We start from the raw sequence: 72,089 nt of genomic DNA, 5'->3' as shown, positions 1-72,089 counted from the left end.
CTGGTCCACAAGGATGGCACCAAGTTCAAAATGGATGTGTATGGTAGGATGTATTATCTTAGCACAGTAGAAGATGAACATGTCGATGAAGTGTATGGTTGTCACGATATCCAAACATGGCATAAAATATTAGGTCATTGCAATTTTGATGATGTTGCAAAATTAGAAAAAGTGGTTGAAGTGATGTCAATAAGAGGTAAACATGACAAGCCCAATCAGAACTGTGAAATATGCACACAGGGCAAGTTTACACAGAGGAGAAACAGACAAGCAGATGCTAAAGCTACAACTGTACTAGAGTTAGTCCACACAGACCTATGCGGCCCTATAGAGCCAACAGATAAAGATGGATACAAGTATGCAATAGCATTTACAGATGATTACAGTGGGATGATTTTTCCATACTTTATCAAAGCAAAAAGTGACTCAACAAAAGCTACAGAAAAATTTATAGCAGATGTAGCCCCATACGGAAAGATAAAATGCATAAGGAGTGATAACGGCACAGAGTTTACCGGGCAGGAGTTTCAGTCCTTGCTTAGGAGTAATGGGATAAGGCACGAGACAAGTGCACCCTACTCACCCCATCAAAATGGGACTGCCGAAAGGGGTTGGAGAACCTTATTTGAAATGTCACGATGCATGCTATTGGAGAGTAACCTCCCAAAGCAATTATGGACATACGCTGTACAGACAGCAGCTCAAACTCGCAACAGGTGTTACAGTAAGCGACTAGAGCAGACACCTTACCGTGTTTTCACAGGAAAAACACCTAACCTATCTAACATGAGGATATTTGGCTCTGAATGCTACATATATAAGCAGGAAGAAGAAGTTGGACTCCAGATGTGAAAAGGGAATCTTTGTAGGCTATGATAAATATAGTCCAGCATATAACGTGTATTATCCTTAGACAGAAAAAGTCCTGAAACATAGGCTGGTGAAGTTCTTAACCAAAGGTAGCACAGATAGCCAGACTCAGACAGTTTGTGACATAGGGGACGACATTGAGAGTTACAGAGATGCACCACAGGAAATAATCAACCAGGGTCAGGGACAGCCTAAAGAGAGTGAAGAGTCCAGTGTTGAAGAAACTGCTGAGGCAGGTCCGACCCAGACAGATAGTATTCTGAGAGAACAGGAAGAAAGATATCCTACAAGACAAAGAAAGGCTCCAGATTACTTAAGAGAGTACCAGTGTAAAGCTGAGTGTAATGATGACAAAAGTGAAAATATTGATTATTTCTACAGAGTGACTTATGGTGTACCTAAAACATTTAAAGAGGCAATGGACTCTAAAAAGTCAAAAATGTGGACTGAGGCAATGAAAGAGGAGATGAACTCTTTGACAGAGAATGACACTTTCACTTTGACCCCACTACCAAGAGGCAAACAAGCAGTGGGAGGTCGCTGGGTTTACACAGTGAAAGAGAGCCCAGATGGATCTGAGACTTGTAAAGCCAGATATGTTGCGAAAGGATATGGTCAAGTGGAAGGAATTGACTATAAAGAGACTTTTTCACCAACAGCCAACATGACCTCTGTCCGAACATTACAAGAGGATCTTACCCTACACCAAATGGACGTAAAGACTGCTTACCTCCATGCTCCGATGGACTGTGAGGTATATATGGAGCAACCTGAAGGTTTTGAGATCAAGTCAAAAACAGGAGAACACTTAGTGTGTAAACTCAACAAATCACTGTACGGTTTAAAACAGTCCGGGCGTAACTGGAACATGTTACTGCATGAGCACCTTACAGAAAATGGTTTTGTACAAAATGATGCTGATCATTGTGTCTACAGCAAGAAATCTGAAAATGAGAAAGTCATTCTGTTAGTGTGGGTAGACGACTTAATCATAGCAGCGAGTAACAACACCCTACTCAGTGATGTAAAAGAAATGTTGAAAAGAAGGTTTAAGATGAAAGATATGGGTCCACTTAAACACTTCCTTGGTATCAACTTTGAACAGAGTGAGGGAGAGATCAAGATGACTCAAAAGAGACACATAGAGAAAATGTTAGCAAAGTTTGGAATGTCTGAATGCAAACCAAGATTCACTCCGTGTGAACAAAAGTTAAACTTTGACAATGAGGGTGAAATTATTGACTCAACAGGATACAGAGAGATAGTAGGTAGTTTGATATACATTATGACATGTACTAGACCTGACCTGAGCTGGGTTGTCAGTAAACTATCACAACACCTAGCAGAACCCAGACAACAGCATTGGACTGCAGCAAAACACCTACTGAGGTACTTAAAGGGTAGTATAGATCAAGAACTACACTACCAAAAATGTGAGGAAAACCTACAGCTTGAGGGATACAGCGATGCTGATTGGGCAGCTGATAAAAATGATAGGAGAAGCACGACTGGATATTGTTTCAGCTTAACTAAGAATGGTCCAGTTATATCTTGGAAGAGTAGGAAACAGCCAACTGTGGCACTATCTACCTGCGAAGCTGAGTATATGGCACTAGCAGCCACTACTCAAGAAAGTATGTACCTTGTACAACTACTTAAAGGGATAGATAGTAGTAACCAGCATATACCAGTCAAGATATATGAGGATAATCAGGGAGCGATAGCTTTATCTAAGAACCCAGTATGCAGGCAGAGAAGCAAACACGTAGATATAAAGTATCACTTTGTACGGTCTGCACACATGGAAGGGAAAATATCAATAGAGTATTGCCCTACTACAGACATGGTAGCTAGTGTATTTACAAAGCCAGTGACAAAAGCAAAACTTGAGAGGTTCAAGGAGTATTTGTTTGGAGAGTAATGTGAACTGGAAAATGTGAATGTTTTTGAAGTTTTCAGAACACTGCCAGTATGCAAAATGTTTTATGTTGGGGTTATATATACTTTATGTATATATATATATATTTGTTTATTTGCATTTGTTTATTGCTAGAGAGTTATAAACATGTCTTTGAGTGGGAGTGTTAAGCATATTTAATAATATGAGTGGCAAAGCCATGTTAAATAAGTCACGCAGTGACGTCATACGAGAACAAGTGTACCTGCGAGATTACGATTAGGGATGGGTATTGATAAGAATTTAGCGATTCCGATTCCATTATCGATATTGCTTATCGATTCAATTCCTTATTGATTCTCTTATCGATTCTCATTGGGTGAGGGAATAAAAGAGAAATGGGTTTGTTTGCATTAATGCAGTGGTTCCCAACCAGACATTTAAGGAGATCCCATTTGAATTCCAGGCGACCCCACATGGGGTCCCAACCCCAAGGTTGAAAACACTGCATTAATGACTCTAACATTAAAAAAGTAGATAGGACCGACCTGCCTGGACAGGTTAACACTATAGACCACTGTGGCTGTGGGGCAGCTGTGCTCACAGGAGGAATGTAACTGTCTTAACTTATCTGTTTCCATTTGATGGTTTTCACGCAGCTGTATTCTTCTCACTAATTATTGTTTTCATAACGTTTGTTTTTATGCGAAGTGAGCGAGTGAGCGAGCGAAAGAGAGAGAGCGCGCAAGAGAAAAGACACAGGGCGCACCATTTCACGTGGCTACGAGCAAAACCTGAAACGAGGTGGTTGGAAATGAAGAGAGAAAAACAGAAAGAATAGACATGTAGCCTGTTCAGGAGACGTTGTCCTGTCCTCTCGACGTGAGGGAGGAAGGACCGGATGGAGGCTCACAGGTTAGTGATGAGGAAACGTCACTGTCAGCTGCATCTGTCAGCAGCTCCGCTCCACAGACATGCCACTAACTTTATTTTGTGAGAACAGTGACATCTGGATATAAACACTAAGCACCCTCATTTATAATGAAGATTTTAACGTAACGTAACGTCATTAATCTCTCGTTCAGTCCGGTAGAATAACGGCTCTTTGTGGGCGCTGTGTAACCTAGCAATCGGCTCTAGAACAGCTGTAAAACACCTGGAGCTGATCAACTAAAGCCAGGAACACACTGTCCCGACGCCGGCGTCAGGTCGCGCGGGGGGGAGAGGCTCGCAAAAATAACAATCCAGTAAACAGCGACATCAACTCTTGACGTGAGAGCAGCCCACGTGTCCACTACACAGTGTCGGCCGGGTTACACACACACAGGTGCACAGGCGATGCTGTCACACCACTCAACCCCCAGACTGAGGCTTCTGCCTCCACACCGTGTTTTCTTTGTTCTGACTCGAACACAGCGTGTGTTGTTTGTTTGTTTTTCTTAGCAAATGCGCGAGTTTCTGAACCAAACGGAATCGATAAGGGAATCGTTAAAGCAGACACGCACACGATTCCAGGAATTGATCCAAGTTGGAACCGGTTCCGAAGAGGAACCGGTTTTCGATTCCCATCCCTAATTACGATGTTGTTGTGAGCATGCGCAATAAACGGTCAGTGAGTGAGTTCTTCCAGACCAGAAAGAAGCATGGTTGTCTGTCCATTTCTCCCGTGAATAATAACTACTTTGGTGACTGTCTTACGATAGACTGCTGCAGAGATGTCTAGTAGTGCTACACATATGCTCGCATTTCATCTTCCAAAAGACCCAAACTTGGACCTTTTCCAGTCGCATGCAAGCAAGGTGTTGGCATCTGTCTACCAGTAACCAACTCATGAGGAGTCATATGCAAATCACGCAATTCACTGGAGCGGCATACCATTAATGCTAATGGAAGTGCTGCTATCCAATTTAGACCCGTGTGTTGACAGATTTTGACAATACGATTTTTCAAGATACCATTCATTTTTTCACAAATTCCTTGACTTTGTGGGTGGTAAACTGCTCCGAGGCGCTGTTTAATTCCTAACTTTTGCAAAATTAGCTTTACAGTTTTATCCTCCTTACCATTATCTGAAGATATTCGATCAGGAAGTCCCCACCTACTTATGACCTCTCTGCACAGAAACTTGGCAACTGACTGAGCATCCTTTCGCTTGGTTGGACATCTGGAAAATCTGTCCACAACTACCAGCATATACCTTTTACCTCCAACTGGTTTTATCATATCAACAAAATCCATTACCAGCTCTCGCATCGGACCCCTTGGCGTTGGAATGTAACCTGGTGGAACTGTAACACCTCTTGGAACATTGTGTTTCAGACAAATAGTGCATCTGCCTATAACATGATCAATTTGTTCTAATAGATATGGTGCCCAAAATCCATACTCTTTAATGATCTTTCTCCTAACCTCCCCCCTTGCAACATGGGCCAACCCATGTGCCTCTTGGATCATCAATCCCAACAGGTCAGGAGGTGCTATTATCAGTCCTTCATGATTTCTCCAAAGACCAATAGAATCCTGAGTGGCACCACGGTCTATCCATAACTGTTTATCTAATGCAGAAACTGCTTCCTGCATCAAGATCACATTAAGTGTAATTTTGTCTTCTAAATCTACTTCATGTGTGACCAAAAGAACTTTGCCCAATTTGTCTCCTCCTGTTACTGCTTTGGCAGCTTCATCAGCAGCTTTATTACCTTGAGTGACTCTTGACATGTCCTGTTTGTGTGCTGCACATTTTGCTATTGCTATTTCTTTTGGTTTCATCATAGCATACAAAAGTTTCATAATCTGAGGGTGATGTTGGATTGGGGAACCATCAGTTTTCTTAAAACCTCGATTTTTCTACACTGATCCAAACAAGTGACACACATTATGAGCATAGGCAGAATCCGTGTAAATTGTCACACGCTTACCTTCTGCCAACAAACATGCTTCAGTTAATCCTACAAGTTCAGCAAGCTGTGCTGATGCAGGTTGTGGTGCCACTTCAGCTTTCTCAATCACAAACCCTGTTCCCTGGGCTCTTACCACTGCATAACCAGCACTCAATTTATCTCCCACACGGTAACAAGATCCATCAGTCCAATATTCTAAGTCTGCCTCACGCAGTGGGAGGGCTTGCAAGTCTGACCTCAGCCTTGAGGGTTAGGGTTATCTTTCTGCTTCCTGAACACAATCGTGCGGTTCACCATCTTCTGCAGTTGGCAAATTTTCAGATGGATTCACTGTGACACATCTTACTAATGTAACATCTTCCTGCTCTAAAAGCCTATGATAATCTCTAAGACTAGGCATTGTCAATGTGTATTTACCATAGTTCAAAAGATTTCTCAAACTATGATGAGTGAGAATCGTCACTGGATATCCCATTGTTACAGAGGATGCTTTATCATACATCAAAGAAACTCCTACCATTGCTCTGTAACATAATGGCAATCCCAACTCTACTTCTGAGTAGGCAGTGGAATAATAGGAAATGGGTTGAGGATTATTCCCTGTTCCTGTTGGTTGACAAAGAACTGCACATGCATATTTACCCCCAGCTGAGGTAGACACATACAACAGAAAATTCTTGGAATAATCTGGAAGTGCCAGCGCTGGAGCTTCCTGTAACCTCTGTTTGACTGTTTCAAAAGCCAAAATACCATCCTGTGTCCAGGAAAGATTACAATGTAATTGAGCACTTCCAGTATCTTTAATCATAGCCCTCAAAGGCCCTGTTAAACTGGCATAATCTTCTATCCATGCAGAAGAATATCCAGCAATACCCAGAAATGTCATCATTTCTCTTACTGTTCTGGGTTTAGGAGCCTTTCGAATGGCTTCCAAATGACTGTCAGAAATGCTTCTGTGTCCCTGTGTTATTGTTTGACCTAAATAAACCACCTTCTCCTGACAATACTGCAGTTTTTTCTGAGACACCTTATGGCCATTTTCTGCCAAAATCTATAGTAGTTTAATTGAATCCTCATGGCATGTTTCTTTATCAGGTGAACAAATGATAATATCGTCCACATATTGTACCACTGTACTTTTCAATTTTTGATCTAGTCCCACAAGATCATCTTTCAATACTTTATTGAAAATGTGAGGACTATGTTTAAATCCTTGTGGTAATCTTTTATACTCATAGGACTGTCCCTTGTATGTAAACCCAAATAAGCCTTGGCTTTCTATGGCAAGTGGAACACTGAAAAATGCACCACATAAATCCAACACTGTAAAATGTGTAGCAGTTGAAGGAATTTGAGCTAACAAAGTGTGCGGATCCGGCACTTCTGCTGGAAAATCAGCTACCACTTCATTTACAAATCTCAAATCATGTACCATGCGATAAGAATTATCTGGCTTTTTCACAGGTAGCAATGGTGTATTACTTTGAGGATTTTGTGTTATCTTCAAAACATCTGCTTTCAAAAGTCCCTCAATTTGCGGTTCAATTCCTTCAACTGCTTCTTCTTTTAGAGGATACTGATTCTTCCAGGGAGGTCTAGTCCCCGGTCTAAGTTCCACTTTAACAGGTTGCGCTGACTTCACAAGGCCAATTGATAGCTTTCAGTCACGTGACTTCCCAGGGACCTGGCGGTCAAAAGCAACATTCCAAAATGGCCCCGCAACGGACTTTCTATGGACAAACAACCGAGTAATGACTTAAATGATCTGTCAGCAGCCGAGAAAGAAAGATATAAAAAACAACTTTGAAGTTTTAGGCACTTGTGACCCATATTCAACACCAGCTGCTGTATAGGAGCTGTTTAAGATGACCCGTTCCCTGCCGAAGCTCGAGTTGGGCGATGTTTACATTTACCTGGTGGAGAATCCATCATCCTCCACCGCTTGTAACCAATATTTCCGGTGTTATGGCTCAACTGGTTTCTGATTAAAAGCCCCATTTTGTAGTTTTTTGATCTTAAAATAATGTTTCTGAACTCATTGAAGTGGTAGAAATGTACCTGTAACTTTCCTGTGTGGGAACACCGTCCTGGTACCGCAGCTCCGCTGAGCTCCACAGTCTGAGCTCCAGCCCACTGAGCCCAGGCTCCCTGCTCCTCTCACCCACAAACCAGAGCCCTTAGCTGGGCTGCACGGTGACCAGCTGCCCCCCTCCTTCCCCCCGGAGCTTTGCTACGCACCGCTACCGACGGCAACGATGACGGCGGTCCGATAGCAGCGGGACCGGCGGCGGCGATGGTAACCCGGCGGGACCGCCCGCCACCGGACACCGGCAACAGCACCGACCGCGGCGGCAGCGACACGGTAACGGGGGTCGGGACCGACCGCGGTGCGGCGAGGATGATGTTGTTTAGCGTATTTTCAGAGTGTTTTCCATTAGTTCGTAACTTTAACATGACAGGCTTTGTCATAGTGTGTAGTATTGTGCAGAGTCAGAGTAGTGTGGCGCTGATGTCTGTAGATTGGAGGAATAAGCCAGGTTCACTCACAGAAGCATATTGGCTGCAGTAACATGTGAACTGCGGCTTGATTTGTGAATTTGTGACAAATCTGCGGACGGAAGTGCAGCACAGCTGTTGTTCGGTAAGGTAACCAGTTAAATCAGACACCAGTTGGGCCATAACACCGGTATTTTTGAAGCAGCAGGGAGCAGTGTGTGTTTTTCTGCCTTGTCCTAAGCCGTGGACAGCGGGGAAGTGGATTGTTTTGACCGCCAGGGGGGCGTTCCATACGGACCGTGACGTCACATGAAAGCTATCAATATCAGTGCTATGTTGAGACCACAAACATTCAGGTACTTGCTGTAACATTTCCTCTTTCATAACATCTGTGTCCACTTTAACACTGCAAATTGCTTCATGTGTCATTTGAACCCCAGTTCCTTTAAACCCACTAAGACCAATTCTTAACTTATATTATTACCCATTACTTAATCCCCTATTTACCCCTTTTCTTTACCCACATACCCATTTTCTTTACCTACCCATTTTACCCCAATGTCCTATTTTACTTTTACCCCAAATTCCCTATTTCACTTTTACCCCAAATTCCCTATTTCCCCCTTTTTGCGTTGCTTGTAACGCAAACAAAAACCAAAGAACCCCCCAAATTTAGATAAATTTAGAACGATAACCTTCTTCTAATCATCAGAACAACAATCACCCACACAAAAGTTCTTTAACGGTGTGACCCATCAGCAAACAGACAGCAGCTCCCTCGAGCAAACCAGCGCACACTTTTGTGAAAAACTCACCCTTTGTAGAAGCCGGCTGTTGCAGGAGTTGGCCCAGTGGAGCTGCCAGCCAACGCTGAGAGGCCACAAACACGTCCAAGTTCGTGACGCCAAAATTGTGGTATATTGATGTGTTGATGAAAAGAAGGGATCACCGCCGACACGTCTTCACTTGTGTTCAAAAAGAAGTTTATTAACAAGAAGAAGAACAGTGTACAAAAATGCCGAATCCTGAAGCATCTCTGGTGCCAAAGTGAGATCTCCTTTCTATGGCTCAAAACCATGATCATATATACTTTCTAACTCCAAAACTCCACCTTCTCCCAACATAAGGATATTGCTTACCATTATAGGCATTAAGTGTTCAACATTACATAACATGAACAATCCCTGTAAGTGTTTAACATACGCAGTTCATGTTCTCCGTCTATGGACATGAGACAGGATCTAGCCTATAGAGTTTTATGACCTTGCATTCATACTCCGGACGAGGCTAACATAAACTTAAGCAAGGCTCTCACAGGAAAAATGTGAACAACAGGAAAGACATTCTCCTAGGGTACATTTCACAAGAGCCACTTATGATCTAATCTGTTACTAAACACCTAATGCAACATCTTTATATATCTATAAATGTATGTGCGTCTTTCTCTCTTATAACATCTACCTTCGATTCGTTTACTTCTAAGCAAAACATGTCCGTGAAGTAAAGCACCAATTCACACTTTCCTTCAATTCCGAAAAAGGGCACACATAAAAAGAAGAACATAATACATGGTGATGATACAAGATATTAAAGCAAAAAGGTTAAAGTGTATAATATACTACATACTTAATGTGAATGTATTGTTGAAAACATGTGTTTGCACATCTCCTGGCCTTCATTCACACTATACATGGAAGCTGCCAGGGACTTTGCAGATGTGGACTATTAAATTCAGTTGAGCAGCTCGGGCCCAGGGCTTTATTAGAGTAGATTCTTGTGATAGAGTTTTTTGTTTTTTGTTTGTTTGTTTTTTTGTCTTTTATTCTTTCTGGTAGGTTTCATCCACAAATGTCCAAAACTCTGACTGACTCTGATCTTGTGTTATCACACTGCTGTCTTCTTCCATCCCGCCCTGTCCTCATCACCAGTTCCTTTTCACAGTTTGCTGCAGCCACGGGGTATCTCACTGCAAGCCAGGAGCAATTTTTCAGTTTCAACAGTCACTTATTTGAAGCTTTGGACATGATGTAACTATGTAACTGACAACGCTGATGCTAACAAAAGTTCAGTGCTGTAACTCTCCATTAGTGACTGAGAGCAGCAGTGTTTCAGATGACAGATGTTAGCTTGTTTGTCACTGCAAGATTATTCCATCCTCGGTGTGCACTTGCAAACACCCCGCGCCTAACAATCGAAGCTTGTTTTTCTCGATTTGCATTGCAGCAAATAATGTGAAATCCTTGACATGCGGCAGTTTTTTTTTTGGTGGAGATCAATGAAGTGAATGGCTGCGGATGACGCAGGATAAACTGAATCAGATGTATGTGGTTTTGATCAGGAAGCTGAAGGAGAACGACATCGAATACTTCCTCACTCCATTGTAATACATGGATCTCGCCTTTCATGATACATTATGCCCAGACACAATGGAAAAACAGCCAATATAATAGATTCTTTGATAGCATTATTAGGAAAAAAAATGGCATTGTTGTTTCAGTGCTGCAACACATCTGTCTCCTTCTCCGCCAGATGTTTCTTGTTTTAGGGCTTCATGGAGTTCCTACATCAGTCAACATTTTTGACCATAAAAATGACTTTTTGATCTTGAGTCTTTGGTCTGACATCATTCAGTTCCTGACAATGAGTTTCACATTACTTCATACCAATTGTCCTGACCGAGGCTTGTAAATATCTTTCACTGGAATAAGAATCCTAATTTGTCGTTCGGCAGCAGTGTTAATTTTGACATCCGTATTTGGAGTTTGTCTCCACCTTTTTTCTTTTTTTGCTGTGGTCTGGTCCGGTTGGGTTTAGTATTTCAGTCCACACACATTTAATTTCTATATCGATGTTAAAGACGAAACACTCTTCCAGTTCTTCTTTTTAAACATTGCATTACAGTACATTAAGTGCCGGATTTACTAAAGGTTCGCGTGTATTAAAACGTGTGCAAACGTGATTGCACGCGCAAACACATGTGGAACCTGATCTACTAACCAGACGCACCGAGGATTGCATCCCTCACATGGGCAGAATAGCACGTGCGATCCATTTAGCGTGTTTGCCTTGATGCATATGTAAATATGGGCGTTTCAGCCAGAACGTGCAGAATACTGGGAGGAGTAGATGCAAATAGATTTATTTAGCGCGTGCAATGTGATTTACCAAACCAGGAAGAGATTGCGGTGGCTGTTTTTGCGTCTTTATTCACCACGTCTGAAAACCATGTACTAACTGATACAACTTTGCCAAAACGTATGCGTTTATTGATTTGATACCTGTCAGAGCCCCGTGATCTTACATCTCTGCGTTTCCTCAAGTCTGGGTAATTCTGTAACAGTTTTTCAGCCGTGTTAAAAGTCATTTACGCGCCATTACGCACGGGGCACGTCTGTCCTGCAGTGCGCTCCTCTCCTCTCCTCTCACCTGGCTGCTCAGCTCCCGGACTGAGAGACGTCACCGTTGCCTTCACCCGTCTTTGATCCCTCTGGTCAGTGGTCAGAGCGTTTAGATCTGTGTGTCCCACCTGAGCTCTCTATTAATCCACTGGATCATGGGCGGCACACACACACACACATATTACAGGTGTGTGATTGTCGCTGCAGCTGCTGCCTGTTCGTCACTATATGACGAGTTGGGCCCTGTAGCGATTTGTGTTTATTTATCTAAACAGAGCGCGAGAGAGATGAACACACATGCTGTCTTTGTCTGCATCGGATCAAATGTCATTCTGTCCCTTCGTCCGTCCAGCTCTCTGTCCACTCTCTCCATGGCTGAAACTCTTACCACGCGCAAAACCCTCATTTACATATTGCGGTTTGCACGTGTTTTCATTTAGCGGGTTACTCTTAGTAGATCACCTGTTTTGCGTGCACTAACCAAACTCGCAATATTATAGCGGGCGCAAACAATATAGTGCCCGCTATCTGGGATTTTAGTAAATCCGGCCCTAAGTTAGGCAATATAAAGTGAGCCAGTGAGTTTGGGCTACGTCTGTTGGTAGTGCATGGATATTGTTGCATTTATTTTATGATGAGAAAACAAAAAGAAAAGGATTATTTCCCAGTGAGTAACAAGGTAAGACTGAGGCTCAGTTGTACAGTTGAATGCAGCAATCAAGGTCAAAGACAACTCTTATATCCAAAGTATTTTTCATATGTACAGAAGTTGCAGGGAAAATTGTGGAAAATGTGATTTAATCAATGGAAGTATTTGTCAGTTTGCTTCATTGCAGTCAGCCTTTACAGAAAATATTTTTAAATTAATGTGTTTAATGTTTTAATCACACTTATTCATTGACAAAAAGTTTTGAGAAAATCAAATATCTGAATATCTTAATCATCATTACTATATCTTCTATCAACTAATTTACATCTTCCATCCACTTGAAAGAGTCTCTACAACTTTCCACGCTGAGGTTTATCTGCTCTCAGGAGGGTAACATCAAGTTGGTAAAAGAAGTTCAGCGGGGGAATGTGTCCTTGGCCAGGTTGTGGGTTTCTCCATCCTCACCAACCTGTCTGGAGTGGACACTTCTCCCCCCCACCGCTTCACAGAGCCCCAGGGCTCCCAACAACACATAGGATTAATCCATATAATAAAGCGGGTGGCTGAATGGGTTTTGTAGGGAGCAGAAAGGAGGTAATGCTCTGTGTTTTCTAAATGGGGGAGCAGAGGGCCTTTCAGAGGGAAAACATGCTGATTACTGTATTGTAAAATGGCTTTTGATTCCCCCTGCCTGCTTTAATCCCCGGGACACAACAGTGCCCCTGTCTCCCACCAATGGCAATTGAGCCTCTAAGGAGACTTGTATTACCAGTGAGCGGGGTTTAATTGTGAACTCGATCAGTTATTAAAGAAGCCAGGGCCCACTGAATTGGAGACTGGTGGGCCAGTCCTCCACTGCTTTTGACCGTTCTGCCTCTTTCTTCCGAGACTGTGGTTCGCAGTTTGTTGTTTGCAATGCAAGGCCTGGGATGAATACAGGCTCCCCACTATAGAGTTCTTTCTTTTCCCTCCTCCCTCGACGTTTTTCCTCCTCTTCTCCTACTGGCTTCCAGGGAACGCAATTAAAGTGGGGAATTTTATGGGAGGCTGGAGCAGTGGAGGGGAGTGGAGTGAAGGGGGAGCAGGCCAGCGAGGCTATTATCCATCCCATAGGTTTGAATGGTCGCCCCCCCTCAGCAAACACAAAAGGAGTGGTCAGAGCTGAACTGGAGAGCGGCCCCATCTGAAGAATGGTGGCCATCAGCAGTGGCTGGTCCTTGCTGGCTTTGTGTCTTGGGATGTTCACCTTGCAAAAACTTTTGCACTTAATTACATATTTCTTAATCCTCAAAAACGTAATCAACTGAACTTTAAACTTTAATATGTCCTTGTAACTTTTTGTGATTGGGTTCAACAGACTTGGTCACTGTTCTGGAAGATGCAGTTAATTAATCTCTCAGGTCAGTTATCAAACTTCTTATCTGTGTTAAATGATTGTAACATTTGGACAGTATTGGACAATACATTGTCAATGTACATTTTCCCAATTTTCTTACTCTTAATCTGTAGGTTTGCCCCCACCCCCCAAGGTGAAGCCAAAGGATAAAAAATAATAATACATGTGATAGGAAAGAATCAAAAACATATCTCTTCCTAACTTTGTGCAAATTCTGCTCTTGTTTTTAAGAGCATTTCCATTTTCACTGCCTTAAAAATCCTTCACACCACATAATATATGAGGAAAAAGGCAATAATTTGTGAAAAGGGGCCATTGGCTTATGTAATATTGTTTTATGTTGAAGCCATAATAGTTAATTGAAAGTGGAAAATTTGTTGCAGCCCAAGCAGAATTCTACATTATGCTGAGCAAGACAATCAAGAAGTTGTGTTCAAAATACACTGTAAAACAAAACCAAAGAAAAAACTACAAACTAAACGACTGCATACCTAAAATGAACTGTACTAGTACCTGCTGTGACTGTGTCCATTGTTAAAGATACTGTATAAAAGCACCAGGTGGTCAGGGGAAATAGTTGGGCCCATGACTTTGACTCGGGAGACTTTCTGTCTGCGTCAGTTTCTAACCAAAGCCACTGTAGTCCCCTGAACATAATCAAAGCGCTTTAATGCCCTGAAACCAGCCAAACATTCTGGAACTCACAGGCACGTCAAGACATTCTGACAGACTGGAAAGCAAACACTAATGATTTACTCTCATTAATTTGGCCAATTGAAAATAGCACGAGGAGAACATTAGAAAATTAACATTAGAAAATTAATTTTGCTCACTCCACCTAAAAAATGCAGCCATTGAAAAAATTAAACCTCCTCCACTGTCAGTTTAAAATTAACCCTAGATCACAGTTTAAACTGGAGTTTAAAGTTCTGGTGCAACAGGATTAAAATTAAACTTAATTTAGAGTAAAAATTTAACAGGTTTAAAGGGAGGTTTAAATCTAATCTGTCTTAATTTTGAACTAGGTTTAAAGTTTAGTGCAACAGAATTTAAACTTAAACCATGATTTAATCTGGTTTTAAAGTTAAACCTTGTTGGTGCAATCCAGCCTAATGATTTACTCTCATTAATTTGGCCAATTGAAAATAGCACGAGGAGAACATTAGAAAACATGCTCAGCTATAGAGCTTCATGTGAGTGGGTGCAATATAAGTCATGAATATCCTGAATCTTCTTTCTTAGCTCCTGTTATTATTCTCATATTAGTGGGTAAACAAGCCAGTTATTGAATTCCTCCAAACAATGATAGGAAATGCCAACATTCAAAAAAGTAATGTTCCAACTCTTGACCACCACCATTTGGTTATGCCTGTGGTTACTTTTCTGAAATTCCTTGTTTATAACCCAAAAAGTCAGAGGGGTAAACTTAACAAAACCTTAAGACATCTTACAAAACATCAGCATTCAGACCAGATATGACAACCAGGCAGTAACAGTGACGCCAACCTAAGCTCATTATCCCATAGGTCTCTTTGAGGATGATCAAGGCAACCTTTGGCCCAGTTTGATGTTTTGTGCACCTTCTGCAACATTTCAGACAGACCGAAAAGAGAACACCCATCCAGCACTCATTTTTACCTCAGCATTCCTTGCCATCCATCCGCCTAGTTCTCCATCAGCAGACAGGCTGGATTGCACCAACAAGGTTTAATTTAATCTAAGATTAGCTCTAATCAGAGATTAGTAAAACTCAGTTTAAAATGAGTTAATCCATGTTTAAAATTAAGCAGAGCTCTGTTGCACCACTTAAAATTAATCTCAGTTCAGTAAAACTCAGTTTAAATATTTAAACTGAATTCAAACTGATTTAAATCAGTAGGGACAAGTGTGTATAAAGGAAACTAATTAAATATGCAAAATGGAGTTTTGTTCGTTGCAGTTTGTAAACAAAACATTCAAGCTGGGCGGGCACAACTGTATATAGTCTAGCCTCCTGCCCTTGACAGCAGCAGTCAAGACCGCAGAGGAAACAAAATACAGTCTGGGCCGATACCCGCCGTCACCAACACGGAGCCTCTGGTGTCACATGTTTTGTTTTGTTTTTTAAACAGGAGAGCCGAGCTGGGAAGACGGTGTTAGCGGTGGATGCTAACCACTACCACTAGCTGGATTTAGCATCGAGCTAGCTCCCCACAACGGTCCTCATACTTGTTACCAGTCGAGGCTTTAGTTGTCAGTGACGGTCAGGAATCAGTCTCTCGCACTCGTTAGCATCAGAGACAGCTAGTGCAGCTAGCAGCCCTGAGCCTCCTACTCTGCTGCACGTAGCTTCACCTGAGCTTTGTCAGAGAAAACACCGTCTCTCTCTGCCCAGAAACGTCTCTGTGCGCAACAAAACAAAGCAAAAGAGAGAAAATTGAGAGACAAAGCCTGTAACTCAATTAATTTTGCTCACTCCACCTAAAAAATGCAGCCATTGAAAAAATTAAACCTCCTCCACTGTCAGTTTAAAATTAACCCTAGATCACAGTTTAAACTGGAGTTTAAAGTTCTGGTGCAACAGGATTAAAATTAAACTTAATTTAGAGTAAAAATTTAACAGGTTTAAAGGGAGGTTTAAATCTAATCTGTCTTAATTTTGAACTAGGTTTAGTGCAACAGAATTTAAACTTAAACCATGATTTAATCTGGTTTTAAAGTTAAACCTTGTTGGTGCAATCCAGCCTAATGATTTACTCTCATTAATTTGGCCAATTGAAAATAGCACGAGGAGAACATGAGAAAACATGCTCAGCTATAGAGCTTCATGTGAGTGGGTGCAATATAAGTCATGAATATCCTGAATCTTCTTTCTTAGCTCCTGTTATTATTCTCATATTAGTGGGTAAACAAGCCAGTTATTGAATTCCTCCAAACAATGATAGGAAATGCCAACATTCAAAAAAGTAACGTTCCAACTCTTGACCACCACCATTTGGTTATGGCTGTGGTTACTTTTCTGAAATTCCTTGTTTATAACCCAAAAAGTCAGAGGGGTAAATTTAACAAAACCTTAAGACATCTTACAAAACATCAGCATATTCAGACCAGATATGACAACCAGGCAGTAACAGTGACGCCAACCTAAGCTCATTATCCCATAATAGGTCTCTTTGAGGATGATCAAGGCAACCTTTGGCCCAGTTTGATGTTTTGTGCACCTTCTGCAACATTTCAGACAGACCGAAAAGAGAACACCCATCCAGCACTCATTTTTACCTCAGCATTCCTTGCCATCCATCCGCCTAGTTCTCCATCAGCAGACAATAGAGGATTGAGGACACCCTGGGCAGGCCGGCCTCTGTGGGGCCTGTGAGCTGTGTGCCAGTATGGGTAAATAGAAGCTCTTTAATATCCGCCAGGGAGACGAGGGGTGGGAGTGGGGTCAAAGTACGGAGCTCACTGAACTGGCAGCCATGCAGCCCATTGTTGCTGTTTGTTAACAGGTGTGTGTGTTTAAATGGGAGTCTTTCAGTGGAGCTGCTACACGAGCCCATGGGGCCCGAGCACCTCTCACCCCCTCACAGTGTTCTCATCAATGACAGCTTTTCAGCAGACTGGGGAGAAGGAGGAGGAGGAAAGGAGAATGATGAGGCTGGCTGAGAGATTAGAAGTGAGAGGACAGACTGCACTACAGTAGACGCTGTGTGACCAGGTACATTTCAGACACAGAGGATGTAGTACAAGTACAAACTACATGTATTTACATAAACATGACATACATTCAGTCTAGTAATGAACAGCTCTGATTTTTGGTTGTTTTTTTATTTACTTTTTTTGAGAGTAAGATGAGAAGAATTATTTTACCTTGTAACGGGCCGGTGTGTGTGTGTGTGTGTGTGTGTGTGTGTGTGTGTGTGTGTGTGTGTTTACAGCTCATTAAGAACGCGTTTTTGGAGCTCTCTCTCTCTCTCTCTCTCTCTCTGGCTCTCTTTAAATGTTTGTCGTCATTGAAAATAACGTGCATTTAGCTTAATAACATTTCGGGTAACGGCCAGGTTGGGGCTGGTTTTTGATTAATTAATTCGGGCTCGGTTCGGGTGGGGTTTGAAAGTCTCAGGCTCGGGCCAGGCCTGTGCAGCCCTCTATACTGTACATCGATCGCAATCGACCAGTACCTACGTAGATCACAAAGGTAGTGTGTACTGTGTAGATCGCCTCAATCTTTTTTTGTTGTTGTCTTTCCTTCACTAGATTTTAGTCTTTTATCCGTCATCCCGAATAGTCTTGTACCGATTGGTGATTGAAAAGACGATCGGCAATATTTGTTTTCTTGTTGATGTTACTGTATTAAACATGTGTAGACAGGCACGCTGCTCCAGCTGTGCTGTGGCTCAGACAGCTGATTGCTGCTCAGACGGCGGGTAGATCTTCACATTTTGAACAGTTTTTAGTGCAGCCAAATGCCAGGCTAAATAGAAAGAAACAGCAGAGTGCTCCTCTGACAGCTCATCTGTGCGCAATGCAGGTGAGTCTTCTTGTCATTGTTGGTCTTTCACAACGTACATTTTTACGACTAATACCAAGGTCACATTACTCTCCCAATATCAGTTATACACAGTGTTATACAGACAACAGCATGATCTACCTCCATGAATAATGGAGGTAGATCATGCTGTTATCTGTGTCCGTTTGATCATTTTGACCTGGTCATTTTAAAAGTAGCTTGCAAACCGAAAAGTTTGGGAACCCCTGATGTACACCAACCATACTGTATCTAGCAACCACCCTGTATCTGGAAAGGACAAAGGTATTACTGATAGCCTAATGGATAAACCTATACATCAGAGAAAAGCATCCTTTCTTGTTGAAATTGTTGTTTTGTTTTATTTTTGTGTACATGTAATCCGAAAACAGTTGACCTTGCGGTGTTTCCTCTAGACTTACAAGTAAACAGCTGTTAACGTTGGCAGTGTACATGTAGCAATAGCAAAACTTACAAATAGGTCCTTTAGACAAGTAAGACAACCTGTAAGTAAGACAGCCTCTGGGTTGTTGGTGGGCAAAGCCAGCTGTTTCCTCTCCCTCCAGTCTGTGAGCTAAGCTAGGCTAAACACACCCCAACCACAGCTTTGTATCTGGCACAATTTGATGTTTGTGTTACATTGGCCAAATTGTCCAAATTAAAAATACACATCAAGTGGTGGAAATGTGCCTGCTGATACTGATGTTTCTCTTGGAAAGAAAACTAATAAGCGTACATCCCAAAAGGTTACCATTCCTCCAGACCCAGCCCCCCCACCCCAACCCCCCTCTATTTCATCTTCGGGTCTTTACATTGATTTTGTGTTGACAGTTTGAAAAACTTTTTCACAGTCAGCCGGCCATCACATTTTCCTTCCCATGTCACCCCTGCCTGTGACACACCGAGGCCCATGAAAAAAAGGTCAAGTCTTACGCATTTTCACCACGCGTGTATCAGGAAAAATCGTTACCCTGTGGCTGTGGAGGTTTAAAAACAGAGGGCAGCGAGTCTCCCCCGCTATATTGGGCTGTGTGTTGAGGATTACTGTACTGAGAGAGAGAGGGAGGGAGAGAGAGAGAGACACACACACACAGAAGGAAAGGGAGAGGGAAAGTTGTGTGAACGATAACCTCGCCACACTGCTCCATGGAACCCTGCCCTGTTAATAGTTTCCACCATGGGCGAGTGAGGAGGAGACTGAGAGAAAAAGGAGGGAGAGGAGGAGGACGAGGGGAGCAGTGGAAGATGCTTCCTGTGTGGCTGAATGGGTGCTGGCCGCACAGCGGAGAAGGAAGCAGCCTTGGGCACTGTGGAAGAAGTGATGAAAGATGCACTTTCCTCCTCATGCAAATAAAAACTGGTTTATTGTCTCATCAACATGCTGGAGCTATATGGCTCCATCGGATCCTATGATTACGATCATTTCCTAAAGAAAGCTACGCTCATGTTGATGACATAATTTGATTTGCACAGGAAGGAGATTTAATTCTAAGTACCATGCATCTTTTCAAGTTTAGGATTTGGGCCAACAGTTTGAACTGTTTGTTTTCTCTTCATCTTAGATGGAGTCAAACCTGGTCTACTCTGGCCTGGTGTGGCCTGGCTCGGTCTGAGTGGCCCTGGTTTGTTTCCAGGCTCTGTGTCTCACCACGTGTCAATAACAGATCAGTCTGTCAGCATGGCCCAGCAGAGGTCCAGTCCCATCTTAAAGTTCACTTCACATGAGCAAATAAATCCACAAATATACAGTGTTTTTGTGTGACGGTCAAACGTCTCGACAGATTAGAAATAGATGACAGATTACATAATTGAGTCTCAATATTGTGATTTTGCTGTGAGTGCTGCGAGTCCTGAACTGTGTTTGAATATTTGTTCTTTGTGTGTGTTCTCTTGTGTAATTTCATGAGTCTTGTTACGTTAAGATCTGTTTGCTTTCTTGGTTTCTTTCAGTTCTTGTGAGGTATATCTGACAGCCCTGCCCTGGCTCTGACTGTGGAATACATGCAGCTAGCTGGACAATAGTAAAATATTAGATCAGATTTTATTACAGTGCAGCACAGTTGACTTTCAGTCCGTCGTATTTCCCCTCACACAGGCTTAAAGCTGAAGCAAATCAGTGTGGTCCTTATCAGGGTTGGGAGGGTTACTTTAAAAATGTATTCCAGTACAATTACAAGTTACCTGTTAGAAAATGTAATTAGTAACTTACTCTAAGTACTACAAAATTAAAGTAATGTAACGGATTACATTTAGTTACTTTTGGATAACTTTAATACCAAACATGCAAATTCAGTCACGCAGCCATCACGCATCAATCCACGCAGAGGAAACAGGAAATGAAACGCACCGAGCATCCGCTAAATTTCAAAATAAAACACAATGGATAAACTCTCGATTGTAAATCATCACTTTATCAACATTAGTGACAGCCGCGGCACAAACCACGAGTTAATCCACACTCAAAACGAAGCAACAATAATGTTAACTGTACTCAACAAGCTAGTATTACAAGGTTTACAACAGATATGACAGACAACCTGGGCTGTGTGTGTGCGCGCGTGCGTGCGTGTGTGTGTGTGTGTGTGTGTGTAAGAAAGACAGGGAGAGAGAGAGAGAAAGTCTGTAACCTGCTAGCTGTTAGCTACCGTAGCTCAGGCGTCGGTCTCCCGTCAGGTAAAAGCTGCCGTTTATTCCTCAAATGAAGCTCATGAAGTTGTTGAGCCTCTCCGGTACAGTTATCCATCACTGCTGTTGAATTAGCCGCTAAACTGCTGGACGCTAAAACCGAGGGGGCCGTCTGTGTTTACAATTCACGAAGGCAACGTGAACTTACGTGCCGCTCACACTTAGTAGAGTTACGTTAAGAGGCAGCGTAGCCTCAGCCACACACACACCGTACGGGCAGAAGAGGTAGAGGTGCTCTGTCTGTGTGCCTCACCTCTGAAACTACAGCGAGACGGCGAGTGGCTTCTACGGCCACTCTATAGCCTGTGGTTGATTTTTAAAATGTGAAGTAATCAGCTAAGTAATCTCCGTTTTTATCAAATGTACCGGTAATCTGATTACAGGGTTTTTTTCTGTACTTGTAACGGACTACAGTTACCCTTTTTTTGTATCCTGATTACGTAACGCCGTTACATGTAGTCCGTTACTCCCCAAGCCTGGTCCTTATAATCCAACGTGAGGTGATCCACCCTCTTTCCTCAACTCTCCCACCGCACTCCAGTGAATCACAGAGCCAAGCGCTCCTGTCCTCAGGTGGTGAGATATGATTTTGGAGCCCACGAGACAAAAACAAACTTCTGAGGCGTGCACCGCCCATACCACCACAGGCTCTGGCACAGTCGGGCCTCAGTGGTAGTATGTAGTAAAAAGGCAGCTGTGCATTAAAGATTATACATGTCGGGATGGTCCTGCTGATACGGGTGGGTTGAGAAAGCCGTCCACTCTCTCCCTCGGGGAGATCGTGACCCCAGGCAAAAATGAAGCACAGCAGTGTTTTCCTCTATAAGGGAGAGCAGCCGTGACATGTTAAGCGCTTCAACCAAAATAGAGAAGAGTATATTTAGGGTGAGTCAACATCTCCACAAAACAGTCCCCCATGCTTGAGTTAGCAAACCACAAGGGTCTTTAACGTCTTTATTGTGAACTATATAGAAGAGATCTAATTCCGGAAAATCCAAAAAGAAACAAGACTCACTCAAATGTGAATTACATAAAATGGCTCAAAGAGCTATAGTGCTGTATTTAATTTAGGAATATTTACCATATATGAGGTTCAACATGTAGTCTTAGTGTGTTCAAATAAACACTTAACTCTTTTGCCAGAATTGAGTCTCACTTGCTGACATTACAGTTTTTGTAAAGCTACTCTCATCAATATTTGACACGCCATTGAAAGAGTGACTGTAACGTGAAGAGAGTTGCTTGTTGTTATTGGTCCATTGAAAATTGCAGACATTGTAATTTGGAAAAGTTCAGGTGATCCACTTCTGTACCTCTCTTGTTGTTGTCATCTAGCCTGTTGTTAGTAGTATTTATGTGTTTTATTCTTCTCTGTATTATGGAACAATTCTTATGATCAATGGCGTGCAGACATTTTGGGGGGCAGGTGCTCAGTGAAAAATAAGGGCACTTTTGCAGCACGTGTAATGGCCGGCTGCCTTATTATAGCAGCGTGAGATTTTAGGTTAAAAAAAAGGGGACTCTAGTTCAAACTTGAGACTTCAATTGGACCATAGCTCAAAGACTTGAGTGAGCATTATCATTCTCCTGCTTTAAAAGACCAAAAAAGAAGACCAACGGTATGGAGGCACACGGCTACTTTTTCTGCAAGATAGGGCTGCGTCATATTGGAAAAAATTATATTGTGATATTTTCATTTCCTGTGATATTGTGATATTAAAAAATAACGACTGTCATTACAATTTCCTGATAGTAGTGGTCATACATGGCAACAGAGCAATCATCTTGATGTGAATAAAAAATCTTTGGCCGATCATGTGACCACTCACAGCTTTCCCATTGGATTTTAGCCCTTCATATGACGGCACCCAGGTCTAATGGACACCTGATAATATTGGCTTGACTGCTCGGCTTCCGGGTTAGCGATAGACACATCGATGGGATCACAAAAGAGTACGACAATACTCTGTGACTGACAGGCAGTGCGCAACACGTTATGTTTTCACTTTCTTGACGCAGGCTAAGGGCTCTGTTCAGAAGGGAAGGAAGGGAGGGGGGCATGCATTTTGGGGCATACTTATCATGTTTTTCATCGAGAATTGATCAATGATCATGTCAACATGGGCCGCATACAGTACATGAAAAAAAGGAACTTTCAAAAGGGCACTTGCCTGGTCCAGAGGGCAAAGGGCAGGTGCTATAGCACCACCTAGTGTCTATCTGTGCACGCCACTGGTTATGATTATGGACCCCAGGAAGACTAGCTGGTTCTCTAGACATCAGCTAATGGGGATCCATGACACAAAAGATAAAGTTAGTGAATGTAGTGAAGGATTTTGCAACTAAATATCCATCCTCTTGAGGAACTGGTGGAGACCAAAACTGTGTTAAAAGCAGGTTTTAGCATTGTCCTCTTTCCAAGCATGTTTTTTTCCCTTGTTAAAGCAACACAACGTAGTTTTTCGACCTGAAAATAATGTTTCTAAACTCATAGAAGTGGTAGAAAAATGGTGGATAGGATGAATCGTGCCGCCGCTGCAGCCTGAGTTTGGAGAACTTTCGGAGTTAAGCTGCGTTCACACCGGACCTTTTGTTTTTCTCGCGGGCGGCGAGTTTACATGTTAAGTCAATGCAAACGAGCGATTGAGTGCTGGGGCTGGGGCTCCGAGCGACAGCGACCGAGTGACGGAGCGATTCTTCGCTCTGCCGCTCGAGATGAGAAATCCCAACTCCCCGGCCGTCAGTCGTTCGTCGCTCAGCGCTGATTGGCTGCCGTAATCCTGGTGGTGCCGGTGTAAACCATAGACTGTAAAAAATAGGTGTAAACAGAGACACATGGCAGTGGGCATGACATCATCAAAGTGAAAATGCGAATCTGTGCCAAATTGACGAGCGAATGCAGCTGAGCGACGGAGCGTTTTTTTTCAGAGCGATACGAGCGACAGCGACAAAAATAAAAGGTCCGGTGTGAACGCACCTTTATCAAAACACTTTTGGAGTTCCAGGGGGGGTCCGGCTGGTAACGGACGAAACGAACATCTCACAGCAAATCAGCCGAACCCCCCCCTCCCCATGACGGTGAGTAGAAAATTATCGATTTTGGGTGAAATAGACCTTTAAGTCAAACTCCATGTTAAAATCTATATTTATCTTGCACCATAAATATTAGGCTATTATAAATATGTAAGACTATCATCTGATGTATATGTCAATTTATAAAACCTGGAACATTAATCCAAAGCAGCGTCAGTCACCTTTGATTCCATATAACATATTCATTCAATGTCTAACTGTATAACTCAGATTCCATTTCTCAGGCTAGACAGGCGGCATTATTTTAGAATTGGTCACACATCATTTGTCACTGGGCAGATCATTTGCAAACAATAATCCTATGACAGAGATTGGTTGGATGGAGGTAGCCTCATACAGGGAGGTCAGAGAGACCTTGCAGTGACCCTCATGACTGATCTGCATGTGGATCCCAAGCCCTTCATCTGGGGAAAACGTGTGTAACTATTGTGATGCTGGAAAACACATTTCTGAACTTCCTCTTGCTCCAGAGTGCATGCTGAAAACAAGAAGAGGGGCTTCCAAAAAATATGTGCATTTGAGGAGTAGCGGGAACACAGATTGACAGTCTTTGGTTTGGTGTGTGTTTTTCTAGAGCATCTGTCTTCCTGCTTCGGCTCAAAGAGACAAGCCGGAGGAAGTGTTTTGCTCCTCTCCAAGGCCTTGAATGTGGGGAGGAAATCATCCGCACATTGCGTGAGACCCGGCCGTTGCTCGCTGGTGTCTGTGACAGCGCTCATCAGCGCGGCATTAATTAAGGATAAATACAAAGCATAAACAATAAACACATGACCACAAAAACCACAACTACCTCCCATACCAATTCAGACCTTCGCCAAAGAAAGTAAATATAATAATCCTTTCAAGATTTGTTTCCCCCCGAACTAGCCAGAGAGCCCCCCTGTATGGAGATTTAAGTGAAATGCATTATTCAAAAGATAGGAGCGTAAGGATGTCATTCATTGGAATCAAGCAGACCAACATTAGATCGTATTTCACATGGCAGCTTGGCAGGATCTAACTGCAGATGTGCAACTTGGCATATCATGTAATTTCTAAAATAACCTGTTTTTGAGTGCTGTGGGTCTGGGTCCATGTCTGAGTTTTGCTGGAGCACCCGTTGGAACTGATTTGTACGTGTTTATGGAGAACTGTGTTTAAATGGTTCTGCCTGTGTGTGTGTGTGTGTGTGTGTGTGTGTGTGTGTGTGTGTGTGTGTGTGTGTGTGTGTGTGTGTGTGTGTGTGTGTGTGTGTGTGTGTGTGTGTGTGTGTGTGTGTGTGTGTGTGTGTGTGTGTGTGTGTGTGGTTGAATGGGAGTAAGTGAGTGCGTGCAGAGGGGGGATGGTTGAGGGGACAGCTGTAACGGAATCACTTCATAAGTGAAATACCACTCCCTGTACAATAGCCAGCCACAAACCAGAGCTGTGGTGCAAATGTTTTTCCAACATGGCATGGATCTATCCCTGCATACTGAGATTAAAAAATGCATTTTTCACTTCCTTCGAACAAGAAACCAAAGAAGGTTATGAGTGGTACGTTCAGAGTTTGGGGTCTCAGATGCTATTCTTGCAAACAATTACCAACAAGTTTGGCCTTTTTGCAAGCATTTAAAAAGAGATTGTATTATATGAGAGTACCGGTAGAAGGGCGAGAGCTTGAGTTGATGATCACATATGTCTTACTCACTGTTTCACCGTTTCATTTTGGAGACAAGTTTACCAAGACAGGCTTCAGAATGCCCGTGTCAATGAAGACAGTCTATTGAGGGGCAGATAAAGGGTGCTAAAATGCATTCGTTCTACATAGTTTCACATGCTGAGGGGCTATTTTGCATCCCCCTGAAGAGTCGATTCAGTAGTCTCTCACCCTGAATTTGTAGAATGGCCTTATTGAGGAGGCCAAGGGGATGAACTACATTCCAGAGGCCTGCTGGGAGAAAACAAGATGGCCGTGTGTGACATGTGGCTTTGTTGGCGGGCGAGGGATGTCTCTCATGGCCATCAGGGTGTCAGAACCGGTTACCTCTAATCACGCCTGATAGGCAGAGAGGGCCTGGGCAGTACGGCAGGGCCTCGTGATTCAAATCACAACCGCTTACAAAAACGCACCATGACCACACATTGACAGATTAACATTCCGCATGTTTAACTCATATCTCAGGAGCTGTGAACAAGTGGCGGCGAACTCCCTCCCAGATTCCAGATCACATTGTTCGACCTTTTTTCCCCGGCAGCCGCCGTGATGTGAACCTGAGGGAACGGCAGCACTGGAATGTCAGAGATGGAATTCCTCTCAATGGCCGTTTGACCTGACTCACCACTTAGTGTCAGCACAAGGAACACACTCAATCATTACCAACTGGACCATGGTGACCGCACTGACTAGAATGGCTGTTGTGACCTAGGCCTCATGACTGGCGTGGCCACTTCCCTACACAGGCAGGGAAGTCCTCTGGCCCGAATTGTGCCATTAGTCATGACCTTCTTATTACAATGATGGAAAAGAAGCTTGGGAGGTATTTTGTTTGAGTTGTCAGCTGCTACTGAATAAGTAAGTTATCACCATGGTAATGATCTGTTGGGTTCTGGTGTGATGTGAAGCTCTATAATCAGTAAGTCTGCTTTAACCATGACACAATGGCTCATGAACTTTGTGACTATGGACGTAGCCATCGAATTTCTCCATTCCCACTAACTTGGGCCTACCTCAAAACCCTCTTTTTCCACAAATGTTGAATCTGTATGGCCTATAGCTTCAACCTCAAGGTGCACATAAGGCCAGACTTTGTTAAGACACTTATGGGAGGTCTCCTGTGATTGAATTAATAGTAATTGATAGCAGAAACACTAGACATTGAAACTGTATTTAATGTGGATTTGTGACATGTGGCTGATATCCAATCCACTTAATAAGGCCTGCGTCGTCACCGATACATATAATTGGATTGGATCGTTGCATTCCTACTTGTAACTCCGTGCTATTTTCTCCTCCGTCGTTAACAAATCAATAATATACACATCCTTTATCCCTTTTGCTCTTTTTTTCTGCGGTTAGCAAGTTTGAGTTCGTGTCAGCTCCAGTGGAAATAATACTGACCACTTTTCACTGTGAAAAAAAGTAGTCTCACATCACTCCTGCAACATAATCCACTTCTCCGTCTGTATGCTCAGTGTGTTCCAAAACAGTCGTATTTTCACACAAAATACGCACAACTTCCAAGCTTTTTCCCCCTCTATAATGTTACAGCTCATTTCCCACTGTGATGAAAAACATTTGTAAATCACAAAATATTAAGATTACGGATCACACTGGAGGCCATAGCAGAACCCTCATTCACAAAACAGAGCCTGAAACAAAGTCAACAACAAAGCAATGAAAATATGCAAAATATTAGGGGGGGGGCATACAGCTTTGATAACTCAAACCCTTGTAACAAATTCCACGTGTTTATGCAGCAGCTAATTATATCGACCACTAAAAGCATTCCATAAGCCACAAGCAGTGTCCAAATATAAAATGCATGAGGACTGGACAATCTTCAAATGAATAGTTAAGCTGTGACGTTTATAATACTGATTTAGCCTGTTCAGAAGGTCTGTGTTGACTAATAAGTTTCCTTCATAGCCTTACACATAATTGTTATGACTTCTGATATTTCAATGATTATTATTATACATTTAGAGCAAATTAAAGTTGATTTGTAACGTAATAACCATCCAGATTTAGACTGTGAGCTGAGAGCTTACTGCACTCTGCAGAAAATGGAACCAGGTAGACAAAAATGTGCAAGTGCTTCAAACTAATGACAGTGGGAGCGGCATCTGGTGCAGTACAGCTGAGTGGTGAGGCCTCCCCTCACCACTTTGACCACGCGGGTCTCTCCTATAGCTCCTCTGGCACAGAACCATAACAGCGAGCCGTATCACTTTTTCACGTGATTCATCCGCCGCTGTCCTCCTGCACAATCCAGAGGGGCTTTACGTGGATTGCGAGAGATAGCGGGGGTTAGTTTCAGACATGAGACTCTTTCCATGAGGGTCGCGGTGGTGCACCTGTTTATCCAAAGCCCAGAAAACGTCACAGCTACTGTGGTAGATGATGCCTTGTCTTCTCGAGTCAGGGCGAGTGTCAGTGAGTGTCTGAGACTTCTCCTGCTTGGCCAAAATTGCAGAGCGGAGTTTTGCTCTCCACACGAAAACATGCCACGTTGGTTTCATTTGATATCTGATCACAGATTATGTTCCCCAGTCATAATTAGGAAATATCTCTTTCATTCGTTTTGTGCCAGCAACATTATATTATGGTTAAAGGAAACCATTCCTGCAATGTCGAAACGGCAGCGCTGAAAAAAATATGTCACTTTTGAAAAATGTACTGCAAGTGTTCATTCTCATTGGAGGCTTGTTTTTTTTCTATGAGCACCGAAATTAGTTTAACCAGCACTTGTCAACGGCCAAACCATCAAATAACTTACATGCAACATATTTGAAACCAAATGTGAGCAAGCTACCACAACAACCCTAACAAAACCAAGCTCCTCACAGGCAGGGGGCCGTAAATGAGTCCAAATAATGACACAACGCCACCCAGAAACAGCTGTAGGCGAACGATGGGAAAGGAAAGTGGACTGACTGGGCAGTGGGGACGCATGTGGGGTCTTTTTCAGGGCTTGGGAGGAGGAACCTGTGAAAGGGCCTGCCACAGGGGAGAAAGGAGCCTCTCATGGCCCATTGTGCATGAATGCTCCAACCTCTAGACCTGTCTCTCCAGCTCCAGCCATCAGCCTCCCTCCTGACCTGCTCTCATTACCCAGGCCTGCCTGCTCTCACCCACTAGGAATGTTTGTGTTTGTTTGTGTTCCTCTTTCATTGAAAATCACCTCTGTTGTGACCCATTCGACACTTCACAGACCTCAGACCTGTAAACACATCCTAGTAACCTTGTGTTGCTTTATTACAAAGGAAGTAAGAGAAGATGATGATTCTGAGGGGCCTGTGACTGCAGGACCCTAAACCCCATTATAGGCTCACTTTTCTTCTTTCAATATTAAATTATTAAATATTTTATTGCAATACTCAAATAAAACTAACCGTTTCTTCTCCTCAAAACCAGACTTACAGAGAGCTTTTATAGAGAGGCTCAATTCTTGGATTTTCCATTCAAGAATTTGCAGTGCAGAGTGAGTACAGTGTTATCATAACAGCAATGATGGCCAAAACTATAAAAGTATAAGAGCTAAGTTGTAATTAACCTCAGTCATCCTTTAAGGTAGGGTTAGGGTTGGTACAGACTACTGTATGAATGAGTGACTGCAGTGGTTTCTGCAGCTTAATAAGCTACATATTGCCCTGGCCATTAGAGGGTTGACATTCTGAAATAGTATCGAGCTGAACACTCCTTTGTCATTACATTCACACTTTGGATTAATTTAAATGCGAACCTTTTCTCTTCTGGTCGCACAGCATCTGGCAAGATTTCAATATCCAGTATCATGGAAAACCATGACCTGCACTAGTCTTCACTGCATATGACCACCTCTTACCTATTTTATGAATCTACATTCATCAGCTTCAGTTTCATGCAGACTCAGCTGGACTGATAACCGAGTCTTCCATGCCACATCTTGACATTGTGGCTATGCACTGCCATCACAGGGCCTCTACAGCACCAAATGTTGAGCTTGCAGATTGTCTTGCTTATATATCCAGCCTCTAATCTGCAAGATTTATACCTTGTCCCACCCCTGTAATTAACAGACTTCCTAATAACTCACCTCATACATTTATAACATTTACTATCCCCACATATCAGCACACAACAGGACCTATTAAGATGTCAGCTTCAAACTGAAAACATGAGGTTTGTTTCCATAGTGACAGTCATCACTCATGATCCTCTCAAACCAGCTCTGCTTCAAGCTGTGTTCACTATTTATTCTTCAGCCAGATCTAAAGATCTCACTGAGTCAACTTCAAGTGGCATATTTTAGGAAAGAGAAAAGAGGGGATATGACCCAAGAACAGGATTACTGTGGGTCACAAATCACAGTTTGTTTAGCTGTGAAGTCACTTAGCCAGCTTATAGAAGCTTAATCAAAGAAAGATGAATAGACATGTAAAAGCAGCCCAGACATCCTCTGTCAGAATTAGCCAATCCAGATGCGCCCCAAGCACACCCAGGAAGTCCAGGTCATTCACACCACCAAGTGTCATCCATGCTGTCATTGACCCCAGCAACCGCAGCACGTCAACCAGTAGTCTGAGGCGGGATCTGGGGTCAAATTTCTGCCCGTGGCTCAGCACAGGAGCACAAGTGTCTGGTCAGACCCACTGGTCAGGCACCACGCCCTGCCAACAACCACTGTCTGACAGCTGCTATTGCCTCACCAACCTGCACGCATGGGAAAAGTCCAGTGAAAGCCAAGCAGACAGTTGGGACATGACAAGACAGGAATGGAGTGTCTGCGCGCCCCATCACAACTATACGTGGAGCAGGCCGTATTCTTTAATGGGCCGAGTGATGAGAGGTGTAACTGCAGGTTGGAGGCCAGCAAGCTGGCACGAGTTAAAAATGGATTTTACGGCTGCTGCAGGACAGACCTAATAGCACTTCCCAATGAGGTCTAATGCGTTTATGTATTTGTGGATTACATTTTACTGCAATTCAGCTCAATAAAACAGGGAAATGTAAGGGTAGAAGTTTTCTTTGGAAGGATGATATACACGTCCATATGTAGAAACCATGATACTCAAAATTAGAAACATATTAATTTTTCCTCTGCTTTCTGCCCAAGCCCGCTAATTGATAGAACATATCCGAATTCTGGTAAGGTGATCCTAAAATGAACATACTGAGCAACTATTTTTCAAACCACATGTTGTGAATGGGTGATGAAAGTCATCACTGGGCAAACTCAAGGTAAAGACATTATTTTTGCAGCATTAAACAAAGATTCTGTTTTGAAGAAGAACATAAATTTGATTTGTTGTGTTTATATAACTCTGATTAACACCATATAATGACACCATATAATTGCTGTTTTATCCTCCTATGAGATTTACAGCACACATGGCACTTCATAGTTATATCATAATCCCCAACCCACAGAAGTTAATTGGTTAAAAAAAACAAAGAGTTATTCACAGGATGGCTTTAAAATATCATTCAGATGAACCATAAATAATTATAGACACAAGTGAACTGGCTTCCAACAAAAACTATATCCTGCCTCTTAGAAGTGAAATTGAATTAAATTACTTTGTGGCAGCACACAGCTTTTTACATCCAGTTGTTTGGTGCCAGTGTGGCTCATGCTCAACAAGCTGACACCTGTACTGCAAAATAAATGATTACTCACATTGCTGATAAAAACTGACGGTGTACGTTTGAAATGTATCTCTTTATGGATTACTGGAATCCATGCAATAACATCTGGGAACGCTTTAAAGGAGATATTTGTATGTTTTCTCTGCCGCTGAACTTGGTTTGTTGAGAAAAGCTGGTGGTGGGGGTTGTCACTTCACAAATATTACAGCCACAGTTGTGTTTATTATAAAGGAGGTTATGATTCACCCCCTGAACAATGCTACATCTTCAGGGAAGATACAGTGAGTTCCCATCAGAAAGGATTGAGACAGGCTGGGGTAGCTGCTTAGTGTGCAAACCTCTCTTTGTGCTCACAGTTTTACATTTTGGGAAATCCAGTATTGTTATTCGCTTCATTGTTCAGTCTAAAATCAGTTCAGACTCCAAAATCAGTCTAGGATATAATAAGCATGTGGCCAGCAGCTTGTTTAGCTTAGCACAAAGACTGTAAAGATAACAATCTACCAATGAGCATTTTGTAAAGTGCACTAATCAAGTAAGTCTTCTTTGTTCAATACTTAAAAATGAAGGGTATAAGAAAATGGTCCAGTACTAACACCATATACATATTTATTACATAAACAAACAATATATAATGTATTCATTGAGGTTTAGAGCTCTGGGTGCTGGTTGGTGGACTTTGTTACCAATGACACAAGAGACACCAGAGATAAGCTTGCTGGTTATCAGTCTGTTTTCTTAAACTTACAGATATGACAGTGGTATTGATCTTATTATAGTGTTTTCCAAAGAAAGTGCTTCTGTTGGTTTTAACAGAATGGTTAACTGAGCCACTACATGGGTAGTTTGGTAAAAATATGCAGGTTTTCTCTCAAAGCCTGATCTCTTCTCTGCAGTTTCTTCCTGGTAACTCTGGTGGGGTATTAAAGAAGCAGAGGAGCTTGGAAGAGGACTGTCAGTGCCAGAGCTTTGCCTTAAACAAAGACATGTGTTACCAAAGGGATGTCAGCCTGCCCACTACCCAGCACTGCGTAACTCAATCTCCCCGCATTCTCATCCACTGAGGGGGTTCTTAGGAAGAAAGGGTTAAGTATGTTGATCAAAGGCGCATTGATGGACCAAAGGACTTCACTAGATCATCAGTGTGACCTTGGTGCATCCATCAGCCATTAGGATGTCAGGACTGCGGCAAGGCAAGGCCCAGTTGGTGTGGAGGCAGTAGGGATTGGGGGGTGGTGGGGAGCTGAGGGTCTTTAGGAGCTAGGGTGCTGACGGGCCTGTGTGGTAAATGGGGAACTGGTAGGGGGAAACGGGACCCGCAGAGACAAGAAAAAGAGGGGAAAAACTGGGAGGAGGGTTGGCGGATTAAAGCCCCAACCAGCCTTTAACTTCTCCCAAACCACATGGAGCTGGTGTCCAATGCCCTACATATTCAAAGGCATGTACACTAGCCGACTTCCAGCCGGTGACACAGATGGAGACAGAAATATACAAGCGCTGGGCAACCAATTTCTCTGATGTTGCTTTCCGTGCGGTGCGCTCTGCTGACAGACCGAGTTAGCCATCAACTCTCTGAGCAGGAGATGGACAAGTTCACTTGCGTTAAGCAAACTTTGTCACCATGCTGCTCATTATTACCTGCCAGAAGCTCTTAAGATCCGGAGCAGTCGTTGGGTTTGACGCAGCACAAACAGCCGTTAATTTGAGTCCGATTATTTCTTTGAACAACAGGGCCCAGTGTTTCTTGCAGCTACACGTGGAGCTGGGGCTGTTTGTGTGTTGTTCCGGTGACCTTCCATCCCCATGGAAAAGCAAAGGATTCAGTACAACTTTCCATGTATGTGACCCACATCATGGAACCTCTTCACCTCCACCACTGCTCTTTCCACAGGCTAGACAGGGAAGGATGATACACTGGCAAATCTCACTGCTATTCCTAGACTAGCCTCTGGAACTAACTCTGAAGTATTTAGTGAAGCAAAGAAGTAACCGACTCCAGTGATACGCGTTGATTTATAGTAGGAAACTGACAGAAACTGCTCAATCAAAAGACTTTAGGAGGTGAAGTGGAGTTTCTTGAGGTGATCTAGACAGGTTTTTTTTTTTGACGTTGTTGACAACATTTGTGTGCCATGTAAGTTAACAAAAACATTAGAAATGCCAAGATTTTCCAAATTGCAGCTGTGGAGTGTCAAGTTCTGTGGTCTCAGCTGTGTAGCGTATTTATGTTGTTTTATCAGAGCAGATCATTTAGAGCGCAGCAGTCGGAGCCTTTTGGAGTCTCCATGGTTTGGACCAAGTTAATTCTTTGTAATTTTAGGTTCAGTTTATTATTTGCAGCATTAAACTGAAATGGCAAATTGAATTTGTTAAAAAAAAGATGAATCATGGTTTAGAGAAATGAATTGCTGAGCCATTAGAAGCAACAAAAAAAATCATGCTGTGTCCTTGGGAATGCTTGACCTCAGTATAGTATATTCCCAGGATATAAATTTTCATTTCTGTGAGAAAACTTTGTGAAAATTGTAATTTTGCTTCTTCCAGAAGTTTCATTGTCTCAAAGAGGGTGAGGGGTGAAGTGCTAAGAAAAGGGCCCTTAAGGGTCTTGTAGTTTTTCCCTAGGTGGAGTCTGCTTTTAGAACCCCAACCTCACTTCATGAAAACAAAACGTGAGGAGGAAAAATAACCTCAAGGAGAAGCCGTGGCCTAGCCAACCACTGGACACTGAGCAGCACAAAAGCGCGTGTGGGCTGTCCTCGAACTCTGTCCGCCAAATGTCTCCACGTAGAAACCCACTTCCCATTAGGAATGTGTCTTTCTCAAACGCGCGGACACAAACACACACACACACTCGTACACGTAGAAGTGACATGCGGACGAAAACACGAGGCGAGGTGAGCAGACGGACGAATGCTCTTGAAATCTACGGGGATCTTTTGCACACACATGAACACAGACACAAACACAACAGCGCCTGGGGTTAGAACCCATCCCATCGTCTGAGACTGCTGATGCTGTCCTTACTGTAGCTGTGAGGCCTGAGGGCGTCACCACATAAGTATTAACCTCGCTCATATTTTACAAGTACCGCTCACTACCCCAGGCCAACATAAACAGGTGTGCACGCCAAATTGGGCGTCATTACTCCCCAGGCTAATGTCTTGTCTGCTTATATACATATATATAGATGGAACTTTCACTTTGCTATCTGTGAATCTGAAGTTATTTACAGTTTCTGCAGCGCACATTTTTGAACCTGTTCAGTCAGAACCAAATGTAGGACAAAGGCTGTTTTTGCCTGCATGTAGGTGTCTGGTGCAGAGACTCACATTGAATTAAACACTGCCTCTTTTTTAAATATACATTTTAATTTAATCATTATAAACAATACATCTTTAGTTTACTCTCTTGTCTTCCACCTCCTCCATCATATTTTGATATGACACTGTAAAAGTCTTCTACTGTTTGTGCAGGAGAGACAACACACCGCAGCAGCACAGGCCCATGCTGACACATTATTTGGACAATAGCATTGCAGATGGATGGAGGACGTCAGGTAGTGCGCAGAGTCCTCAGTCTGGGGTCTTGACTATCCCCACTTTGCCTTGTGGTCTATGATGTCACACAGGGCTCTGCCTTTGAATGGCCATGTGTTCCTCACCACTAATATCAAACAGATGATGAGAAACCTCCAAATGATGGTCTTTCACTAAGACAAGCAGTCAAAACAAAGTTAAAGGAACACAGAAAAACACCACTCGGAGCGATCACATGAATAAAAAGACTATACGTTCTTAATTGCTGCAGGCTGTGGTGTGGCTAGCGTTGGACTGCATTGTGCGCTCCCTCTGCTTTGTTGTGAATTTAATGTTTGGGACCAGCTCTTTCATGGCACAAAGACTGATTGCGTTTGTGTCCACGATGGCTGCTAAGAGGTGTTTTCAGCACAGTAGTACTTTCATGTTTTTTTGTCACCTTAACCAAAGCCTTCACATCCTGGAATAACAAACAGGATTTAAAGGATTGCCCCACCATAATCCGTCTTCCATGGGACTGTTAAACATCCCTTTCCTCAGCTGAGGAGTAGTCTGTAATTGAAGTGCAGTGTCTGGAAGACAACAATCCTTTTCTCTTTTTTTTCCTTCATTTGGTGTCTGGCTTAGCTCAGGCATCAGCTCAGAAGACCTCTGACTCCTGGATTTTTAATTTCATCCTTTCATTTGTTTTTTCTTTCTTTTTTTTGCCACCCCTGATTCTCTCCCACCTCCTCTCTTGCAGTCTTGTCTTATCTCTGAGAGGCCGAGCTTCTGATCTGGACATTCCTTACTTTGTCTCACTTTGCCAAAGTTACAAATTACAAAAGGAGGCAGGGCGATGGAGCTAATGCAAAGGAATTTAGGAGGGCTTTTGTCACTTCACAAAAAGGGGAATACAATTACGAGGGGGAAAAAAAAACAACCTGTATTACATTCTAAACTGTAAGTCATTTTGGTATACATTTTGGCAGCCTCAAATAATTCAAAACAAAAAGCTGTTCTGAAAAAGAGACAATATACAGACTCACTCTGGAGGACTGACCTGTTCTAATCTACTTCACTGGTTCAAATCATTCTAAGCTCTCAGAAGGAGGAGGTCAGCGACCACCACTTGTGTGCGCAAGCTTAACAGTTTTCTGTCTTCCCCGTGCTCTTCAATCTGTAAAAATGAGAACTGTCAGTCTCATGACTCCTTCACATCCTCTTTGGGGTCAATTAAAGCTAACCTGGTCTCCCAAAGCACTGACAACTCTGATATGTTTTGCCAGTGAACTCTGAAATTTGCATAAAGTTGATGCATGGCCTTAGTGGACGTAAAATGTGTCTTTTTCAGTGGACATGTTATTTTGGTACTGTCTTCCCTCCTAACTGGGCCCTGAATTAGAAAAGTGGACACATAGCTCCCAGTGTGAATTAGACCAGAAGCATTAGCTTGCAGAACATATCCCAATGAACTAATGATCCTGACACCCAAACAATAGCTGCTTTAGAAGAAGGCACACACAGCAGACTATGTTTTTCTATCTCATATTTTTAATGACAAAATGTTTGTCAGAAACAAATGGATTTATTTTTCTCAATCCAGGCCATAGTATGGGGAGCTTATGTGGTTCCGGTCCCCAGGGCTTCAGACGACTAACAAAACACATCTTACTTCTGCTCTGCTGCCCACCTACAATGCTTTTCACATACAGGAGGACAAGAGGGAGCGTCCAGCAAATGAATGAAGTAGCATGACTCTCTTTCACAGAGCCACTTCATAGAAAGAGCAGGATGGAGCCACTGACAGTGATAGTGTACAAAATGGTCATTTAGGAATTATGTGAGTTTTTGTTTTAGTGAGGGATTGCAAAATCACTGCCTCAGAAAAATACAGATCTATCAACTCCAATGTTTTTTTCTTTTTTATGTGATGTGCATCATTAACAACAAATCACATACTAATTGGAGACCACTCTTATGAAGGCCTGAGAGATTGAGAAATGATGAATGATTGCTAATCTGAAAACTCTTTTACCACGCTCTGCACACAGTCCCAAACCTGCTCCGACAGCTGCTCCTACTTATATGGTGTACCCACTCTTTCTCCAAAACCACTCTCAATTAGCTCCTCTTCTAAATAACCACTCTTTTCACTTGCAGTTTCCGGCTACACATGCACCTCCTTGTTTCATCAAGCCATCCCATCCATCTCAAAAACACCCTCACAAAAGAACTACACTCTTGTTTGTGTGTCCAGAAACAAGAGGCACACTGAGCCACTTCCTATTCATCCATCGGGTCATTTGCATGAAGGCTCCTCTCCCCATTTAGTGGCTCTGCCAGCACAGAAAGCGAGAGAGGCTGGGGGGAGTGTTGAGCCAGTTATCCAGTCATCCTGTCTCCTAAGTCCTGAGTCTGTCATGAGTGTCATTGTACCACATCATATTGATATGAGCTGCTGTTCAGACCAGGACAGATGATGAACCTTTGAATTGATGAGGGAGACACTCATCACTGTGTGTTACAGGTGCTGTGACTACCAGTCCCAGTTAAAGGAGAATAATGTTAATTAGTAAAAGTAACGCTCTACAGCTCTTGGTCCCCGAGTGCAACCATAGGAAAAGATCCGAGAAAAATATGTGCAGACCGGACCTAGCTCTCCTCCTGCTAGCTGCGCTACACTGCAGTTAAACAGCGAAGTAATGGGGGAGGTTCTTCTAACAGCGATGTTGGCCTCTATATAAATATCTCTATAAATGCTTTTTAGGAGAAATGGATGGGAAAAAAACATCAATATGAATATAACTGCATTTTTCCCCATCTAAAATCATGTTTTTCCTCCTAAATCCATGTTTTCTTCGCGTTTTTGTCTTTGTTGATATGGAAACAGTCCCGAGCTCAACAGTCGACTAGTAAGGTCTACCCAGGAAGCTAGAGTCAACAGAGGTACGTGATAAAAACACATGTTAACACTGCTCTCTCATATTAACGGAGTTATTCACACTTAGTGTTGTGTGGTAAGGAACTGGTGGATGTTGCAAAGCATGTGTAGTGATATTTTGAGCATATAGAGGCCAACATCACGGTTTTGAAGTTTTGCCCCCATTACTTCACTGTTTAACTGCAGTGTAGCGCAGTTAGCAGGAGGAGAGCTAGGTCCGGTCTGCATATATTTTTCTCAGATTTTTTCCTATGGTCGCACTCGGGGACCCAGAGCTGTAGAGCGTTATTTAGAAAATGACTGGAATTCTCCTTTAATTTGCAAAAAAATAAGAAAAAATAATTATTTGCGTCCTCAAACAAAAATCCAGTTCCACTTTGATGAATAATCACATTTTGCAGGGAAAACAAGGGATTTATTTCACAAGGAAGGGGCGTGCAATGTTATTCATTCTAATGGAAAATAACTTTTCCATAATCCTCGTTAGCTGTTGTGTTTTTTCCTTCCCTCCTCTCTGTGTTCCTGATCACATCTCAGCTTGACACAGACATGGAGAAGAAGCTCCTTTCCATGCTCGGAGAGATAATTGACTTCTGTTCCGTGCGTGCCACAATCAAGACGCGAGACCACAGCATATTATGAACATGTGCTGTGTACAAAATAATGTCAAAGTCAGCACACTGCTTGATTTATTTATTTTTGATTTTTAACGATTTATGCTTTCTAACGCGTTTGCCAGTTACTATATTAAGCGTGGCTGGAATGTTTGAATAACAGACTTCTACATAAAGTTTGGTTTCAAACCTGGACACACACAATGACCAAATTTAATGAGTGTGTTTTTCTTCGAAGGGGGAGAATTAATGAAAATAATAGCTTTGGATATTTGTTGGAACAGTCAATATGTACAACTGAACGCTGAGCGGGAACAGTCTTGTACCAACAGGCATTGAGCAATAAAATGAAGAATGTGGATTCCTTGAAGGATACTGTAAGCTTTCTTGTATGTTTCATAATACATTTCATCAATACATTAAAGACACATCAGTCTTTGTACACAAGTTTTTCATTTGTCAAAGGAATCGGGATCTTTTACCCTGATGAAAAGGAGTTATCGTAGTTTGAAACTGATTAGATGGCAACAATGTAAATAACGAGGAAAAAGTGGTTAGAACTGAAAGTGCACACTCCCCTTCCTAAGTGAGGTGTTAACCTACAGATAATTTAGCCTCTTTCACACTGCTTGATTTAAAGAAATTATTGAACATTTTGCAAAATGCCCTTCTACTCAATCTCTTGCCAACACTTATTCAAGAAGATCGAAACCTCTTATGTTTGCGTGTTGCATTTATAACTACAGTCAGTAGGCAGTTAGCTTAGCATACAGACTGGAAGCCGTGTGAAACAGCTACAGTAGCTTGAATCTCACCTCTAAAGTTTACCAATACTAACCACAATCACTTTTGTCCAATTCATACACAGACTTGTAAAATTTAACAATCCTCTTGGAGAACAACTTGGAGTTCCTGCAGTCTTGTCACTATAGTGGTACTCATGAAATACTTACACACCTAATTTATTTTATTAGCTCCGGTCACCCTTCCTGTCAATTCTGATCAAATACTTACCAGTTTAATATACATGATCTGTTGATGCTGAGACATCTCTAAGAGGGAGGTTAGCTAAGTGTGATTTGAAAAAGGTAAACAGTAAAATTATTGTCCATTGTCACAGTTGACAGATTGATTCATGTTTGGCCAGCTGTACTGGTAAAGACTATGGTCTTTACCTGTTCCAATTTAGCTGTATCACTGTGTTCCCAGCTGTCAAATATTGCCTTAGTGAGTACAATAATGTCAAAACTGATTTTTAAAAAATGATATCCTAATCTTCTAAAATAAATTGAATTCATCTTTATTGTTGTGGCAGAGTAGAGCTTATCTCATCAGGAGCATAATTCCTCTATAACCTGAATAGTGAGTGTAAATTAGACCTAGGTTGTTTCCTGTGTTAAGTTTAAAAAAAAAAAAAAAAGATAAAATCTTGTCTCACAGCACAACAGGCTAAATAATACAATAATAATCACCTCTATAGGTTTGGTTATCACTGGTATTATATGCATGGGTGTACAGTTGTATTAGTCGCTTTACTGACCACAGCTCTACAGATATTTTGAAAAATAATTAAGGCAGACTGCAGGTTCAACTTCAGTTGATATTTTAGCAATGAACTGCCAAATCGAGTCAAATGGGAGTTTATTTAATTCTCATGAGTCGTATCTGAATAGAAAATATCAGTGCAGCACTCGACAACACATCCAGCAACATATCATTTTCATGTTTAATGAATTGAGGAAGGATCTCTGTAGTTAAATGAGTTTTCTTGCTACTGTATCGTAACTGAAATAGCAAAAGAATCCAAATAGATGTTACTGCTTGGAGGAAAAAAAAGGACTGCAAACAATCTATGCTACAGTAAAATAGAACCAAGGTGTCTGAATGTGAAACACACTGTAACGATGTCTTTTGTTGTCAAACACACCAGTAGCAATGAAACTCTTTTTTTTCTCCTTCTTTTTTTAAGAAAAGGTGAGGTGTTGTAGGGATGGGGGGGGGGGGGGGGGGGGGGGGTCAGTTTCTAATAGACACACATCTTCAGTCAGAGTTTCTAAAAAGTATTTTCTTTACACTTAGTACAAAAAAAAAGACATCTCTACCCGTTAGTGCTTCGTTTTAAGATACTATAACATAAATAAACAATTTATTTTCAGTGTTCAGAACAGACAGTTCCAGTGTGACTGGAAAACTAACATACTCCACCATATTCCAGTTGGCAGCAGAGGGTTTAACAGAGTTCTCCACTCAGATTTTGGCGCACCCCAACGCACCATACTTACAAAATGTTCTTCATTTCTGCAAACCTCCAACATAAGCCCCAGTCAATTTGGGGGGTTATTCATGTCAAGATTCACTTTTTCTCCCCTTTAGTGAAAATACGACAAAAACCCTTAAAGGTTTTCAATGAAGACTTGACAAATCTCTCTCAGTCACCCCTCATCAGCTGCTGTCATTTTGATCAACTCCCAGGTCACTGTGTTTCTTCTCCATGCACGAGTCTCTTGTGAATTTAACAGTTACAGATCCCAGAGTGCAAAGCACAGTTCCCAACGAGGGCCTCATTACCTGTAGTCCCGACTTCACTGTGGATACATCAGTACATGGGCATAACCTCTATGTGACAGTAAAGTTCTGGGGTATTACCTACTGATATTTTAGCATTTACTTTCTGAAAAGCAATTAGATAGATTCTGCTGTGCAAAACGATGCCATGAAGAGCTGATAGTGTAAATTCCATTCCTTTATTTCAAAACCTCTCACTGATCCAAGTCACACATTTATCTCGCTCTCTCGGGTCTTTCTCTTTCAGCTAGTCCTTGGCGCCTCAATTCCTGGCACTGAGTTCCTCACGTCCTTATTTGCAGGTAAACACCTCCGTCCTCTCACTGCATGTGTTGCACTTGACGAAGCAGCACCATTGGAACTTACAATTGCACTGCCACACTTTGGTGTACTGGTGTGTGTTGTAGCCACGGCCGCAGCACATAAGGTCGCAGCCGTCTGTGTGCGGCGAAGTGCGGTTGCAAAGGCGTCCCTGGGTGCCAACGCTCCCCGTGGCCGCGTCCTCCTCGCAGTAGTTGGGCGACCTCTCGATGTAGACGAGGTCCGTCTCCATGGGCTTGCGGTAGCCCTGAGTCTGCTTCACCTTGAGGTGGGTGGGCTGGCGCAGCCGGCTAGCCCGAACTACCTCCACGTGCACGGCTTCGTTGTACTTGTCCTTGAGTACGTAGCCAATTTCGCGGAACTTGGGAAGTGTAGTCCAACAGGTCTTGGTGGTGCAGGAGCCTGAGACGCCGTGGCACTTGCACTCTAGCTTCATCCTTTCTTCTAGAACCTGAGGAGTGATAGACAAAACACAGCAACTGTCAGAAATATAGAAACAGACATGAAATTAAACTCTGGACCACAAATTTACAACAATCAGTCACGACAAGGAATGATCCTATGTGGATTGACAGAAATCTTCTTTATATAGCCATGCAGAAAGTTGGTCTTACTTGTGCAGGATTTGAAATGTCCATCCCACAAATCAATTTCATGCCTTGAATCAATTAAATGAAATCAATATAAAGGTAAAGTGAAAAATTGTAACAAAAAACAACCAACAGTTATGTTTCTTACTGTGCAATCGGCAGCTTTGGGTAGAGCTAGTCCGAAACACTGAAAACAAATCAAACCAAACGTATCTGCACGGCTAGATACCACTTGAAATAAGCAAGAAAATATGTCTTTCTGCAATTTGAGTGAACAGACCCAACTGCAGTTCAATCTGCCACTCAACATCTTGTTTCACGCTGTGTGTACTGTATCTTATTACTGCAAATGCAAAAACAACATACCAGTAAAATGGCACAAGCACTTTACTCTCACCAAGACACTACCATTTTCCCTAGATGAAATACAAGCGAACATTAGTGTATGTTACCTTGAAATAGTGTAGCAACTGTTTGGAATTAGACGTCGTATAGTTCTGAATCCCGTGCATACATTGACAAATAAATGGTTTGTGTGATTTATCAATGAACCACCAAGTTCTACCCAGAATGCTGGCTGAATGCTAGCTTTGTGTTGTGTTGTTTTCTAAGTGGAAACAAATGTGAAATATGTCAGATCAACTAAAAATCAAGATATTTATTTGAATTTTTGTGTAAAAACTGTGATGGCAATAAGGCATTTCAGCTAGTAAATCCTGTGCGTTTATGCCACAGACACTTAAGTCTGACATTCGGGCGATGCCAATCTGACTTGAGAGTAGAGTAACAGACCTTTGTGAGAAATCCAAGCATATCTGAAAATTTGAGTCATGGTTGACGTGTTGTTTCATGTCCCGAAGGAGGGAAAATTGTACTTACTGGTAATATCCCATCCTGTAATTTAGTCTACCTTCCCTTAACCACATCAATGACAGAGGAAAACAAACATGGATCTCATACGACTATCAATCATCTTGGATAATTTGAAGCCAGATTATTGTGTTATCAAATGTGTTGCACATGCAGCTCCAAACAAAGACAAACTCAATTAATTATTTACAGCTGGACAAGAGACTCTGGGTTTATTCGAGTGCTCTAACAACATTGTGATAAATAGAAGAACACAATGTTACCACAAGTATGAAAGCAGATTTGAATATCATTTAAATACCGCAGCTATACATTCAGATGTTTGTGGGCATTTTAAATGCAATAATTTACTTTTTTTTTTTTTCAAACTTGGTTTTAACTTCTCTTTGAGGTCATCTCCAACATATGGTACACAGGCTAGGATTTTTTTCTCTCTTTGCTGCCTGATCCTGGGGCAGTTGGGAAATATTTTGTGTTGTCATTACTATTCAAGTGTCAATCTTTGCCCTGTGGGTTTTCAAAACTAAAAACTGTACCCTCTTCATTCTCTCCCGAAATGTTCTTTAAAGGTGAAAGAACAGAGGAAAGATGTGGAGGTGGAGTTGGAATAGTTCATATCAACGTGTTTGTAACAGTCCTGACATGACTCCGTTAACACAATTAGGAACCCCCGACTTGCTCGAACGATGTGATGCGCCTTTGTTGTGTAACATCTGAGGTTGGTTGGCAGGGCATTTTTCCAGTACAGCTTTCTTCTTTTTTTTTTCCTGGCGGCTCACTTCACCAGCAGCACAGCTCATCATTTGTATCAGACACTGATTAATCGTACACGCTCTGTTGTGTTATGTGTTCGCAGTTTTCCAGTGTGAGGACATTTGATAGAAAAACACATGAGCTGCCCTGACATGGCGAAGGCCGGGGTCAGCCGTCAGTCTCGCCTGGGATGTTGATTTAGAGCGAGGATTTCCAAAAATGTATATTGCAAAAAGGGGAAAAAAACCCACAAGGAATGCCTGGCATAAGGAGTCTGACAGATGCATGGAAACATTTACTTAAACTGTGTCCATCAAAGCCCCTGATCTGTTTCTAATTAGTCCAATATGACCAGACTTCCATCTACAGATCACTTGTCAAACACACACACACACACACACACACACACACAATGCAAGATGAAAGCGATCTCGGGTGCTTCACTGGGTGTTCGTTTACCTCCAATTGAGTCATGGAACCTATTTTAATTTTGCTTTTGTTTCAATGATGCTTCTTATCAGTGATTAGAAAACCTCAGCTGGATCCTATCTGAGGCTCCACTTCCTCCCTAATCAGCTCATTTGTCTTGAATTTACTGCTGCAGAGACTTTTTTTGCTACAAAAATGGAAGGAACTCACTAACTTGCAGGTAAATTATTTCCACAATTAAAAAAGCTTGCCAGAGACAGGGAGACAAATCTTTTTTCCCACACAATAACAGCTGCTTATTCTGATTAAACCACCAATACAGGCCGTATTTACAGCTGTCGCCTTAGGCCCTATTCGCACGGGATTAGTATTACCTGTGGACCTCTGGTAATTTGTAATAATTGCGGAGGACGTCTGTGATCTTAATCCCGTGCGAATGCGCAATGTCAGTAATTTGTAAAGTAAAAATTCCCCCGCAAATTACCTACTATATTTCACCAAAGACCGACGTCCCGTGGTAAAACTAGTCCCGTGCGAATCTGCATCTCAGTAACTGAGGGGCATTTTTTGTTCTTCCCCGGTTGAAACCATACTGTACGGGTTGAAATATGGAGGCTGCAGTGGAAATTATGAGCGGCATTTTCGAAGGCGTTTTAGGTGCAAACACGGGCTTGTATCGGTGCTGGAGACCCATTTGAAAAAAGAGCAGGCTCCGTTCCTTCAAAAGAGCGAAATTTCGGAGGATATTGACATGCAGCTTTTTAATAGGCCATGACGGCCCGTTATTGCGACAACACTGTTGCGAAGTCACGTTGCTGCTTTGACATTTTATTTACATTTGCTTTGCACATGGATGTGACAGCAGTGGATGTTACGACGTGCACAGCTTTGACGTCATATCGTAGCCTAAATGTCAGTAAATTCAAGTAAAATACAGACTTCACTTATCCCGTGCGAATGCACCGCAAGAAACACAGACGTGGGGGGGTAATTTACAAATTACCAGACGTCCCCAGGTAATACTAATCCTGTGCGAATAGGGCTTTAGTGTGTTGTATCCAGATAAAATCCACACTAATACTTCCAGGTCAGGAATCGTATGGAATTCCATCTTAGTTTTTCTGTTTTGTATGTAAATCTGGGCCGGCAGTACAATCTGGAGAGTGGACGTGATGCACCTGTAGAACTGAAACTTAAAGTGCAGACCAGTAAAACAGCAAAGTACATGGATAGCAGTTGCTTTTATAGACTATAAACACGACTAAAGAATGGTTTCATCAACGATATTTAAATCCGTTTTGTATTCTTCCTGGATGCATTAATATATAGTCACTTGGGTGGATTAGACAGCTTTCAGATATCAAAAGAGCTAAGTGCTAACAGGGCCAAACCAACTCTGTGTAAACCCAGAGAAGGCTCAGATCTCTCTGCCTCAAAAATCAGCGCCGACCCTGTCACAGCACAGTGTGGGTCTGGTTTCACACCCTGAGTAGACACAGTGACATGAATTGAAATAATATGCTGTCCTCTACATTTCATGATTCTCTGAAAGGAGTTAGAAAACAGGGGAGGCCATATGGCAACCATTGGCCAGGCTCTATTTCCCCAGTAGATCTGACAAAGTCCAAGTTATTAATTAGATCCATTTGTCAACATAACATCATGTCTTTTATTTACCTCTCACACTCTCTTTCTCTTTCTCCCTGATGACTAATAGCAAACAAACATGTCCATAATGAGCCTTGCCAACACAGACTCTCAGAAATAAAAGCCTCGCTCTTAGTAATTGGCTGAAGATAAACACACTGCTGAAAGGCTAACTGGGTGATCAATCAATCAACAGCTTGATCAATCACAGTTGTCTGACACATGACTGTATGACGTTTATCACTTGATCTAGGACTGCAGCGCAGCACTGGGAAACATTAACACACAGATCTTTGCATCTACATACAGTATACACACACACACACACACACACACACACACACACACACACACACACACACACATTTGTTTAGTACTGAGTCATAAAATGTTATTTGTCTTTAGAGGAAGTTTATTTCATGTAATCTATTTTCAACCCTCTTTTCTGTTTTATTGCAACTTGGGTCTGTGTTCCTTTACTCTGGCCATCAGTTTTATCACTTCTGATAAAAATAATGATAATGAAAATGTAAACTGCTGAGATCTGGACGTGGACAAGAAGCATGGGTGGGAAAACAATCTGCCAAGTTGTAAATAAAGTTTAACAGCTCAGCCAGATTATCAAACCAATGTATCTGGAGTTGAAAGTAATGTCACCACGTTCACTGGGTGAGTAAAGAATGTTATTATTACAGATAGGAGCGATGCCCAAAACCTGACTTGAAATAAATCAGCATAATTCTTCCAATAAGGTGAATATTTTTTATTACAATAAACTTTTTTACCTTTCTCCCCGCCTCATTGTTATGCAAGTTCATCAGGCGGCGTGGGGTCTTTTTAATCTCGCGGGCGTCCACAAAGCGGCGGGAGAACTCAATGCCATACTTGATGTCGGCCGAGCAGCCCCCCCACTTCCAGCCTTCCTCCTGATTGTAATAGCCCTGCTTCTCCCGGTCGCAGCCGCACTGGCTCAGGTTGCCCTGGCTGCACGCCGCCGTGATGGCGTGGGCCACCCCTGCCGCTGTGATGGCATAGGTGAACGCCGCTTCCCGACTGCCTGGAAAAGGGAAAAGAGATCTTTTTTCAGGAAAACTGGGTAACTCTTAGTGGCCAACAAAACCAAATACGAAACCCATTCATTTAGACCTCAAACAAATGAGTAGCACCACCTGGCATTAAGACCAATGTAAACAGTGGTTTCAGTGTAACAGGGTGATTTATACAATAGTAATATGTGTGACAGTGTAAAATATACAACAGTAACATGTAGTTATAATTACTCAAAATCTGCATTGATAGTTACAACCTGACATATTAGCCTCCAGAGTCAATATGTGGAACATTTGAAGGGTTCTGAATGGGGGCCCATTATAGTGGAGTCTCCTGTTTTTACCTATTTTGCTATTCTAAGGAAACAGCATTGTTGTTAAACTATGTTGATTAGCTCAACAGCTATCTTAGATTTACTGTAAAGTACACCAATATACTGTGTCATTCCATTTGCATAGCGGCTGAGCACATGATCACAGCAGACCAGAGAATTTTGTTATTGACCTCTTTCTGTCATAATAAAGGCTGATCGGTCTCTTCATCCAAAGACAACACACACACAGCAGACACTGATCTACCCTATTTTGACTTTATGAACCTTAAACCTTAATATTCCCATCACAGGATGTGAACTCGATAAACAGTACATAAACTCAAAGGCCGCTCAATCATCTTGATAAGCCACCAAACTTTTTTCCTCCTGTCTCCTGAGCAGCTCCTCTGCTGCACCTTGGTGGAAATGTGGTCACATTTCTGACCGCAAAGTCCTTGGAGCCAGTCTGCGAGACTGCAGTGTTGGAATTCCAGCGTGGGGAGAGCTGGTCTAGGTGCTGTCCAAAGTGCTGAATTCCTCTACAGAAGCACCTTGTACTGCTGCCCACACTGCAAACAGCTGGGGTCTGCAGGTCTCACTGCCTCACTCACACTGAGGACACACTCTGAGGAGCCACAGCCAGAGCTGTGCCAGATCAGCTGAACCTAGACAGCAGCTATTTTACCTGCGGTGTATTATTTGTGTGAATACTTATATGTGAAAATAAAAATCAGATTCATGTTGCTGTTTGAGAATGTCAGCCAACAAATCGCAAATTGAGGGACTGCATTATTCTCTTATTTCAGAAAATGCTGCTCCTGCTTGGGCTCATACTACTGGATAAAATGCAAAAAATTCTATCATCGTGCAAAATTGTTACAAGACAAGCTGTCACTATGGCAACAGTATACAGTATGACAGTTACTATTAAATGTTAGATCTAAAAAGTGATTAAGCTTTAGCTAAACAAATTTGCACTACACATGATTGAATAATAATACAGTATTTTCAATTAAGTGTCTTGTAATTTCCGGGAACTCAGTGCGATGCCTTCAAATACCATAGCGTGTTTTGTTCAATGAATTCACACATTCACTTTGCAAATCCTTACACGAAAGAAGCTGAAACAAGACTATGTTTGACATTTATGCTTGATAAATCATATCCTGACAAATCACATCTTTATCAGGCTGTCACATTATCACATAAAAGTTCTAGTGATGGATTTCAGATGAAAAGGAACGTGGTACACACTCAGCCAAAAGGTCGATGACAGTAATGATAGCGTACCACTTTCTTCCTCAATATCTCAGAGTTCTCTACTACTCTCCTAATGGCCACAGAGGGATCCGGCTTAAAAGGCCTCTCCTGGTCTAAAACAGACTGTGGGTTATTACAACCCCAGTCTCCCTTCAACTGGCAGTAATCTGGAAGGGGCCGAGTAGCAGAAACAAGGCTAACCGCAGAGTGTTTCAGGGGGCCTTTCAGCATTAGGAGAGGAATGTTTTCCAAGTCTTTTGATGTATGTTGTGTAATGTACTCAGTTGCAATTATTGGAATCTCTCTAGATAAAATTTTTCTGCATTTCAGGGGAAGGCTCCTTGCTGATGCATCATTTCTCCGATGATTTTCAGAGCCACAGCTACGACGCTTGTCAGGTCAGTTTTGCAACAAACTTCACAGCTCAGTAAACAGCAGAAAAACCAAACAGCAACTGCACACGGCAGCAGAATTGGGTGCGATGAGCAAAAGATATTTCAAATCATCTGTGGTCAGAAATTCCTCAGACTGATTCAAGTATCCGATTGAGTGTAATTATTCTAATTTTCGATGACATCTGGTGAATATTAACCAATTAAATCATACATCGCATTGCACTATATTTTGCTTGAAATATGCTCAAACACATTCGACATGACAGATTTACAATATGTTTTCATAGGAACAGAGTTACATTCAGTATCTAGAATAAATGTCACTGTCAGATGTTGCAGCCATGGCCACAGTCGTATCCACAAAAAACACGATATCCTGAAATGACCAAACGGGGAGGAGACGTTTACATCTGGATGCAGCAAAGTACGACAATAAAGTGAAAATTATATGGAAACAAAGCACAAAGAATGCCCCAGATACGAGAGGAAAATACAGTATGGTCTGTGTCATTCTGCCTGACCAAATAAACTCTTAACCATGCTGAAAGTTACTACGCGTAAAATCTTTGCTTATTTTTACCTTATTTCATGGAAGCAGACTGTTCAGTCCGCTACGGCCAAGGCTGCTAGTGTTAGCTGAAGCTCGGCCGCACCTATCCATGACTGCTATGCAAAAAGCACAACAGTAAAATGCAATGTAATCTATTGGGCAGTACTTTTTTCAGGGTATAAGAAGTCATTTGCATTAAGTGTTTCTAAATATACTGTTTATACGTAGTCATTTGCAGCTGTTTTCCATTTCATTTCCTATTTTTTTTTTCAGTGGGGCTTTTGCACCTCTTATTCTAGTCCTAGGGGCATTTTCTGAACTCTCAAAGACATTTTCACCCAAAGCCACTGTTAATTTCCTATCCTGGCACTGGCGCTGCAGAGCTAATACCATGGCCACAGGTTTGCCCGGTGGGGACTGACTCACAACCACTTGCTTCTCTGGTTAAGCAGCAGAGCTGTGCCCCACCAGCTTGTGGTAACACTCTGCTGCCCCCACCTCAAACACACATCAACACACAACTTGTAACGTGTGCGCATTCATACACATAACACGTGCACGCGAAATACTCAGCGACCGGCCACATAATAAAAATACACAACACACTCACACACTACCCTCCGCCCTCACACACATACACTGTAAAATAAAAACACATTTGCACACAGACACTCAAACAGAGCGTCACTGTAATGTTTAAAACAGGATAAAGGCAGTTTCCAGAGAAAGGGTGGTTCCCTGAGCCGTAGATGCATGCCCATTTCTGGGCCCATTGAGTTGTGCTGCTCATGGGGAAAATGATGATGATGGAGCTTGCACTGGATGTCACCCCCTGGTGGGTCTGGCACTGCCAAGGCTCTGCCTGGCCATAATGAAAGCCAATTACACAAGCTATGGAACTGTGGTGATCAAGACCCTCTTTTATATGTGCAATGAACCAAAGAAGACATCGGAAATCAGATTTTTAGTGCTTAGAATACATTGATCGGTGGGTATAAATATCCATAAGGAGCATTCAGTCCAAATAAAACTGAATTCATGATTGATTCTTAAATCAAAAGCCAAAAAAAATGATAAACTTACATAAAAGGTCAGGTTATAGCATCATAAATCAGAGATCCAAAGGTTCTGATCACATACTAAACAAAACAAATGCTAATATGACCACAACCAGGAAACTCCCTTTTGCTGCAACAATGCTGTTGTTTTCTGGATGCTGAACGTGCATAATCATCACGCTCCTGTGCCCTCAGAAAAGGTAAGCCCTGCTTTGCCGAACAGACGTGTGGTCGCTGAAATGCGGAGGAGAAAAAGCACCCTTAACAGCAACAGAAAGCCCTGAAGAAGCTGGCCCCAGAGTCCTGACAGCCCTCCAGGAGGAACCACCCTGGGATAGCCTCGCAAGCTGCCAGTGGAAAATTGGAGTGACCAGAAAAACCTCAATGAACTTGGAAACATCCAGGAGAGAAGAATGAGGGAATATTAAACCAGATGTCTAATGGAGTTTAGTGGCAAGTGTCTGCAACACTATCCAAGAAAGCAGGGAAGTAGAAGATCAGCATGGCTTCGCCCCGAACAGGTACCGTAGTTCACAAACAAGCATAAAACATCCTGTCATATCTCTGTGTCGGGGACTAAAACCGGAGATGTAGTGAAGGCCACTGACTCAGTGCGCCTCGGCCTTCACATTAGTTGACCACACCACTTTGGACACTTGCCCCCGCTGCGATGCCCGTCGTGTCTTCTGACCATCTGCCAAAGCCGGGACACAAAAAGAAGACTGTGTCTGTAGTGGCTCGCCGCTAAAATGGCAATCTGTGTTTAGAGCCGGAGGAAGGGCACACCGCTAGACAAATTTCACATGACACAGCGCAGGAGATTTACAACTGACGACACTGCACGGGCAGAGGCTGCTACGGTATAAGCTAGCCGATGTAGTAACACTACTGCTGACCTCAACGGGCCTCGTTTCCTTCACCGCTCACAGCCCAATGGTTAGGCTTTGTTGCTGACAAGAGGGGAAAGGCAAAAAGATATACTGAAGAGACTTGGACAAGAGACAAACTGTTCTGTCTGAAAAAGCAACCCAAGGATAGTTGTGTGGTGTCTCTACTCCATCAGAAGATAAAGGGTCGACATTTACATTTTAAACTAAACTTTTTATCCTATTTCCTTGTAACTTTTACCTTACTTTATGAATACGCTTGCATTTACTTTAATAAGTCTGCTCTTTTACACAGAATGATAAAAGAGCAGACTTATTAAAGTCTATATCGAGCTTGTTTAGCTCCCTTTCTTAAACTCTTGTTAGCTGTGTGTTAACGTTCAGTTCCTGGCACAAAGAAAGCTACTGACAACCAGTCAAATGTCTTATTTACGTCAGCATACTTGCCCACAGAACATGATTTTGACTCTGAGGTTGCACAAGCACATAACAAGGTCTGCAGTGAAGCATGCAGACACACGGGGCTGCGGCGCGCACACACACACACACACACACACACAGCTGCAGCACTGCAAAGGTGAGGAGGACTGGATAGAGCACGAGGGTAGGAGAAGCCATTCAGTGCGTGAAAAGGGCTGGAGAGAAGTAGTTCAGGCTGGAATACTGGTCGGGGTCTTGCCAAGCAACAGGAACACACACACACAGACACACACACGTACACATGCAGAACAACACACACAGACCGGCAGAGCCCAGCAGTGCAGCTTGAATGGCCTCTCCACACAAGCCAGGCCTGTTGGTGGAGCAGTGAAGGGGAAAGCTTTTTAAAGGCCCCCTCATCCCGGACATGCACTCACACCCCAGGGACACAGGAGGATTGGATTGCATAAGAAATTACATTTCAACAACACAACGATACACTGGAGTTTTAGAGCTTCGTATCCATTAAGGACAAGGACATCCTGTCACGGACAAATGGTACCACAGTGAACAAAGGGAAAAGTGTCACCTGCTGGTGGCCAGGAGTCTGTGCACTTGTGGTGATGTCGACTGCCAGTAGATTACAAACCGGCCAAGACAGTTTTTTTTTTCTCATCCTGAGCATGTTGAAGTTAACAGTCCCCAAAACTCACCTGCCACTTTCACACAATTACCTGATAATTAGATTTTAAGAAGTAAAGTAGTTGCAACTGTCTGAAGAAACTAAATCCTTTTGGATGTTTTTCTACTTTTCCTCTCTGTTCTGTCAGCCGTGCTCCTCTGCACATACTACAGCTTTTCCTTTTCCTTTTTTTTAAAAAAAGGAAAAACACAACTTTACACTGTAGGATAAATTCAAAACATGACCAAAATGTAGCAAGAATAACCTCTGCAAAGCAGTGAACCAAATAGTAATCTAGACATATACATTTTCAGCACTATTTACGAGGATACATCTATGCAACTTCTATTAAAAGAGATATTTTTCCACACTGTCCATATACAATAAAATTATGACACCAAAGATACTGAAAACAAGCTCTAACCAAAACCGACTCGGCGCTGGAACTGAGTCTCCAGGGCCCCATGGAAGGGGAAGAAAGCTGGAGGAAAATCCCTAGCTTTGTATACCAATCACTGAACTGACTAATGTGCTCTCTACTACTGTTTTCCGTTCCGCTTTATGTACCGTTGCTATGAACATATGCTCCCAGCAAATTATAGACAAAGTTGTGGTCCGTGAGGTTTGCAGCTCGAGGAATTAGCACAGCCGTGTTCCTGTACAATAAAATAATATTGTTTTACCAGAACTAGGCTCCACATTCTCAGTGTACTCACATCATGGAGCTGGGGAAGTGACACGCTTTGGCATAGCGGCTCACTGTAGGGTCTCGAGTTTGATTCATATAATAAGGAGGGCTTTGAGCAGTAAAGCTAAAACAATTATGAGGGTATTTAACGTTGCCGGTATTAAATGCTGAGAGTCTAAGCTGCCTCCCAGGCATAGAAAATTGGGCTGGCAGAAAACATCTCAAAAGCATCCTTTTTCTTCCCTGATCTCCCCGAGGTGGAGATAAAGGTTTTGACTGAATACCGAGACTTGCTAAAACAAGCACAAATCCTTCTTCCCACCCTTTCATCCTAATAATGAGACCGAATCAGGACCTCACCTGCTCAGATCTGGAGACGTGGGCCTGTATGTGCCGTACGTGGTAATCATCAAGTTCATGTGAGGACAGTGTCGAGGATTTTCCTCACTTTCAATCCCATTTGACTTTGTTTCATCTTCAATGGAAACATATTTACTGAGATATATATCAATCCCAATCATCTCATCGAAGATATCATTATCATCATCACTATAATCAGCGAGTCAAATATGCCACTGATGACATGTTTTCTTTCTCGTTACAAAAGAAACCTCCAGACCTCACATTTCCATATTCACTGATACTCATCAAACCCTCAAATGAAGCTCCAGGTCTCTTAATATCCTCCCACTCCTACCAGCGTCTCTTTGACTCAAAGCCACTAAACTCTCCGTCTCTCCGCGCTCTCACCTACGTGGGCCAGTAGCTGTGTGATTGTTGGCACATGTAAATGTCCAGTGGCGGCCCTGCGTGTAGAGAATACAGTGATTGGCCTGGGATTGTGTGGAACAAAGCGCACTGTGAGATTACAGTTGATCCTCTCGCATCCTGTTTCCTCCTGCGTCTAGCAGCACTGGCAGACACAGACAGACGCAGATCCCACCGATAATACATCACTGCTGGGAGGGGAGGGGCAAATGGCACACACACAAACACACACACTCTCATAGACACACACACACACAGAGGCCTGAGGGTCAGGGCCCAAAACGACCCCGGGCCACGTCAGCAGACAGACAGTGGGTGGCCAGGAGGGAGAGAGAGTGAGGGAAAGGAGAGGGACCCCAGCTCCCGACACACCCACACTATCTGAGACAGAGGCAGAGCTGATGAATGAACAAGGAAAAGAGGCCTGGCCATGATAGTGTTTTGTTGCGTAGGACGAAGAAGCCCCACCCTAGATATATACACATGTTGTGGGCAGGGGATGTGAGGCGAAATATTGGAAGAAGAAGAGTAAGAGATGACCTTTACCGAGCCATGATGACCACAGCCCACACACTGCCGAACAACAAAGCATCACACTGCCCCAATCTGATAAAGTTAGGGGAAAGATCCTACACGCCGACACGCACAAACACACACACACACACACACACATACACACACACACACACACAGATATACGACTGCTCTGTTTTCTCTGGACTCACATGGAGGAGGGCAGAGAGGATTACGGCAACCCACATGATGATGGGCTGAAAAATAGGCCTTTTATCCGCCACCGTTCCACCATAACACAATGCACGCGTCATTTCCACACTGTTATCCGCATGGTATCAAGTACTTGGCTGCACTGGGAGTGAATCTGCAGTTTCGCTGGTGGTGGTGGTGGTTTGGCACCGTGATGCATCAGAGATATTTTATCTACTTGCGATACCAGCCACAATTTAGCGTCCTTAAGTGATAAGGACGAAATGTTTTTTTTTTTTATCTTTATTGGATAAGAGTAGTGGGTGAATGAGATGATAACCACAACTTTTTTTCTCTCTCTCTCTCTCCTTTTTTTTTTTTTTTGCCTGGAGGGTGCACAACCAAATGAGAAACAAATTCCCCTGGGGGAAAAACTGAGGCAGCAAGGAGATGATGGATGGTATTCACCAGTGTCAAAGTATCCACTTGTGCGCCTTAGAGAAACCCCCAGTTTTGAAGAATGACTTTTTCACTGTCTTTATTAAGCTAGTCTAGGGTATAATACTCACTAAGCTCAAATGTCAAACGGGGTGAGTTAGAAGTTAACTGCGATGCTCCGCTGCCTCGTGTTTAAAATTTAAGAGGCAAAGAAATCTGCTTTTTCTCTTTTCGAAAGTTGGACTAATCAGATAAACAGTTTAGGTAGCAACAGTTACATTATACGCCTGATTTATTCGCTTTCAAGGAAAGAATGTTTATCCTGTATCTGACATTCACTTTAATGTCTATTTATAAGACCGCATCGCTACATGATTTAAAAGGGGTTTGATGAAAATGTTCAGCTGCTCAAAATTAATATTTCAACTTGCATTTCCTCGTACTCTGTCAAAAACAAGGAAACAAAGCACGAATGGAACCACACGGTCATTTGAACAGATTTTCTTGTCCGTTTATTATTAGTTTTAGGTTGGACCGTGATGGTGTACTTGCATTCTGCGGGGATATGATTTCACCACAAATGACCATCAACTGATTCCGAGAAGAGGAAGGAGCTCCGCCAGTGCATTCATGATCTGTAAGTGTTCTGTTGTCCTCAGACTAGGAGCTCGTAGAGCAGAGCATGAGAGGACGGCTGCTTGAAACGTGGCTACCTAGAGCAATCAATGATGAACAATAGTTAATTCTGTTTTCTTTTTAATTCCACCTGATTTTATGTATTGAATTTTTTTATTATTATTCACTGCAGTCTATAATGCTTTAACACCACTGACTTCTGCGAAGGCACCTAATTTTCCTGGAAGAGAAGGCAAACAAGAGTCTCAGGGAAACTTGATTGGCACCACTTGATGATGCAAAGCCATAAATTGGATTTACTGTACACTGTTGAGACACGAAAATGAAAATTCACTTCATCTGCTGTCTGCACATGCTGCAACCGACCTGAAACACACTCCAAAAACTTTCAGTCTTCAATCAAGTCAGATTTGATTTTTTTAAAAAAGGGCAGGGCATGTTAAACACCTCTATCAACCACATCCTCTTTGCACTTAGGTTCCTCCTCCACTGTTCAAACTGGGAATACAAAGCCCGACCTCAGCGCTGAGTTATGTCCGACTCTCTCTGCATGTAGTGACCTTTCCCCTCCTCTGAGAAGGAGCTCTGCTCGGCGGAGCCCTGCTTCCCCAGCTTCCCCAGCTTCCCCGATCAAGTATGTGCCTGTCCGGGAGTTCTTTCCACACAAGTGGTTTTTCAGTGAACCTGCTGACTTAAATATCCTTTATCTGACTAGACACTGGTTTGGCCCCTGCAGCCCTGCAGTCCTGGCAGGTGGATCGCCCCCACTGCCTTTCACTACTGCCTGAGCTTGTAGGGGGGAGGAGAGAGAGGGGTGACAGGGGCATACTATAAAGGAGGATGGGAAAAGACCGACAGTAAAACACCCTCTATTCTCTAACCTTATCCTTTCAGCATCAGCCCATGCATTTTACCACATTTCCTATCCTGCTTGCTTGTTCTCATCCTAAGAGTTTCTAGTCATGTAGTACGGCTTCGGGCAACAACTCAGTGCCTATGTGGAGTAAATGAGAGTGAGAGACAGCCAAGAGATGAAACTGGAGAGAAAGCAAAAGGGAGAGGGGTATGATGTAGGTCACAGAGAGAAACAGACCTAGCATCTTTTCTTAAAAGCCCTTTGGTTTCAAAGCAACATTAATAAATAAAGTCTTGCCTGCAACACTGCCAAAGCCTCCTGTTTAAAGCCTCCTTTACACAGCAGATAAATTCAAATACAACTAAAACTGTTGACACTACTATGATTAATAAACACATTGCACTATTCCCTCCGCAGCAAACGGCTCACCTGCTTGAAAGTGCTGCATCTATTGTTGTGCAATGAGCCAGAGGCAGCATGATTGAACTTTTTGTAATATTTCACCGCCGGCACAACAAGAAGCCTCTTTCAGATGAGAAGCATGAATCGGGACAGTGACAAACTGGCTGGAAAGCCAAACAGAGTAACCAGAGCAGGCCGTTCATATGACAAGGGGGCCAGTGTTGGCCTTTGATGCTGAGTGTAGCCGTTGAAAGGTGTCCATTTTCAAGCTCTAATCGCTGACATCAAGTGCACTGCAATTTGAAAAGAGCTCTAAGGTGTTCATAAGAAGATCTCTTAAGTGAGGGGGCATTTCTGTTACAGGTGGTTAGCCAGAGGAAGGCCGCATGGTACGTCATGTTAGTCAAAATATGAGGGCAAAAAAAAAAAATGTTGTGAATCCGAATCTACCGCGGTTGTGAGGCAGAATAAATGCGACCGGAAAATAAGTGTTCATATAATATGTGTGTTAAAGTTGAGCCATGGGGCAAAGATCACTGGCTGGATCTAAAACACATCAACTTATTATGTGAGATGTGTAACAGAAACCACATGGGGGCTTTCAATGCACTTCACGCGTGGGTGAGCACACTCAAATATGCATATTAAAAGTGCATCAACAAATTACAGCCAGGGGATCAGTCTTGACAGGAATATTTAAAATACAGTGATTCATCCGGAAACCAGGCCAAGGATTATGATTGGAGGATTGACCACGTTTGCCATTCTTATCCTGAACGCAGCCCCCCCGCCCCACTCACCCTCCCCTTTCCCCCCTGAGTCACTGATGGATCTGTCTCTAATTTTATTATTACTTCTTAATAGACTGCAACAAGCCACTCAATAACACCCATTTCTGTTAGCACAGGATAATTCGTTCCACATTTTTACAGACTCAAGGTACCAACTCATGCCAGCACCAGAGCAGGGCAGGCAGGGGAACGCTGCTAAATCTGCTTCTGCAGAGGAAACAGAGATGCACTTAAATTGCACGTTTCAAATCTCACTGTGACTTTATGGTGTTGTTCTCCAATTTGTCAGTTGGAGCTCCATGGCAAAGCCAATGCTCTTTGCAAAACAGAGAAAACTGTCGAGGGGTAGGACTGCAACAAGAATAAGGATGCTTTCGTTTTTCCATCAATCCATCTAACCTCAAGGCTTGTGTGCCGCAGAGTGTTGGGCAGCAGAGGGGGTACCAGCAGCAGCAGCAGCAGTAGCAGTAGCAGTAGCAGATATCTACTGACATGAATATACGCTCTTCTGTTTACAGTGGAAGAGCAAAATAAATATCAAATGACCTGCCTTTGAAACCGAATCACCTCTGCTGAATGAAGATATCTTGGGCCCTGTAATGCTCAATAACCCAACTATTAATGTGTGTTCTCTTGGAAAGCAAATGTAATACCATGGAGCAGCTCCAGAACAGAAAGACTGCCTCCAAGAGCAGGCAGCACAGAGAGAATGCATTAGACTTGCGGTCGGCTGATCTTTAGCTCTTGAAAAAAAATGCAGACATCTCCTCCCTCCAGTACAAAACTAAGACTGGATCACAGAGCAGGGGGAAAGGTTTAGTGTTCATAATTTGGGGGATTTGAATCAAAAACTTAAATGGGAGCAGAACAGGAATAGCTTTTCCCCTGTACTTGATTATGATGATGTGGGAATCTGCAGATTCGGAGAAGGGATTGGAACATTTTGTTGAAGGGGTGTATTCCATGATTTCATATGCCATGCTAAAGAATTCCATAATACATAAAGACATGGTCAGAAGACATGGATACATCTTGTACCGTAAGAAACAAACACTGGAAAACTGTCGCGTACAGGATGATGACAGCTTGACGGTACCGGTTGTCAGAGAAAACAAATCGCCCACTTTTCCACAGTGTCAAAGTGGCAGGTGAAAGCTGCAGTAGCTGCGCTGCCTGTGGTCTCCCACGGAGACCTGATGGGACACTGAGACAGCACTGTCACATTTCAGCTAATGCACTTTCCACCACTTGATCTCCCTGCCTCGAGATACGACAGCCAATCACATACCAGCAGCTAATCTGATCGTTCAGTTGAAGTTTAGCAAGAACTGACAAAAAACGTTGCTTTCTGAAACTCCTCATAGTCCCTTTAAGTGAGCACAGAGCTACAGAACAAAGTTTTTTACACTACATTTCCCATGAGCCTCCGCGCGCACGGTGATATTCTTGGACCGGCACAAGACGGACAAAAGCAAAAACATTTGCCAAGAATGTTTTCATTAATCAAGAAGGAAAGTCGGAGGTTTGAAGACGATCAGATACCGTTGTAGTTCCGACCATAAACTAGCGATACGGCGGCGTTATTCCCATGCCCGCTGGGCAGCGTCCGGGGAAACCGAAACTAGGAAATGCTGGGCGAGTCGACCACTAAATAACATTATATCAAAATAACTAACGAAAATGGACCCATTAACAAGTGTGGGTAATGTAGATTAATCTTTTCTAACTAAAAGCAAATTTCTCGGGGTCTCTTTAAACTTAAACTAATGAAACTGTGAATAAGTGGAACTTCCTAAAACAAATACAATCACCTTTAAAGGGACTGCGCAAAATCAGTAGTTTGTCACAGGGTGATGTTGCAGTTCTCATCCACGAGCAGTTCAAATCCGTCGATTTTGGTTCTGATTCCTCCCTGTAACTCTTTTCCTGTGTGCATCAAAGTATGAAGGAAGCTCAGAACAGTCAAAGACACATCGAAACCATGATTACAACACATAACCATTGTTTGACTTCACACGCGATTGACTGTAAAATTGAATCACTAGACACCCTGCTATGACGCCAACACACAAAAAAAAACCCTGCTGTTGCATGCTGTCTGCGTAGCTGGACACCTGCACTGCCCCTCCCCCATATGACCACATTGCTTATCGACAGTACTCGGACTGTAGGTCGTTGTTGATCAGCGTCAATCGGATTCTCCGGTCTCGTATAAGCGCTGAGCACAAACCCAGAGAGGAAAGCTGAGGAAGCAGCTGTCAGAACATCTGGACACATCAGCCACTATGAGCTCAGTGATACAGTTTCATAATCACTAGTTTTCTTAAACAAGTATTTGGAAAAAAATAATTAGTCATGATTTTTTTTTCGATACTGCTGAGACATGTCAGTGAGTCACGATCACTACACACAGATGTAAAAGCCACAGGTTTGGACCAAGTCCTCAATTTATCCAGATTATCGAAACCAGTTATCTGAAAGCAAGAAGTCAGATTACTTTTAAATTTCTAACCATACTGTTCACCTATGGTGTCCACCTTTTCCAAATCAGAGGATTAAACCATGACTGATTAGACCACTGATGTGTCTAACCATCTATGTACTCCTGACAATTAAATATTATCTCATCAAAACACTGAGACCTTTGTGCCATCCCCAAAATGATCACGTTATCATTCATCACCAAGAGCTTTGTGATGACAAACAAATCCATAACTGAGTCATGAGGTAACACTGACAGACATGTGCAAGCTGACACGGTCCCAGAAGAGATTTGTCCCGTTTCATGTGTTGAGAATGAGGCAATACCCAGTGCTACTCAGTTCAATACCACTTGATTTTCTGCGAACTGATGTCTCAGACAGTGAATGAATTTATTGTCTCATCTCTCAACGTTTGGCTTGATCTTTATCACAGTTTATCAATAACACATTTATTACACAATTAGATTTGTGTGTGAATGGATGGGTGTTCTTGTTTCGATGTGTCACTTGCCAGTGGATTTATTGACAGACAGAACTCATTAAGAGCTGTTGCTGATGCGTTCAGCAACCCAGCTCTTTTTTTCATGTTGCTGAAAAAAACTACCCTCTTTAGCTCTAGTTGTAACCTTCTTAGACCGCGATCACAAAAAACCAGCGCACAAGCCTCGGCTTGGACAGTTTACCGACCCAAAGGGACAAAGAGCTGCTGTGTGCGCCTCGGTGCAGCCATGGGTTCCACCAAATATGCCAACAGTGTCAAGAGGCACAACACAACATTAATCTCCTTTCTGCCCCCGTGGAGAGGAGGAATAAATCTATTCACTTTAAGGCGCTGCATCCCTGTCACAGAGCACAAAGCTCAGTACAGGACATTTGCTCATTCAAGAAGAGGCACGATTTCTTACAGTCTTTGCCACCAAGACAAGAAATGTAGAGAGCGATTACATGGTCTCTGACACACAAATGTTACAACTTGTAGTCCAAAACTCTTTGGATTTATTGTACGAGCATAAAAACTTCAATTTTCTTTTACTGCAGTGGACCTTTATTTTCATTATATATTACCTGCACGTGCATGACATGAAATCTGAGCTCTTTAGGGATTATCATTTACGACGAAAACACGAAAAAAAAGGAAATAAAATAAAGCCTTTGTAAATCTGCCATGGGAACCCTGAGTAAAATCAAGTTCCACATTGGTCTATGAGAAGACGTCATTGGATGTTTTATTGAGAAGGCCACCAAGTCCCATCATTATTGGACAATCATGGCCGGCCCAGTAGTCATCGCTCTCTGACCAGAACTGGACATCAACAGTGATGTGCTCAGCGCGGGCGCACGCGGCATTTATTTGCTCAGATCTACTATGGAAACCAAACAGGAAGAGCGAAAGCAGAATACGAAATCCAAATGATGCCGTTACTGAGTGGACTGTAGATGTCGCTTCACGCACCAAAAAAAAAAAAAAAAAGTGGAAAAGCCCCCGTAGTGTTGAATGGTCTGTACATGATGGAGTTCATACAGCACATGTGACTTTGAGTGCACATCAAGTCCACAGAGAGGAGTAAGAATGCTATCAAAGACACACACACAGAATATGAACTGTGCAAAGAGGAAAGATTAAATTTAGATTTTTTTTTGAGGGGGGGGCGGGCAGTGTAATGTGTAAAAAAAAATACAAACATCAATCCCCAGAAAATGCAGAGTACACACACAGATGCTTCCAATGAGCCAGTGCTTAATATCATTCCTCAATCTCTACGCCCTTTAAAACGGGCACGAGAGAACAGAGTGAGAAGGAGGAGAAAAGGGGATGTTGAGTGTTGAGGAAAACAACATGAGCTCCATTACAAAAAAGACAGCGCCACATTCAGAACAAAGTAAAAATGCTTTTGGAGAGGGAGCTGGAGCTAATTCAGCTACTCCTTAGGAGGAGTGATTGTTAACAGAGCCACTGGATTAAATGCACAGCCCAACCACAACGTAATGGCAACAAAGTATCTTCTAAATGAAAGGAAATATATAAAAGTCCCTGTAAAACAAAAGCGATGCAAGAGAGGTTTTGCGGAACGCCAAGTTTCTCAAACAAAAGCATCGTAAATGTAAATGTTTGTCTGCTTTAGGTCTTTTTCTGCATGTATGTGCACTCTCTCATGAACCAGCCAGGCGAGGACACAACCAATTTGGCCCGATTAACAACAGATGTGTCCAGCTATTTTAGTTCGACAAGCGTTCTCAGCAATAACACCATTAGTTGTCTCCTCATTTGCGATATCATTTTTCAACCATACGTTTTCCCCATCAGGGCTCCAGTGCCTTTCGGTAGCTTTTCCATAACTTTGGCATAGCCATCGACGGTCGGCATGCTGCTAACCAACAGGCTCGCTGCAGGACCTACATCAACAGAAACCAGAGCGCGCTGGAGAAATACAACATTGTCAATTGAAATGAGGACAACTAAGATGGTTCTGGAATCAGCAGTATATGAAGTCCTCTTGAGCAATGCCAACGCAAATGGTTATACAATGGAGAGTCAAAGAGACTGTGTGTTGCTGGTTTGAGTTTTGACTGTGTGATGTGTGCAGTTTGGGTTTGGCTTGTGAAGAGCCATATTTCATGGGGTTCAGAGGGTCGGGGGCTGGTACCACATTTTTGATACTCTGCTTGTACTGTTTTCTGAAAGCGGAGACAATAGGATGGCTCCGAACACGCATTATGTAACTCCCTTTTCCTTCTCAACTGGAAAGTCACTGGTATTATCATTCTCGATGTCATCATCGTCACCAAATAACTGGCAGTGATCACGGGATGCACAACACCCGAGCTGTAATCCCTTTGTTGGTGCAAAAACACAAACTTTAGAAGATCGCTGATATAACTTGTTTTTCTCATGCAATTGCCACATCATTTTCACAACACTCCGACCACTTGTCCTCATGAATCATGACATTACCTTTAAATTATCCATGTATATGATGTATATTCCCTTGTTGGTTTATTCCTGCTGTCAATGGATCAAACTAAGGACTTATTCAGACCTAGGATGCCATTTTTATAGGCTGCTTGCACATCATGTACCTTCAGTTCAGCGTGACATGTTCTGTTTTTTGGGAAGCTTTGGGATTTTCATTTCCCTATAAAATATCATCTGAAGAGCAGATCAACCGCGAAAAGTGGGCGACTGGCCCAGACCCCCAGAGTCAGAGAGCCCAAAACTCTGGGTTCGCTGCACGTTGATTGGTATTCGGTATTTTGATTGATTGCAAATTTGTTAGAGAATTTGCACCACTAAAGCATAATATCAATCAAGCAGAGGCCCGTATTATTCCCTTTTTTTTCTGTGGACCTCTCTTGTGTCGAAGTCTGTTTTTATGATCAGATTGAACTATTTTAGATTATTTCAACTACCAAATTGACATGTGGAAATATTGGAATAGGTTAATCCGGGTATGTTTACACAAAGCACTGCTACAAAGCATATTTGTTATGATCTATCCGTCCAGAGTAGAAGATATTAGCCCCTACAAAGCATTAAATCAAAATAACTTTAGAATATTCAGTCCTAACTAAACTCAAATTAACTTGCTCATTGAAAAAAGTGAGAAGAGGGAGAAGAAGTGAAATCACAAACAGCTATACAGTACATACAGGAGCACACAGATAAATTTGCACATTCACCCTGTGATCTCTCCCTTCTGTTATAGAACCCAGACTGACCTACTCGCAGCTCCTGACCGAAGACTGTCCTTTCTCCCAGCGCCGAACAGTTCCAGCGTCCGTATCGGAACTGGTATTGACACTCATTGATGCCCATCTGGGCGCCCTCACCCACAACAATGATGGCGTCCGGGCGGCTCTGGCAGATGGCCCGCTGGCGAGGTGCCAGCCCGGGAATCTTGTTGCAGATGATGTTGGCACCCAGAGCCACCACTGAGGACAGGGCCCTGCAAAACAGTAAGAGAAACACATCGCCACACGTGCACGTGAGCAGTCATTCGTACACGACCATCGAACAACAATGTGCACATATCAGCACATGTAGCAGGCATGCATAGTTGCACACATACACACACGCACATACACATACAACACAGACTCAGTTAGCGCTCTCAGACGATGGTCAGACTGACTCACTTATGTGAGACTCTCCAGAACAGGATTCAAGTCAACCCGTGATTGATGCACGTTCCGTACTAAAGTGAAAGCTGTGCTGCATGCAAGTATTACTATTTAATGGATTAGAGGTGAATGAAAAACCTGAAAACTTAAATCCAACATAAAGTATAAAAGACACACACAGGGAAACTTGCAAAAACAACCCAGAGAGAGAGAAAACAAGATGCTTATTTGACTACTGACAACGCCATTCCACATTGGTTTGGATGGTGGGACTTTGAGTAATGAGTTTGGGGTTTTCGGGTTAATTGTTAGGTAACATAGTGGCATGTAGAACTGCCAGCCTTGACTTTTTTACGCAAATACAGTTTATACAGTACACTTGCTCAGCGTCCTGTGATGCAGATGCAGGGTTCGCTTTTTTAACCGAATGTCACACTAAATATTATTCCTTCTTTTTTGTGTAACTATGCATTTGAACCCTTTTTGGGGGTGTAAAGTGCTGCCTATAAATTTCATGAGAAGACTCGCCTTTTCTTTAGCCACATCCTAGGACTGGTTTGTATGGAAAATATGTAAGGTTTTCAATGCTGCTCCAGTATTAATGTGCTGTATAGCAGATTGCACAGCTCCTTCTCAGCCCTCCTCAGGGAGAATTCATCACATCTGATCACCCCATGTGATAATATCAAAACACATGTTAGAGATGGTTTTGCGACCGCCGAGAAAGCCAAAACAGATTACAGCTAAACAAAGCGCTGACTTTCTCCACAGCTCTGTTTATAACCCTTGAAACCATGTAGATACATACTTTTCAAACATGTCAGTGACAGGGAGCCATAAATGAGCGCAGAAGCATACGCCGGCTTTGAAGTATGACGTCGACCTCCAAAAGCTTCACCACAAAGGGGGCAAACCAACGCAGGCGAGCTGTGTGTCAGCGAAATAAGCGACAGCGGCGTAAGAGTGGGTGAAAAGGACGAATGGGCGAGAGGGAGGGAGAGAAACACAGAGACCCTGATCTCTGCGGATTCTAGCTCACAGTGGTGTTGGATGGGAGGAGACCCCCCCACCCCGAATAAGAACAAAGATGAGATCGTGATTAGAAATCTTTCCTGGACGGCCGTGTTCCCTTCCCGCTGGCCGCTTCAGTTTCTCCACACACAGAAAAACATGCATCTCAATTTCAAACACATAAGTTCAAATAAATCATAACTGCAGCGAGACACGTATCCGTTACAAAGTCAGGACTGCACACACACTCTGTTCTCACTACAGTCAGGGGGTGTGTACTACAGCGTATAAAAATTCAAGTGTTGTTGTGTTACTTTAGACTTTGTAAACCCTGTTTTAAAAGTTACACTGTTTTTTGGGGGAAATATCCATAGGTACGATATTAATGGTACAAATGAGCATAATTCGTGTTGCGCTGCAATATTAGTTTCTGAAATATAAAAGCACTACATATGACAACGTCTTAGAGGAAACAGGGAACTCATCAGGTATATTCAGTGTCCACAGTAAACACTTGAGCCTGTGGCTGCTTTTAGAGCCTCTCTGCTCTCTCTGCTGTTAAACAGGCATGAACTCCTCTGACCCTCTGTGACCCTCTGCTGTATATGTGGTTGTTCATGGCAACGGTGACATCCAGTCTGTACAAAGCAAAAGGTCAGGCTCATTAAGACAAAGTGGAGAAATTCACTTTCTTGCATAATGAGCATTAAGGCTGAATAGAAGACGTTTGTTTCTATGAATCCAAAGGCAGTACAATGCATGTGAGGCATTTATATCACAGATGTTTCAGATGCCTGTGTAAAAAAAAACAAAAAAAAAAACCTAACACAGGAGCACACTGTTAATTTTAACTCTGACAAACACACACTCATTACGACCCTCCCTCTTGGCTCTTTCTCATGTCGTTCACCTGCTAATTCACAGAGTCTACCATGGGCAACCCAAACCATCAGACAACACCAAACAGAGAATTCCAGAGCTAAGCTTTTAAATCCCTGCATCATCAATGTGCACAAATGCGATTCTGTTTGCTTAGCGTACACTCTGTGTGTACGCCAGCGGCTTGGGGACGAGCTCACCCACGGTCACACAGATCTCCCATCAGATAGAGCATCAACAGAAACTCCAACCACTCCCACTAATGTCACAGCGTCAGCCGGCTCGGCTGCTGCCGTGTACAACAGTACAAGTGTGTGTTAGGTGACTGACACAGAGGAGAGCTGAGAGAGATGAGCTGTGTTTGTGTGGAAATTACTAAGCAACAGGTGGCGTGATTTCTTTCTTTTTTTTGCCACATTTGAGCCTCAAACACACACACACTGTAAAGTACAAATCTAAAGCTTCAGATAAACTTCTCTACATTTAAAATCTGTTATTTTTAAATCAATTAATCAACAGTAAATAAGAGCGTTACTGTAACATACACATCTATACATTTAATTTTTTATTCATACTTTAGTTAATTTATTCTTTCAGTGTTAGAGTTTTCTATCAATTTCCACAATAAAAAAAAACAACTGCAGCATTAAATCTCCAATGAACACAGGCCCTCTGCAGTGTGACTTGACAACAAGTTAATTTCTTTGGAAAAACTTCAATCTGAACCAGTGTCAGCGACGAGGCAGCTCACAGATTTCTTTTAATGGCAGGGTAGCACAGCCTAAAGAGAAACTATAGTCCATGTCATGGCATACAGTGCGCTCACAGCCACCTACTCCATCACATGGAACACTTTGAACCTAACTGACACACTATTAAGCTCCCAGGCATGCATCTTCTACCGAGGAATGCACTCACAAAAATGCCTGAGACACAACTTAACTAAGTCAAGTGAATAAATGCTCCCCTGCTTTCTTTTTTTCTCTCCCAGCAGTAGGGAATGGACTGTTATTTTAGTGCCTAATGTGATTTTTCCCTCCTTTTGCTGCTAATTTACAAACACAACAGCTTAAGACGAGCAGTGCACTGAAGCTGCTTAATTCATAACACAATCCTATTTACATCTGTTTCAAACTACTACAGCCACAGATACACACTGGTTTAGGCCCGTGCGATATCAAAATGAAACTGGTCAGATTACTGCCACTGGAACATTGAGTGTGAAATTCCTTGATACTGCAGTTTGAGGTGGCCACCCACTGCTCCACACATTTTACAGCTCAACATGTCAAAAACACTGCAGCTTTAAAGGAAGGAGCTTTGTATTATTTCCTATCCATATCAATTGTTTTCCTCAGTCTTGTGGCTCATGCTCAATAGAAAAAACGTAGTTAAAAAATCCAAACAAACAATAGTGTGCAGCTTTAATGTGCAAGCCATCACTATACTTAGTAGTGGAGCCCACTTCTAACTTAAAACCAGAAACCACATCTATTTCAGCATCAGGTTTGGGGTCACCGGGCAGCAGAGGAAGGAGTGAGGGAGCATGGGTGAGTAATTATTTTGGAAGCTTTAAGGAAGCCAGTGTTCTCCTGGCTGCAAGAGGAACTCTCATTTAATTCAAAGCCGCAGCGCACTGTGGTGTCAATCACGTGCGTGTTACGGAGAGATAAGATGCGGCTTCAAAGGATAACATCGAAAAATCCTGAGAATTGACCAGAGATGAGGTAATGCACACAGACCGTCTCTCACGCGCTCTGACAGGTTAACGGTGCTCGCTTGCGTAAAAGAAGAAAAAAACCCCATAAAATGTGTTCACTTCCCCTCACGGAGGATACACGACTGAATCTCAGCATCCAATTGTCTTGAACATCTCTGCCACTCTGTGGCCAAAGTGAATCCGTGTAGCAGTTACCCAGACGTTTTGTTTTTCTGATCCTGCAAAATGTTTTGCAGCGCGACAGCTTAACACAACCCATCACTGCTTGCTCTCAAGAAAACTCTGCTCCGCCCGCACACACCGCACATTAGCGCGTTCAGGTTTTCACCTAATTACTTTATTCCCACGTGGATCGTTTTCCCCGGCGATCGCTCCCACTGATGAGTGTGTACTGCATACTCTAAGAGGATTTTACACTCGTATTAACACCAGAAAGTGTGTGAAACATAATGTAGGATTAAATTCGATTCAGTGAATAAGTTGCACGTCTGTTCCGCCTGCTCCCTGTGCAGTCAATTCGGATGTCACTGTAAACAACTTGAGCTCAATCTGTGGACGCGGAAATCTAAAGAAATCCACCGCAGAACCGGCGTTTAATGGCTAAAGGGGAAAAGGCAAGACAGTCCGGTAAAAGAAGGCTGCAAAGGCAAACCCGTGCGTCTTTGTGTTGCTGAGGATGAGCGCGCCACTCTTTGAAGTTAATTAAGGAGCCGTTAATTGGCTGAAACTTACAGGTAGCTGCCACTCGTCAGGATCAGGAAGATCTGTGGGTAGTAGACTGACAGCAGTACACTGCGCGAAGAGAAGATGATCATGATGACATTGAGCAAATGGCCACGTTCGGACTGATTGAGAAGGCGCGGGTAGGATGAAAAAAGAAAAGTCCCTTAATTCACGGCTTTAAGTCCCTTTTCGCACAAAATCAAAGCAGAGGTGCTGTGCGTCTCCGTGTCTTTGGCGCGGCGGCTCTACGCAGCTCCAAGCTCCCAGGGCCGTGTGTGCGCTGAGATTGGCTCTGTCATCTCTCAGCGGCGGAGGCTGTTACACAGTACTGTGGGTTCCGAGCCGGAATGATGATGGTTTTAGGGATTTTGCATGGCAGAAAAGTGCCTCTCTCCACTCTCATGAGAGTCGTGCCTGCCATTGGGCAGGGAGAGACACTGCTATCCGCCCACTTTGCCACAACGGGACAATAGGGTGACACTGATCCGATCCCCGTTGGACGTGCAGGAGGTTTCATTCATCATCACCCCCCACCCCACCCCACCCACCGTCCCTCCACCCTCCCTTCCTCCCTCCCTCCACCACCACCCCACCATCCAGCCAAAAATAAACAAACATAGACGCTGGCTGTTTGAGCCTCACACCATCATCACAGCTCCATGTGCAAAAAAAAAAGAGGAAGAATGAAAATGAAAAAAAATCAGCACATTTCTTTGGCAGGATGAGACAGAGAATCAGCGACCTGGTGTCATATTAACACACAATCTTTATAATATAACAGAAATAATTATGTGAGAGTGAGTATGGAAATAATATCTCTTATATCCTCCTTATAATATTGTTACAATAGTATTATGTCCTCTGGTAGCACGTGCTGCTATTAAATTCCCTTAGAGACATAAAATATGTTGATGTTCTCAAATATTAGTAGATCTTCTAACACCCTGAGGCATCCTGGCTATCGCTAGGTGTGCACAGTGTCCCTGCTGTCTGCTGCGCTCTGACCACCCTGCATCACTCAAATACTTAATTCCGTGACCCTGCTGTAAAGTTGTTCAGTAATTCCCTTAAATTGCAGGCTTGTTGAAAAAAAAAACCATGTGAAGGTAAAGGTATAAAAATAGCAGCATTGTTTCCCATAGCCTGAATCTGTGCAGGGAAATAAAATACTTGGGGAGATTTTGTCGCAGAGCTGAGTGAGTGGATTGCTTTTATCGCATCAGCATCGTGACTCTCACTCAACACCTGCAGGCTCCAGCCATTGTAAATGAAGAGGGTACCATGAAAGATTTAGCCAGGGTGGAGGTGGGGGAGGGATGGAGGGAGGGAGGGAAAAGGATGGAAGGAATGAGCTAAATGCTCCGGCTTAGTAAACACGGAGATAGGTGACTTTCCCCTACACCCACATATTGGAGCTACTGTCATGTGATATGAACATCTGCGGAACTCCAAGTCTGTTAACACGCTTCACTCCACTTGAGGTTCTCGCAGGGAGGCTGACACCTCTGTTTGATTCACTGCCGATGCAGAAAAATGGAATGGAATCAGTACAAGAGCCTGATTGTTGTGTGGACTTGATCTTTTTCTTTCTTTTCTCTTTAGCAAGGAAAATTGGTAGTATCACCTGTAGCTAGTTCGGTTAATAATTTAATTATTTCATGCGCAACTGGTTACAGATATCCTCTAAAGCAAACGCGCGAGACGCTTCAAAAACTACTAGTGATTAATAATCAATAAATGGCAGAAAAGCTTTGAGTTGCAGAGAGAATTGACCCTCCACTGCATCATCATTTGCCGGCTATGCACTGTTGCATATTGACCTGTAGCCTACACCAGGCCCCTGAGGCTTATAGTATAACTTCAAGTATAATACATAGACTAGTTTTAAGTTAATGTGAATTTCCCCTTCAGAAGAAGAATTTTTTCAATTTAATGTGAATTTCACCCTCGGAAGAAGAAATGTTTAGATTACACTCTCATAACTAAACAACTAAACATGCATATTCTCAAATGAAACAGTGAAAAATTATGTTTTCTAATGTGAGGCTCCTAATCGGACCAGGTTTGAGAGTTGCTGCTGTAGAAGGAGGGAATAGAAAGTCCTTCTGTGTTTATACATCAAGGTGAAGTATTGCAAAACAGGTAAAAACTCCGTCTGGGCAATGGAATGTGGAAATACAACTCAGTCTGCCGCTATTAATGAAGGTATGCAGGGGTGAGCTGGATCTGGAGCAGAGACAGCGGCTCAAATTATCTTGTGCGACAAAGGAGCATGAGTCTCCTGAGGTGAACTTAATATCCCTCTGACAGCGAATAGGAATCGATCATATTGTCTGTGGGCATGAGACTTGATCCGCAGCTTTTTTACGCACAACACGTTTAAGGTGCAGGCGTTTAAAGCGCAGTGATTAAAATAGTTTCTTCTCTTTTTTTTCTAAATACACCTGCTGAGAAACTGTTCTTTCACATGCTTCTTAAATCTGAGGTCAGAGGGCACTCGATGCCTCCCTGTAAAAGACTTTATTTGTCAGAGTGTCGCAACGTCTTTGATACTCAGGTTTGCGCATGTGAGCTGCAAAGTACGCATGAGTCACAGGTCATAAAAAAAACTCACCCAAGTCTGAGGTATATGATGCCAAAACACAGGAACACGTAGAGACTCCGCTTTCGGAGGGGTTTGTGCATGATCGTTCCCACTTTGTCCCGAGGCCATGCACTGTAACATGAAGTGGTCGCACCGTTCCCGTTCACATTTGCAGCTTCCCTAACCTTTCCAAATGCACGTACACTGCCTGTTTTCCGCGACATCAACCTGAAGCGCCTCAGAAAGCTTCGACCGTGTGAAATCCATGGTCCCGCGGGCACAGGTGAGATGCTGATGTCGACCTGAAAGGTGGCGAGCAGCTCCAAAATGAAACTTGAGAGAGGGTCGGACCTGAAAGGTGAATGGGTTCTTGGAGGAAGTGCCTCCTATTCGTCCTTACTTTCACGGTAGAGTCTAATTAATTCCCATTTCCTGCAGGTAGTAAAAAAAAAAAAAAAAACTAGTTGCTCTCACTGCAGTGCCCTCCCATCCCTGTGCACTCCGCTTTGTATAAAAACCTCTGCTCATCGAAGACACCTTGAGCTCAGTCCATGTAACTGACTCACACCAGCCAGGTATTCTAATACAGGTAACAAAAGGGATTACACGCCTCCTCCTCCTCCTCCTCCTCCAGCATGGATATGCAGGGAATGGGACGGGCTTCCAGGCTGCGCTCAACACGTGTAGTTGTTGTACAGAAAACTAAAAGGAACCAAGTGAAATGGCCTTTTATAGGCCTGTATCCGAGGCTCGGCTGGTGCTTGTCGCTTGCAACATTGGGTATTGCCCCACCAGCGTGTGTGCTCCCCGGATGGGCCCAGCCACAACAGTAAGCCCCATAAAGTCAAACAGACGAGGAGCGGCTTTTCCATGTGTGTGAATAAAAATGACTTTTGCATGACTAATAATGACCAATAATAAGGAACTGGCGTCATGATAACGACGTGTCAGGGAGGCTTTGTCAGTCACTTTGATTAACAGTGCGACGTAAGAGCAAAACAATACAAACAAAGCATCAATATTCCCATTACTGCAGCCTGAGTGTGGGTGATCTGGATTTTAAGCAGATGTTCAGACTACACAGTCAAATCCTTTGGGAGCTGTTGACTAAGATGACTCCCTCTGGTGGCAACTAGACACTGGTGAACTGCTGAGCACACAGACCAAGCCTCCTCACTATAATGGAACTCCCTCAGGACAGTTCATTCAATAAAAAGACTGTAGATATG

General features: G+C 42.8%; 1 protein-coding gene across 2 annotated transcripts; it reads right to left on the bottom strand.

The window, feature by feature from the left end:
• Window positions 1–39,891: 39,891 nt before the first annotated feature.
• wnt7bb (wingless-type MMTV integration site family, member 7Bb) lies at window positions 39,892–71,442 on the bottom strand. 2 transcript variants are annotated; one of them, XM_085778573.1, is made up of 4 exons: window positions 70,891–71,442; window positions 63,542–63,768; window positions 46,228–46,499; window positions 39,892–41,604 (listed from the first exon to the last, which is right to left on the bottom strand). In XM_085778573.1, the coding sequence occupies exons 1-4, from the start codon at window positions 71,082–71,084 to the stop codon at window positions 41,125–41,127; spliced, it is 1,173 nt and encodes a 390-aa protein (XP_085634699.1). In that variant the 5' UTR covers window positions 71,085–71,442; the 3' UTR covers window positions 39,892–41,124. The 2 variants fall into 2 exon arrangements, with proteins under 2 accessions (XP_085634699.1, XP_085634698.1); XM_085778572.1 differs by lacking the exon at window positions 70,891–71,442 and adding an exon at window positions 68,286–68,605.
• Between the last annotated feature and the right edge of the window lie 647 nt (window positions 71,443–72,089).

Source organism: Trachurus japonicus, chromosome 6 (genome assembly GCF_045865225.1).
Source record: "Trachurus japonicus isolate A0001 chromosome 6, Traja_1.0".
Lineage (NCBI taxonomy): Eukaryota > Metazoa > Chordata > Actinopteri > Carangiformes > Carangidae > Trachurus > Trachurus japonicus.
The sequence above is the reverse complement of the archived record's forward strand: the minus strand, read 5'-3'. Positions and strand labels throughout refer to the sequence as shown.

Excerpts from the sequence above, each read along its gene's own strand:
- wnt7bb (XM_085778573.1), bottom strand. The coding sequence starts at position 71,084 with ATGTCGCGGAAAACAGGCAGTGTACGTGCATTTGGAAAGGTTAGGGAA. Across the intron at positions 63,769-70,890 it reads ATCATATACCTCAGACTTGG|GGCCCTGTCCTCAGTGGTGG; the intron begins GTGAGTTTTTTT and ends ACTGTTTTGCAG. Across the intron at positions 41,605-46,227 it reads ACAATGAGGCGGGGAGAAAG|GTTCTAGAAGAAAGGATGAA; the intron begins GTAAAAAAGTTT and ends ATCACTCCTCAG.